Source organism: Plectropomus leopardus, chromosome 1 (genome assembly GCF_008729295.1).
Source record: "Plectropomus leopardus isolate mb chromosome 1, YSFRI_Pleo_2.0, whole genome shotgun sequence".
In the NCBI taxonomy this organism is placed as follows: domain Eukaryota; kingdom Metazoa; phylum Chordata; class Actinopteri; order Perciformes; family Serranidae; genus Plectropomus; species Plectropomus leopardus.
Window position 1 is genome coordinate 10,745,507 of NC_056463.1, and position 72,089 is coordinate 10,817,595.

The 72,089-nt window shown below is 39.2% G+C and overlaps 2 protein-coding genes across 3 annotated transcripts; both read left to right on the top strand.

Annotated features, from left to right (window-relative positions):
* The first annotated feature begins 8,712 nt into the window (after nucleotides 1-8,712).
* tmod2 (tropomodulin 2) lies at nucleotides 8,713-28,209 on the top strand. 2 transcript variants are annotated; one of them, XM_042492260.1, is made up of 10 exons: nucleotides 8,713-8,801; nucleotides 15,908-16,128; nucleotides 18,296-18,452; nucleotides 23,498-23,620; nucleotides 24,924-24,998; nucleotides 25,084-25,214; nucleotides 25,306-25,413; nucleotides 25,517-25,660; nucleotides 26,649-26,793; nucleotides 27,432-28,209. In XM_042492260.1, the coding sequence occupies exons 2-10, from the start codon at nucleotides 16,003-16,005 to the stop codon at nucleotides 27,461-27,463; spliced, it is 1,041 nt and encodes a 346-aa protein (XP_042348194.1). In that variant the 5' UTR covers nucleotides 8,713-8,801; nucleotides 15,908-16,002; the 3' UTR covers nucleotides 27,464-28,209. The 2 variants fall into 2 exon arrangements, with proteins under 2 accessions (XP_042348194.1, XP_042348202.1); XM_042492268.1 differs by having other exon boundaries at nucleotides 8,714-8,801; nucleotides 15,912-16,128.
* A 7,869-nt stretch (nucleotides 28,210-36,078) lies between these two features.
* leo1 (LEO1 homolog, Paf1/RNA polymerase II complex component) lies at nucleotides 36,079-51,412 on the top strand. Its single transcript, XM_042485463.1, has 14 exons — nucleotides 36,079-36,227; nucleotides 37,283-37,431; nucleotides 38,281-38,570; nucleotides 39,050-39,258; nucleotides 39,870-39,974; nucleotides 40,721-40,815; nucleotides 41,048-41,196; nucleotides 42,269-42,353; nucleotides 43,022-43,116; nucleotides 43,681-43,815; nucleotides 46,491-46,626; nucleotides 49,526-49,718; nucleotides 50,734-50,831; nucleotides 51,104-51,412. The coding sequence occupies exons 1-14, from the start codon at nucleotides 36,170-36,172 to the stop codon at nucleotides 51,221-51,223; spliced, it is 1,917 nt and encodes a 638-aa protein (XP_042341397.1). The 5' UTR covers nucleotides 36,079-36,169; the 3' UTR covers nucleotides 51,224-51,412.
* Nucleotides 51,413-72,089: the final 20,677 nt, after the last annotated feature.

The following is a 72,089-nucleotide window of genomic DNA, read 5'->3' on the forward strand; positions in this document are numbered from 1 at the left end:
TCCTATCTCTGTCCTAGTCTCCTCTCACTTGTGTTCAGTAGGAGTATTTGGCTTTCTGTTGTATTATTATTATAATCATTATTATTATTATGAACTGCTGAAACGAAGTCTGAAACAAAACAGTTGGCAGTCACTTTCTAGAATACTAAAGAGAAATCGCACATGAACGAAACTGATTTGTATTTTTGATAAAGCAGATACATTTTACATTTATATTCCCTGGAGTATCTTGCTTTAGCCCTAAATTAGCCACAGTGGCTCAATTTAAACTCTTCTGTTTAGTCAACCCTCGAAACCCTATGGTTATAAACAAACATGTTTCCAATCACAAGGAAAAAAGAGGTGGAAAAACTGACACATTTTCTAGCGTAGGTGTGATTAGCCCAACCACCAAAATATTTTCTTAAAAGTGAAACTGAATTACCTGTCAGTTAATTAGCCTACACAATGTCAAAATGTGGTTCATGTGCAGAGCAAGTGTGAGGTGAGAAATGAGAGTTACTGTTGAAGTCACCTTTGACTTTACCGACTCAAATTTGATTACCAAATTTGACTAACTGAATGTAAATTTGATCTAAATCAAAATATACACTGAAAAAAGATTTTAAAACAGCAATTGCACCATTAGGCCTATTTGAGGCTCCATACCATAAATGAGCCCTAAGTTAAAAATCTAGTTTTAAGGGACTGCTGTTGATAATTATAAGGGGAAACAGGGCATGCCAAGAAATATGCACTGGCATTTTTATTTTTTTTTTTTAATTTATGCTCAACCTTGAATGTTTTTATTTTGTATTTATTTTAAACCCCTGGTGGGTCTGAAAGGCATGTTTTCTTTCAAAATCGCCTAAATCACAAAATTTATCCTAACCAAAAAATGTAAAAATTATTGAATTATCATTGGAATTTTTACATTTTCGACAGCTTTTTAACACATACTTTTTAAGAGAGGATTTGTATTTCGCTTAAGAAAAAATGTTGGTTTTGGCTCCTTGTGTTGGCTCCAATACTACCTATATTTGGTGTGTAAAAAATTAAAATGTGTAAGTGTTTTAATATAGTAGACCTATATATGGTGGTGGTCCATGGTGGCATAAACCAATTACTGCTCACTAACTAATAGAAAGCTGGCTCAGGAGTTTGGACTTTCAGTCTTACTGGTTGTCCCCTTTATCAGCTCACTATATGTTGTTAATTGCATTGACCTTGTAAAACAGCAGTAAAATACTCCCTTATTGAACTTCTACAATGAAAAGTCCTTAGATCAAAGACTGAGCTAGTTGTTAGTTACCTCACTTTTCTTGTGTAACTCATAATGAACTAGGACTGACTGGAGAGATCCTTTCACACTGTGTGGAAACATTCAGCAGGTCTCTGTGACCACTAACCACTGCATGTGACATCTGGAGCCAGTGCCGCTACGTGCAGGATCACTTTTCAGTGGCATCTGTGAGAGGAACATGGTTAACAGTCCCATGATCAACCATGGATAAAAATAATGCGTTCACACGGTAAAAGCTATAAAAAATTATAAGGGATTTTCCCTCGATGGGATAACAGTATCATAAAGTCTGCCAAATGAGGATGCAACTGTTTATACACCAAACAGATTTTTCCCGTATTCCCTGCAATCATATTGACATCAGTCACACAAACAAAACATTCCCCTCTATTTTTAGGATGGAAAGTTGAAGCAGTTACAGTAAAAACTATGTGAGTGGTGTAGGAAAGTGCATTTTAATATTCTGACACTCTGTCTACAGTGTATCAAATGAGGGCTTTGATCAACTTCCTTGGAGATGTTGTTTTAGTTTATTTATTCATTTCATAATCATAGTCATTTAAAGTCCATGTTCACTCCTTCAAAATTATGTTTTGACCCATATGATGTATCACCCTTTGAAACCTGAGCAACATGGGAAGAAGGCAATGAGCAGCAATATAAAATAATAATAATAATAATAATAATAATAATAATAATAATAATAATAATAATTATTATTATTATTATTATTATTATTATTTATTATTATTATTATTATTATTATTATTATTATTATTATTATTATTTATAATAATAATAATAATTCTGTAAAATAATTCAAGGTATGTGACAATGATAATTATAAATATAGTTTTTTTTTTTGTTTTTTTTTTTTAAAAAAGAATTTTTCCAAATCCAAATCACAAGCAAGGAAACCAATGTGCTCAGGGTTTGAAGGTTTAAATACTTGTGAAGACATCTGAATGCAGCACAAGAAAACTGATGTCAATCCAGGTTTTAAAGGGTTAAAGCAGAATATATGATTGCTTTTCTTTATTTTTTTTCATTTTGGCATCTACAATTTTGCAATGACAGATCAATTTTGATTTTTTTTGTAGGGTTACACAAATAAGTACACTGCGGATGTCAGTTTTTAAGTACAGTAATGGTTTTTGTGTGACACTGATGATGGCAAACATAAAAGAGTTTTTCTACAGTTCAACATGCAATAAAATCCGTATCATCTAACTTTATTTTTTTCTAAATAATGTGATGAAAACCAAAGGTTTTCTTTTGTCCTGATGAAATATCAATCTGCAACCTGCAACAAGCAGGTCAGTTAATCATTGTGGAATGGTAAATGAAAGATAAACATGAATGAACAAATCCCAGTTAAATAACCCAGTTACATGATAGCCTTTATGCGAGCTCAGACTGTACTCCTCTAATTATCAGTACTGGGCGGTAGCTTGTGGAAATTTTTTTTCCCCTTATCCCTGTTGTCTGTGCAGTCTGTACGGTTCATGATTATTTAAGTGCCTGAATGGTGCTGAATTCCCAGTGACTGTGTTTTTTTTCTTTTTGCATCACTGTGTGAGGAAAATAAAGCCATGTGATTACTTGCTCACACATGTAGAAACAAAGTGTGGGCAGTGGAAAATTAATGATGGTACAAGTAGGGCTATTATTACAAAGTCATTTTAATGTTTGTGAACTGTAGTACAATGTAATTTAATGGGAATACAAAGATGGCAGGTGCTACTTTGGGACTCATAGGATGAACCTTTCTGAAATCAAACTCGCTGTCAAACAAATACTGGGAAGCAACAAGTGTATTTATACTCTCTGAATTATTAATTTATTCAATTGGACTCATAGTCTTAGATGATCTCACTATCATGCATTTTAAATGGAAATGTGGTCATTAAACTCATGTAAGAGTACAAAGAGAGAACTAGAGGAGGGAGCTTGATGCATTAATTATACATCATGTTCTCAATGGGAGATATCACTCTTTAGATTGAACTGCAAATCAGTCCATTATTCGTGGTGTATTTGCTAGAGGAGAAGCAAACTGTTTTTTTGTGAACGCAGAGGCATCAAATATTAAACTGATGCAGTTTTTCTCAGAGAAGTTCATTATTTTTTAAGTTTTTATCTACACAGTGAACTCTCAGGATCTACTGAGGGGTCTAAGCAACAACAGGAGATGACAATAGCAGACTGACCTCTCTTTTTCTCTTAAAAAAGTAACAAAGGTTGGATGGAAAGAGGAAGGAGAAGCAACAATGCTGTTAGTCATATGTCACAACGTTGCCATGACAACTATTTCTCGAGCCGCTCCCTGATCCAACTGCACCCACAGGTCTTGGGAAAGAAGATATAATCTTTAGGGAGGCAGCAAGCCTCATCTGATGTAGCACTGGAGTTAAATTTGAGAAATGAAGTCCCACCCCGTCCTGTGGACCACCATGGGACTATAGGTAAGTTCAAATATCTATACTGCCATACCATTTAGTAGGTTAGAAAAAGATTTAGTATTTCCCAATAATTGTACTACAATGGCAGTATTGCAATAGTACCAGGATGTCCTACTTGGCTATTCTGACCAACATATCTCTGCGCAGTGGAGCGTCACAACTGAAAGCAAACAAGGAAATAACCCGGTAAAAACCAGTCGTTGTTTTTTGTTATATTTTCCAAATCCACCAATTTCCTGCAACACTTCTTGCCAAGTTGCTCATTGCCTTTTTTCCTCATATTTCAAAAGAAAGCAAACCAATTTGCTCATGGTTTCAGGTTTCAAGTACTTATAAAGGCATCTGAACACAGCTCAAGAAAAGTGATATTGATCCAGTTTTGAAAGGGTTAAAGTCAGAGTGCATCTTTGTTGCTCTATATTTTTCCATTCTGGCATCTACAGTTATCTGTGCCATTTTATGTGAAATCAATTTTGATTTTTTTAGTTGTATGGTTACACATATAATCACATTGCAAATGTCAGTTTTTCAGTACATTGTTTTAACTGTACAACACTGATGGTAACAAACTGTGCTGAAAAATACCAGGATGTTGCAAGCCTGCATGCTTTTTTGGCTATTTTTGACCCACAATCCCCTGCACAGTGGAAGATACATCAAATCAACTTAGCCACAGACAGATGACACCTCACTGACAACTCATAGACAGCTGACAGAGGCTGCAATGCGCATAATCAATGAAACAATCACAAACAATATACAATGCATGGATTTTAAACCACATACATTGCAAAATAACAGCAAAGCTCTGCAGGTCGACCACTGTCTCTGGTGAGCTTGGTGAATTGCATTTTATTATATCTCAAAGGTAATTCTGAGTGCATGGATGGTGTGATATATGGAGGAGCAGACAGTTAGGAGCTGAAAGGTGTGGTTCAAAAAAGGAGTTTATTAATGACTGGGGAAAATAACAGCGAAGTAAAAAAAAAAAAAACTTGAGACAGAGAGATGTAAGACAAGCTTTAATCTTCACTGAGAGCCTTGTTTTCCTCCTTGGGACCTGCTGTCTCTATGGTGTTCCTCTCTCTTACTGCTCCTGCTCTCCTCTTCATGCAGCAGGTCCTGATTGATGATTACCCTCAGCTGGACTCCCTCCTGCCTTTTGTGAGCTGGCAGTGAAAATTCTCCTGATTGGTTATCATTCCCAGCTGGTGTCGTTTCCACGCTGTTCTCCAGCTCCCTCTGCTGAAGGTCAGGCAACAGTGTTGGGGGGAGAAACCACAGCCGATAATGAGGCACAGGGCACAGATGTACAAAACGGCTCCACCACCTCTCCTACACAGGAGCAAGAAACACAGACTTTGTGGTGGTTTTCTCCTTTATGGTTGTGTTTTGCTCCATTTTTTGTAAATATTTTCTGTCTCTTTTTAGTTCTTTTGAATCTCTTTGTGGTCATTTTATGTTAACTCTTAGGAGCCCTTGGACACAAAAGGAGTCCAGTTTTAAAACTAAATATAAACAAATTAATAATGAAATGTATTTTTTCTTGTCTGCTGTCAGCATCGTTGTTATCCAAAAGTCTGCAGCACTTTCCAAACCTCTCTTCTAATAGCACCTGTCCTGCATGTTTTAGATGTCTAGACACAGCTGATTCAAATCATCAACTAGTTTTGAACTCCTGAAGCAACTTGATGACGAATGATTTAATTCAGCTGTGTTGCAGCACGGAGAGATCTAAAATATGAAGGACAAGTGGTACTAGAGGAGAGGTTTGGAAACTGCTGTTTTATACCAATAGATAATGAATCAATCAGTTTCTTTGTGACCCCTACTGGATATTCTTTGGCATTGCTTCTGTGCCATGTCCTTAATGTTTTTAAACACCAGATGGTGCCATTTAATCACCAGCCAATCCTGCAACTCTTGAAACATGCCTCTGTCAGAATGTAATGCTTCACAATGAGCCCATTTACTTTAATTTTTTATGCATTTAAGCGTGTATATACACTTTAGAAAAATGGGAGCTTCTTTGTTTAAATAAATTGGTTACTTTGATATGTTTTGGTCAAATGAAAATTCCTTTGGAGAGTAGTCTACCCCAAAATTATTAACAAGTAGAGCCATTATAAAAGACTTATGAGCAACCATGATTTGAGTAATAACATTACAAACGTTTTAAGATGGATTATCAAGAAAATGCCAGAGGGATACACTCCATATAATGGAAAGCAGTGGTTTAGTGGTCAAATTAATTCTTCAAATTGTTAACTTTTTATTACATTCAAGGTCATGGAGAAGATTTCAAGAGCCAGCCATGGTTTTACATCGCTCACGTTAAAAAAAAAAATTCCACTCTGAACAAAAGTTTGCACCAGAAGTTTTATTTGGCAGAATGAGTTTGACATCATGAGGTTGAGATGGTTTACTATTTTTAACACAAAGGGGAAGGAAATGTAAAACTACACTGTTGCTTTGGCTGCTTTGTAATAACTGTTGAAGTTTAGGGCACGATGCATTTTTTTGTCATTAGGTCTATTCATGGCTCATTATATACATCTTCCAAACCACAATCACTTCTCATCTAAACAGTCTGTCTGCTTTTCTTAATGACCAACTGTACACTCCGCCAAACAGCTGCATAGGTTCAGGCTTATAGAAGGATCAGATCAAACACACACACTCACAGATGCTGCTTATTTCTTCCCAAGCTGTTTTCATATGGGGTGATTACATAACACGGTCAGATATGCATTGCAAGTGAAAATGTCTGCGGTGAAAATGTTCCATTGGTAGCAGCAGTGTGATGCTTGTTACCCCCTACCTTAGGGCAACCCTTGGGCAAACAATACTCCCCCACTGACCCAAAATAACCACAGCAGACACCTTTAATACTGTCAAATCCATGGGATTTATTATTCAAACAATAAAAATCCCAGGTTGAGAGGTAGCAAGACCAGCAGTCCCCACACCAGAAGTCTCTCTCCTCTGCTGCTGGCACAGGAGCTCCTCAAAAACTCCTTCCCAGGTACACTTCACTGAGTGACACACCACGATAGGAAACGAAACGCACCTGAGCAGAACTACGGCAGAGACGAGATGATAGGAGGCCAGGAGCCAATTGTAGCAGCCCTACACAATTCTAGGATCTTGGGATGTTTCTACGATTTTAGGACATTTTAGGATTTCAGGACATTTCTAAGATTCCAGGACATTTCTAGGATTTTAGGACATTATGGACTTTGCTAGGATCTCTGTCGGCGGGGTACAGGGGACCCTTCACTGGCACTTTTTTGATAAACAAGCTCTATTTTGATGCTGTTTTATGCACTCTGGCACTTTGTGTTAAAAGTAGGCCAACAAAAACAGTTTCATAAACTACAAAAACATTTTTTTATTGTAAATTAGAAAATGGTTGGGGGGCCACCCAGCACTCAATCAGGGGCCAGATTTGGCCTGCAGGTTGAAAGTTGTGTATCACTGCTATGAGCTATGGTTCACAATAGGAATGTTATAACAATCACATTGTCGTCCTATAAAGGCAAACACAATGTATGAATTAAAGACAGAGTTGCAAGTAAAATGCCTCCCAGTAAGAATATTACACAAAAACCATAGCTACTGAGTCTTTTGATGCACATTTTAGCAACAGATTTATTAGAATTGTCTATGTCACATTCAGCCTATAGTATTCCAGTAATTATCTCAATTGGTGCAGCCGATCCCAGCTGACACTATCTGACACAAATTTTCACCCTAGATTCATTTTAAGAGGCAATACGTACTGTGTAATAAGTTAAAGCCTAACAGAAGATTGTTTCTGATAATTTCATGTAGGATCAACAATGCTTATTGCCAAATGCTTGCTCACCCTGCAGTAAATCCTGTCTTTACCCTCAGCTAAGCACTGATACATGGACAGAGATCTTGTGTAAAGTGGCAGTGAAGCAGTCCTTCTCTCAGTACATTTCAACCCCTTTAGCTGATTACTATCCTTCATCTTATTTCAGCACCCTCATCTCTTTCCAAAGTTTCTGTGTTACATACACAGTATCTTGTTACAGTGCGCATATTGTGTGAACCGAGAGAGTGCATGAAATTCAATCTCCATTATTGTGTAACACAGTGTAGTAAAAAGGAGATGGGCTCTTCCTGATCTTTATAATCAAGGGTATGGTAAGGTTTTAGAGTACAGTGTGTGTTTTGTGTGTGTCAGTGTGTGCATTTGAGTGTGAGAGGGTGAGACAATCAGACAGATTGACAGACTGAAAGTGGGACAGATTTTAGTTTCACATGTGTATATGAAGTCTGTCTTTCCAGTTGACCATGGTATTTTACAGTCCACTGCTTGGCCTGGAAGTTACTTGACATCCTCTATGATCTAAAGAGTTCACTACAAACACATTTACATTTTGCCTAAAACAGTTTTTTACATTATCACACTTAACATTTATTTAATATAACAATGTTATGTTTATGTTTAATAACTTAATTAGGCTATAATATCATATGGATCTACAAAGACATTTTACAAATATATACAACAAATATATATGTACAATTTTCTCCCAAAACTGTATATGATTAATATCTTCATTATTTTTTGTCAAATTTTACAATTATAAATAGCACTGAAATACCATTTTTAAAAAATCAGATCAAGATACATAACCAAATTTATCAGCTTTAGTATATGACTAAATTGATAAACCCCTATTTTATTTTATTTTATTTTATTTTATTTTTTTTTATTTTATTTTATTTTTTATTTTATTTTATTTTATTTTATTATTTTATTTTAATTTCCTTCTCTTTCTTATCTCTACTCTGATTGGTTCTTCTAGACACAAAGAGGCAGGTTCTTCTACATGATTGGTTCACGCCCGGAAGACTCTCCGTCTATTGGCTCAATCAGACGTCGCTCAGAGAACGCGCTAGCTCTCCCTTCCTGTGTTACCGCCCTTGGTCTGGGAGTGGGAACTCAACCACTGAAGACATCGCATTCATTGGAAAGACTGACATTATTTGGGCATTCCTTAGTTAGGTCCCACTAGCCTCAGGTAAGGAAATTGATAGCTCTGGGGTTTTTTGAATTAGTAACATAACGAACTCGCCAGTCGTACTGTTTTACAGGCTGTCACTTCTGCTGGTTTAGCTTAACGGCTAGCAACTTGAGTCAACTGTTAGCGTGTTAGCTTCTACATGTCATCGGGTTATTTCGCATGGTGTCACCGCATCCGACAAATGTAGCTAAGTTACCAAAGCAAGTGTACCGTAAACGGCTTGACTTGACTATAACTATTTACAGCTCACGTGCGTTATCTTTTAACAGGCGATGATAATTACGATCAACGTGTTTACTGTCAGCGTGATCATCATAAACATGTCAGGAGCGAGTTAGCTAACGCCGATCAGTAGACACAAGAGATGGATGTAACTATTTCATTTAGGGCAGCTGAGTTACCACCAAAGAAACAAACTGTCGTGATGTATATAATAGAAGAGCGGTATGATATGTCATTTTAAGGAAGTGCTAATTATCCCCTTATGGTTCTTGGATCAGTTCAAAGTTCTTATTTTATTGTGTATGACTGTTGCTAATTGTATTTACAATGTAGGATTAATTTAATCTCCGTTGCCCATCCCTGTCAGCCTGACAAAGCATTTTTCAGACATACATCTACGCTGGCAGTGTTGGCTAAAAATAACAGTTTCATTGTTTTTAGGTGCATACTTTTTAGTGGGTGACTCACATCAGTGTGGAGGGTAAGGATGTGGTTTTAGCAGTAGTTTTACTTGTTTGATAGGTGCGAGGTCATTGTACCAGTGTCACTGAGTCTACTGATACACTCCTTGTTCAATCTGAGGGTGTATGTGTGTGTCACAAAGGTATTTTGACCAGCGGGGCCCAATGGAGAATGAAGGGTGTGGTCCAAGTTTTAAGAGGACGTCTGCTTATAGCTTGAAGGCAGGTGACCCCTGCTGAAGGCGTGGAGCAGGTAACTAATGGGACATAATGTGGATGATGACTGCTGACATGGCATTTAGGTTTTACTGCCTGCTGTATCACCCTCTGCAGTGCAGTATTACAGATAAACAGGCTCCTCAGATAGGATTTGTTTACCCTGCATACCTTTCACTGGAGGGTGAAACCTGGCTGTGAGTGCTTAGTTTCGCTCTTAGTGTAAAGCAGTCACAGTGGTGATTAGTAACTTTTACTAAGGCGTGAAAGGGGCAGCCTTTTTTGTACCTGCATTATCCAGCCCTTGCAAGTGGAGCAGAAAGGCAGGGGACTCCTTGTCAGTTGTCCTCATTATATAATAATGGAGTGTGTGTCTGGAGTGTGCGGTTAGAACAGGGGTGTATACAAATCATGTGTGTTTGTTTGAGAAACACCCCACTTCCTGTCTGGCCCTTGCCAGGTCTGTGCAAGAGTTGGGAGGGACAGAATGTGCTTTATAATTTTGTTTTTTATTTTGACACTTGGTTTTATTGAAAATAATTTATAGATAATACAGCTTTACTCCACTGATACCTATAGCTCCTCATTGTTTGCTTATATATTGCAGTGCTCTGTCTCCTCCCATATGTTTTCTATCATTCCTGACACTTCCAGGCACCTTAGGAGGCATAAAACGGATAACTGAGTAACATCAGGGTGGAGAGACAGAAGAGTAGAGAATAAAACTGTAGAGGAGTAGGTGGTAGGAGGAAGTGCAGACTCTTTTCCCATGGGTAGTCGAGCTGGGTCATTCTAACTATAGTCTTTTTGTGTTTTGTTGGGGCGGTGCTCTATAATAATGTAATACCCAGTCAGTGCTTCCTGTTCATGAGCTGCAAGTTACTATTCCTCCAGGTTGTTCCTATGAGATTTTAAATAGTGCGGGAGTTATATATCTACACATTATATGTTTTTTTGTTTTAGCTGCTAAGGGTTATATAATATGATACAGAGACATCTGGGATGGAGTCTGATATCAAACTACATACTTAATGACTCAGTTAATTGTCTGCCAGCATCACTATTTGAAAGAAGATGCAGCCATTTGACCTGAAACAAGTTCAGACATTTCACTTTCATGTTTTATGTCCTGAGTATGAACTGTTGCCTTTGGGGAGATGCAACAGAGCCAGCAAATTTAAGAGTAACAGCTTGAAGTTGTCCTTCCTCCCCACTTACATTTAACTAATAAACAACCAACCAGCTATGTTCCCACGGTGATATCGTCTCTTAGAGGTAGGGAGGAGGCCTCATCAGCTGCGGAAAATTCTGAAACCAGATATTATGATGCTCCATTTGAATGGAGTGGCGTGCAGCAGTTATTTTGAACGTTAGGGTGGCATCTCAGCACGCTTAACCACCAACTCAGTCAGATACACTGTACTCAGCTTCACTACACCACAGACTGTGTGGGTTATAGCCGCTGCAGGAGTGTGAGCTCTGTGCCAGGGACACTTGTGAGAGTTTGCCCGGCCGCACACACAGTGATAGTATTTACTGTTAGCATCACATGGCTAAAATTATGGTTATTAAGGGGTTTAACAACAGTCTAGTCCTTTGGATGTCACTGGGAATTTGTTGGGCCCATTTAACGACTGTTTTGGACTGTTTTTGTCAGTCGCTGCTGCTGTAGCTTGTGCTAACCAGGCAGACGTTGAACTGACTGCTTGCTGGAGGTGAGCTCCGGGGACGAGAGCAACAGAAAGTTTGCTGACCTGTCGGGGAGTCGCGACGGTCTCGGATCAGACGCTCGGTGCAAAAAGGATAGAATGCAGGAATCGTTTGACCGGTGACGTTTCGATACTACTTGGCACTTGAGTATTTTGCTTAATACTCTAAAGGTATAGTGCACCAATAAACATCCTGAATATGCACACTCTTAAGAATAAAATATGTATTTCTTTGGTCTTTTATGCACACATACTGCAGATTTTTTTCTATGAAGGCTTGGTTCAACTTTGTAAATTATAGCTTTTGCTAAAATATTCTGTCACTTGAACTTTATCACTAAACATGTGGCCTTTCAGGGAAACTTAAACTGTTATAGTTGTGGCTTTGACCTTGTTCAGTCCTCAATGTTTATTTGGCTCAACAGTAGCCTGAGTGTAGAGGTCAGTGTAGTAAAGTGTAAGGTGAGCCTAGAGTGCAGACAGGTTTGCAGTATTATTGGCTCCGAGCCATCTGTTGTTGTCTTCAAGGATTAGCCGAGGGGAGAAGGAGAAAGGTATCAATCAGACCGGACTAATGGATCCTCTCAGTGTCTCCACTTCAGGCTTGAGCCCACCCATTGCCATCATTAGCCCTGTCTGCATGCTCCATTAGTCTTCTGTCTGCACGCTCAAAAGTAGTGGACCTCACTGCAAACAGTGGCTGTTGAGTTATACGTCAGTGAAGTAGAAAGTGTTTTTGAGAAAGTGGGATAATAAGTTAAATGGTGTTAATTTGAGCTGCTTGTCATAAGAGCATTATGTGTGTGTGTGTGTGTGTGTGTGTATGCGTGTGTGTGTCCATGTGTGTGACTTAGGGCTTATCTCAGGCTGGCTTCTCCACTTTATCCAGATCTTGGCCAGAAATGTCATATCATCATTGTATTTGGCTCATTATTAGAATTAGTCTGGGTGTTTATAGTAAATTAGGACCAAGAAAGTCATAAATCAAACTTCACATGATGCAAGACCAATATTTTTATATGTTGTCACTGGCTAGCAGAGATCTGAGTGGTGTGTAAGGAAATGAAAAGAGTTAGGCTGAGTTTTGAGGGCTTTTTGGCAGAATGCTTCAAAGTCTTCATTTTCACATAATCACAGTAAAGCCTCCTTGCGTCTTTGTGTCGTCTCTGTTGATTATGAAAGATGAACAAAACTCCCCTTTCCAAAAACACGCGAGCAAGGGCATGTCATGACGTCATGAGAAACAAACCCTGGCGCTGTTCCACAAACAGCACAGAGGACCGCTGTTGCGGACACAACAGGCAAAGCGATTTTCATATGATTTGGTTCATGGGATAATTTTAATTTGTCAGATATTATGCTCAGGCTTAAACTTCATTGCATGCGTGTTGGTTCTCCAGTTTAGTGCTGTATTCATCGGCATTCATAAATATTGCTTTCACCTCTAAGTATATTTTTTTAGGATTTTCCTAAGCCTGTAAAAGACAGTTTTATTCACATTATTTATTATTAATTTGTGCCATATTTTAATGCCCATTTATTTTGTTTCACCACCTTGCTTGTCTAACACCATTAGCTTAGCTTCATTACAGCTTGAGTGGTTGATCTCCTTCCTCACAGTTAGCTGAGATAATATCCTGCAGTAGCTGAGCGCCAGTCATTACTCTACTGACACTGTTTTCCAGGATCAGATCTAACTACTGTACACAACATAAATATTGTGACATTATTATTGTAGCTCATAATATTAATGTGCTTTCATTAAAGTAATCAGTTCTGACATTTTAGCCCAGCTTCATCTGCTGGCTCTCAGGCTTGTAAATGCCCCTCTAGTAGTCATTTCAGAGATAAATCTGTGCACTACTGGTTGTAGTGGTTTAATGGAGGAGTTGAGGAGAAGTATTAATCCAGGACAGAGCCTGGGTTGTAGAGAAACAAGGCCCAGACTGTGTCAGACTCTCAGGGAATTCCTCCGAACTGGTGAAATCACTCAGGCAGCTCCGAGGAAATGACACCTAATGTTTAAAGAATCCTAAAGCAGAGTTGAATAACGGGGTGTTTTTGCTGCTGTCAGTGGGTTCAGAGACGGTGCTGTGTTTCACAACTGACATGAATCAGTGAGACTGATGTAATAATACAGCAAGTAAGTATTTGTTGTGCTAAGTCAGTTTTTTTTTAACGAAAGCGTGAGCAAGTCATTTGGGAAAGTTTAAGTTTATGTGTATGTACAGTTAAAGCGAGTGGTTAGGACTAAGGCCATCTGTGGAGTCCTGCAGGGAATCTGGAAATCATGAGGTCATTTAGTGTTCGGCCTGTGGCGTGGGAGAGGGAACTAAAGGCTTGAGCCTCTTCCTTTAGTTTGACAGGCTACACATTCACTCCCTAGCTCATTCACTTATCTGAGCTTGATTTAATCTGAGCTAACAGTTTTGTTTTGATCTAATAGGCTACATGTACTTAGCATTTACTCCAGAATTTCCTGCCGCTGTTACAAGTACGTTTTACACAGAGATCACACTATAGGGCTGCTGCAAAGTCCCTTGTTCATGCTGCCTTTGTATTTTTACACAGAGCCAAACAACGGCGGCACCATGGCGCTCCAGTGTGTGATTCTGAATAGCATCGCTGTTTTTCTTTTTTGAGTTAGCCGCTAACTGCTATCAGCTGCATTTTAAATCTCCATCAGTGGCTCACACACCGTCAAACATCTTACCTGTCCCACCCCTAATCCCGTTCTGCCGGCTGTCCCTTTTACAAAAGCTGCTTTTACACAGAGATCGGGCTATATGGCTCCAACAAAGTCCCCTCTTTAAACTGCCCCTGCACTTTTACACTGAACAATTGATGATGGCATCATTCGGCTCCAGTGTGTGATTTTCCACTGCATCACGGCGCGCGTGACGTTCAACACAACAGCATCTGCCTCTAGCGTAACATATAACTTATGCGTCGATAGAACTTTCCAAACAAAAAAGACATAACATGTCAATCACGATCATTTACTGTCTCTGTTATATGGTGGCTGATCTCGTCCTCTGCTCGGAGGGTGAGGTGTGGAGGTGTGGTGGGTCGCACACAAAAACACGTCATCAAAACGTCACACCTGTGCTGCTCATGGTCACGGCTTTACGTTTTAAACAGATCTCATTACGGCGCTGTTACTACCTCCGAATCCGACTCAGAGACAAGACCACTCCGTCAGCCCTCTCCATGATTGGATGTTATATACAGAATGGCAAGGCATCATAACGGTGTGATATTCCCTCCTTGAACAGGCAGTTTAAATGCGCCTATAGACATCTTTCAGCACTGTTATTATCTCCCTTGCTGGCTCAAAGACGAGATAACTCTGTCCCCCAATTCTTTGATTGTACCTTTTCTACAGAACGGCATGATGGTGCCATACTCCATCCTTGAACATGCAGTGTAAAGGGGCTACAGTTTGCTTTATTTCAGGCTCCTTAGTCCCAAGAACAACACTTTCGAAACCTCTCCGAGAGCACCAGCTGTCCTGCGTGTTTTATGCTGCAATTCCAGACAACTCGGAAGCCGAGATATTCTGACCTCCTTCTTTAAAAACTACCGTGGAACGCCACTCAGAGTCGGAGTTCCTATTGGTAAACTAGGCGCACATTGTAAATGACTAAAATACATTAGTGTAGCTATTAGCACATAGGCTAGTGAATGACATGTTTTGATATGTTTCCAAGTATAAAAATGCAGTTAAATAATATTTATAATTATTTACAATATTACCTTAGGCATAGTTTTTCCTCTGTTTCGCTCATATGTGCAGGAGGCAGCCCTGCTGACGGTACAATTGTCCATGGACTAGCCACAGAAACACCAGTTTGTCTCTGCCTGTCATGTTTTTTCTTCACATCTGGTGTTGTGCACCTAGAACGCTTGGAAGTGGGAAGTCGAAAATTTCATCTGCGAAATTCCGATCTCCGACTTTGAATGGAACGCAGCACTAAATCTTTCCCTGTTTCAACACAGCTGATTCAAATGATCAACCTTTATGAACTCGTGAAGCTGCTTGATGCCTGATCATTTGATCATGTAATTCATTTGTGTTGCAGCAGGGAGAGATGCAGGATAAGTGGTACTCGAGGAAAGCTTTGGAAAACACTGTTCTAGAGGAAAGAAGTATATATGCATTTTCTAGTAGAATACGGTTATTTTGCATCTCCTTCTTAGTTGTAAATGTTTTTTAAGTTGCACAGACTTGATTGTCTTATCTAGTTGTCCTCATAGAAGTGGTCAGATGACTTGTCAGAGCTTGAGAAAGTCCTTCCTTTGTTCCAGCTGTGTGTATTTGTTGCATCATTGCTGGGCGTCATTATCCAGCCCAGCTGTGATCAGCTATTGTTTCACAGGGATGAGTTGTTTATTTCAGTTGAGATATAATTACATTAGGTTGTTTATTCGATTGAATTCAAATGTATTCAATGTCCCATGATCCTGAGTGTTAACTGTGTGTGTTTGTCTTCAGGTAGTCTCTCCCTGGTCTGCAGCAGTGAGCCTGAGAGGAAACATTGTGGCTGTGGTCTGCTGTTCAGTGTTGCTTAGCAAGCTATAGCTGGCACCATGGCGTTGCCGTTCAAGAAGGACCTGGACAAGTACAAGGATCTCGATGAAGATGAAATCCTCAACAAACTGTCGGCAGAGGAGCTCAAACAGCTGGAGACAGCCCTCGAGGAGATGGACCCCGAGGTCAGTGAGGGTTGGAGGAGCTCCAGGGCTCTCTGGTGGGAGGGAGTTTGGTGGCAAAGGGATTAATTGGGAAGTTGCCAATTTAAAAATAAAGAGGTCTTTATGCACTTCTAAAAGCTCTTTTCAGCCATTGTTCATTTTCTCAAATCAAGGACATGACTGTAATCTTAGCCATGCCCCAGTTTTCACAAAAACATCACCTAGTTTTACCTGGTACCAACAAGTTAATGCCTCCTGGTTGGACTTGGTTGGAGGCAGATTAAGATTTAAAAATAGAACATACCACGTCATCACAGTTTAACTTCCTTGGAAGCAGTAAACGTCACAAATTCATATCCAAAGGTGGATTTTTCCTTTGCACATGCTCACCACACCTCCCAGTCCCCAGCCTGCTTGGTTGGAAAAATAATTTAAAGGGAAGTCTCAGCTGCAGCGGCTCCATCAGCAGGCTGCCAAGTGTTTGTGTGTTTATTTGTGAGTAGAGCTAGAGAGAGTATAATGAAATCCCCTCCAGGCGACCGGGCGTTTTATTTAGATTCCATCCAAACCGAGTGAGATAAATCAACCCACATGGTGAGCACTCAAAAGCCCACAGGAAACAGTCAGCAACGGTGGGAAAATATTAATTTCTGAATCTCATGTCATTAGTACACAAAGTAGAATTTGGCATGTTCACAAAAAGAAGCGCTGCGTTTAGTTTCAACACACGCAGGCTGGCTAGACAAACTTTTATACATTTTCACACATCCCATTTTACCTCCTCCAAGATTTCACCTACAACAAATGGTCCACAGTTGGTTACTTTTTTTTTAGGTTAGGTCTTTGTAACCATGAGGTTTTGGTTCTCAAGTTCAACAAGTTCATAGTATATTAACATCCTGTTTTGAGGAACTTGTAATTCATGTCTTTTTCCCATGTGACTCTGGCATCTGGCATTGATGCCAACTACCACACAGACTACAGATGTAAGGAATATGCTGGCTTTTGCTTGCAGCATTTTCACAGAAGTTTAGAGAAGACGGGCAGATGATAGATAACATCACAAACTGACTTTGGGACACATTCGACAGCAAAGTGGCCGTGCAATGAAACTTTTTAACCCGTATATTATGATTATCATTATTATAAAAACACATCATAGTAAAAATCACAATACATACAATGATTAACAAACATGCACAGTACAAATGACAATGACAGACATGGTTTCAGTGCAAAGGGTGTTAACCAATTTAACAAAGTTACTGCATTTGATATGAAAGGCTTTTTGTAAATGTTCGTGTTTGCTGCTGCAGCACTGTAGCATTTTTCCGAGGGCAGTTCTATGAATTCGTGAAAAAAAGAGGATGAACAGGATCGGCCACAATTTGTAGGGCTTTTTTTTGTGCTTCCTGCGCTTTACATATACATCTCAGTTCTTTCTGCTCTCTCCTAATATTTTTATTGGCTGTGTTTGTAATTCTGGACAGTCTGTATTTGTTCTTAACCTTCAGGTGCCCATACCATGCATATTCATTTAAAAGTGCTGCAGAGTTGGGTTTTTTTTGTATGTGTTGGCTGTAAAACTCAAAATCCGACCAAAAAGGTTTCTAAATATTGAACTCCTCTACTGCCTCAACAGGCTGATCATTAATCAAAGCAGGTGGGAAAAGAAAGACAGACATTGTGTTGACTTACAATAACCATTTAGAGCTTAAAAAAACTATTTTCTGTAGCATATACATTTTCACTTTTTGGTCTAAAATGAGTGTGTTGGACAAGCCCACCAACCCCCTCCACACCCTGCAGGCGTTTTGGTAGAGCACCTTTAGCCACAAGTCGATTCCATCAAGATGCAGGACTGAATGCTGCAGAAAACATTTCCTGCCATTAGATTTTTTTAATGCTCTTAAATAACCATTGTTTTTAACTACTGCACTTTTGCACACTGAAATTTTATACACCTCATAGTATTTATATATTGAAAAATTTTAGAAGTTAGTATTTTTTTAGTATTATTTTTAAGATTTTTTATTTTATGCGCTTTTATGTTATGTGTGGTTGTGTGTGGTTAGCTGTGAATAAATTGCTGTAACAAATGTAAGTTCCTGTGAAGGATTGATAAAGTGTCTTTCTATATATCTATCAGTTGACAGGTTTAATGTCTCTCCCTGTCTCCTCTCTTCAGAATGCTCTCCTACCAGCGGGTTTACGTCAGAAAGACCAGACAACAAAGCAAGCAACAGGAACATTCAACAGGGAAAGCCTTCTCAAATACCTGGAGAAGGAAGCCATGGAGTACAAGGACAGAGAGGATGTAGTGCCCTACACCGGGGAGAAAAAAGGTGCGTGTGTTTATTTACAGCAACAAGAGTCATTCCAATATGAATATTCACTGTTTTAAAACCTTCTCATGACTAAAAATCAGAACAGTGAACAGTCTGTGGTGCACATCAGAATCCAAAGGTTTAAGTTTTTGAGTTTTTACCATTGCATTTTTAATCATAGTGTTGCTCTTTTACCTGTAAATAAACCTCAGTCCTTAGAAGTTAAGATTCAGATTAATGCAGACAGTGTTACAAAGGGCCAAATACCATACCAGTCAAGTGCTGTCTTTGAAATAACCAACCAAACAGATTCCAGTAGTGTTAGATAGTGCACCATGCCTGGCTGTCATCTTTAACATCATTAGTGTGGTGCCATCGCATGCATGTAATATATTTCTCATGGGATGGAGAACAGAGGTGTGTTTGTATGTGCTCCTGTCAGCAGTACAGACACACAGCAGTAATTACTGTTCTGCTGTCTTAGGCAGGTATTATTAATGCATGTCTGCTCTTATGCAACACATAACAGTGTGGGGGAGGTGTGTTTGTACCAGGGGATAGGAGGAAGGGAGTGTCAGAGGAGGAGGCAAGGTTAGGATGAAATGTCTCGAATCCATCTGTTAATTGATGTTAGTTCAGCTCTGTTTTTATTAAATTATATCTGTACACAGCACATTTGATTTAAAAGATTAGCGTATTCAGATGTATTCATGGTTTATTTTTCATTCATTTTCTTAAAAATTGCAGCTATCTTATGTGAATGTGTACATGGCCAAACAAAGCAGAAAAAGGTCACATGCTGGAATAATAAGGGACAGCATCCTACTGATCACAAATTCGTAGCTTTTAATTCTGCAAACAGACTATCGTTTCAACACTGCCGTTTCTTCATCCGTCTGACTGTTTCAAAGGCTGCATGCTATTTAAAGGAACATGACTCTGCTGTTGTGAACACACTCTGAAGTGGATAGAGAACAAAAAATGCAGGGTTGTTTGTATGTATGCCGGTAATGGGAGAGACACATCGCATGTATATGATATCGGGGAATGCGTAGGGGTGTAACAGTCAATCGAGCTGCTTCGATATATCAATTAAATGAGCAACGATTACGTATCATTGATGCAAAGTGAAAACATCAATCCATATCATCCTCTGTCAGGTGCACTTTTATTTTGAAATTCTGTGTCTCCATCACACAGCGTCAGGCAGATGATGGCGAGCAGCCAAGACAAAGACTATGAGGATAACGTTGTTGACTCAGGAGTAATTCATCAGTGTGGAAATGTTTTGTTTTTGTTATCAGCTGAGGCACAACTGCATATTGAAGTTTTGATATCTTTTTTTTCTTCAGTTTGGATATGTTTGAAAATTAAATGTAAGTGCCCTGACACACCAAACTGACAGTTAGCCGTCGGGTCAGTGTCTGGCTGCCGGTGAGCGTCTGTCGTCTTTGTTTTTGCAGTTTGTTCTGCACCATTGGCAGGACAAGACTGAGGCTCAGGCTGAGGTTTTCCTCTGACAAGATGATGCAAATCTGAGCCTAAAACCCTATTTGAATGGGAGTGATTTCCCAACTAGTTGACCTAGATAGTGTTTATTTGGTTTTTGTTTGCTTGCTGATTGATTGTCAGTCAACAAATGTCTTGGGGGATGACTGGTTAGAGATGTATATTGTGAGTGGAATTTGTCTCATCTCATAACTATACAATAAAGTCCTAATGCCATAAAAATAATCTTTCATATTACAGCAGTTGAATGTGGTTGTATGTGATACTCACAGTTATATAATCTGGAGCTTTAGCAGGCTTGTAGTATTGGCACTGAAGGAGTGAGGAGACACAAGGCCTTGAATGTGGGATGCACCGTCATTACAACAGTCTGATATCATGGATTGTTTACCCAAGGGGAAATAAAACTGTCAGAGAATTCTTCACTTTTTTCACAACACAGTTGATGTTTGTGGCAGATTTTTTTCTCTCATGAATAAACACAACTCACCGCTGATCCAGATGGATTAATGTTGCTGTAAAGAGCGGAAATAACCTGATCTCCCCGAGAGAAACCAGTTCTGTCCAAACAGGTTTTAAGACATTCTTGTGGTAATCTCAGTCACTTTGTAGAAGAGGGAAAAAAGGGGATGCTGTATGTGACGGCATGACAGAAAAGTGAGAAAAAAAGTAGAAACATTACTGGGTAGAAATTCTTGTCCGGAGGAATTCCTTTTGTTAAGATCTCCAGAGATCTGAATGCTGCTCCCTCACTGGAGAGTAAATACGGAGCTGACATCTTCTTCCTGACCCAACCCTGGCCTGTTAGACATTATACTCCCGCTGTGTGTGAATGTGTGTGTGAATGTGTGTGTGAATGTGTGTGTGTGTGTGTGTGTGTGTGTGTGTGCACTCCCTATGACAGCATGGAAAACTCAAACCACTGCGGTGCTTCTCTGGAATGCAGCTGATTCTCTTCCCCTTGTTAAACTCACCCCCCGCTGATAAATAATGTGGTCATGAGTGCGTGTGCGTCTCCTTTCAATAACGCACATAATTTTGGAGGAAAACAACATGCTTAAGTGCCATGGCAACCATTGCAGACTTTTAACCCCTTAAATGTTACTCTTTTGGGTCAGGTCTTTTATATTATTTTTAAACAATTGTTTTTTTTACTTCTTTTTTTCCTTGGTTTTCTTCAAAGTTTAGAAACATTATAAATATTAAGAAGTTCTGGACAGATGGTTGTTGAAGCTGTAAAATCTAATTGAGCTTTAAAATGGGCACAGGTGATTTAACCATCGTGTGTCGGTGCAAATCAATGTTTATTTCTTGTTACACTGACTGGAGCATTCAAGGCATGCCTCTGTTGAAGTCTGTTAAACATCATGTTTGTTGAGGTCACAGTGGAGGGCGTGGCTGTTGAACAAATGAAAACATACAAACACACAGCAGCTCTGTAATACACCTCCAGTGTTCAGTGTTTCGTATGAATTACTTTCACATTTGAAGTATTCCCCTTTAAGCAGCCTCTGCCTCTGATGTTGTTATGAAGCATTTTTACCTCAGCAGATTTTTTTTTTGTCTCCAAAAAATGAAAAATAAGATCTGAATTGGAATAACCTTGGAATTTCCCTTTAAGTTTCAGACAATTACCGTGTGTTTAAAAGGAGAAAACTAATAATTTTACAGTATTGCTATCAGTTTGTACAACACCAGGATGATGTATTTTGTGTCTCATTTTTACATTACATAAAAGGGAGTGATGAATGACTCGTCACGTCGAATTAAAATAGGCTTCAGGCATTGCTTGAATGATTAATGCAATCTGTTGCTTTGACTGGAAAAAATCTGCCTGATTGTCCAGTTACACACGAGACTGTGTTACTGACGTGCCTATTTTTCCACTTGTACTATGATGTGCTTTCCCCCTTTAGTCCATGTCATATGCTGCTGTCGGATCGTACGGATGACAAGCCCTAAATGCTGACAGTATTTTGGCTCTGTCTTCTTTTGAGCCTCTGAGCGGCTAAATGTCGCTCCAGAGGGACTGGCACAGGATGCCTCCTAATGACTGTATTTTACTGTTTACTGGCTTTCAGGAAGTGCCAGAGCCCCCACTTGGGACCAGTTTGAACCATTTGACTGGCTTGACTGACTTAGGGGGAGGGCCTGTTCTTGTGGTGTTTTTGTTTAAGGAGACAGGCGTATAGAAAACAACTGGCACCCGCTGGATGATCTCTCCGTCCAGTGCAAGTGTTTGTTGCCCCAGCAGTGCAGTTTTAGATGAGATGCCACTCATTGTTCCATGACTTCCGGCGCTCTTTCCGTTTCTTCCCTCAGATCGGTTACCATGGCAATACTTTAGTTGTCAGACAGTCATGTCTGGACTGAGTTCAGCTGTGTAAAATAGCAGGAGGCCTAAACTTATTTACACAGCACATTTCTGTTGTTCCGGCTTCACTCTCTTGTCAGCAACATTACATTTATTATAAGTTGGCCAAACAAGAATTTCAGCAACATGTAATCACAGTGGATGTAATTATGATATTGCCCAACTTGCTTACAGATCAAATGCAGTAAATGTCAAAGTGAAAAGAAGCATTTATGACTTGATCTGTGGAGACTCCCTGTGTGAAAAAGGCTGTCACATTGTGCAACTGAACTGGCTGAAGTTACATGGACTCTCTTTCTCTTTCTGTCAGTACTAGCTTGCTCTACCTGGACTTCTAACTTAGCAGTATGCGGTAAGGTTATGCTCCACCATTCTTGGCTGAGATCACGGTGGTCTTCATTAGAGACAGACGTTAACTCTAAACAGTGGTACTCCTAAAGGTGTTTTTTTTCCCTTGTTGGCTTAAGTTTGTGTGTGTTTCAAGAAAGCATGAAACATTTAATGGATTTAAAGGTGTATTATGTTACTTAAAATTAGGGGTCGACAGATATTGGTTTTACAAGACCAACACTGATACCGACTATTAGTTTGTAAATGAGACCAATAACTGATATCTGGAACTAATATGCATCTACAATAAAAATGAAAATCTCTAAAGCAAATGAGAGTGATGACCTTTGAGGTCCTGCTGTGTGAAGTGTGCTGTCTGATTATAAAAATGACAAAGTCAGTGTGTAGTGACTTGAGATACAAGCCCTGATTAGTGTTGGTGTTAATTACTGTGTGTATATTAATTATACAGTTGCTTTATCTGGGAATGTGTCCATTTGTTTGGAAGCACACACACACACACACACACACACACACACACACACAGCACCTCGAAGTCATGCAGTCTCATGATTGTGGCACAAGGCGAGAAGAGAGAACGGCTGAAGGAGAATAACGAGTCACATTTAATCACCAGTTAACAGTTGAACATTTTTTATGGAAATTGGAAGTTGTGTAATGTCTCATAAAACCTTCACCTGGCCTGCATGTGCCGTTTCTTCTGTCTGTGTTGATGTTGAGGTCATTTGTATCCTGCCCATTTTTTATAAGGGCTGAATCACTTCCTTTGGGTTAAGAATTCGTACTAAATTCTCCTTTTATCATCGTCCTTTTCATTCTTTCTTCATAGGTAAAGTATTTGTTCCTAAGCAGAAACCAATAGACACACGCCAGGAGGAAGTCACAACCCTGGATCCAGAATTAGAGGAAGCCCTGTCCAGCGCTACAGATACAGAACTGTGTGATCTAGCAGGTAAGAATGAATGTATATGTTTGAGAGAGCTAAGAAGTCATTTAAAAGGCTTTAAAGAGTGTGTGGGGGTGACTTTGAAAAGGGAGCTGTTGTTGTCTGCCTGAGCCCAGTCTGCTGGGACAGTAAAACACAAGCTCCTTTCACTCTGACTGTCTTTCCCAGGGCTCCGTCCTTTACGGTGTGTGTTGATAGGGGAATTAAAGGGCTAACTGAGCAAAATAACACCACTTGTCTGCTTAAGCCTCTAGATTTGGTGTCCACAGTAGCCATTGTTGACAAAGATTGGGCTAAAGAGCTGCTACGAAATCTCTTCTTTATGCCACCTTTGCATTTTTACACAGTGACAGTGTGGCGGTGTTTGTAATGCAAAGTGAGACTCCCCTTCCTGTGTATAGAAAAGTACCATAACAGGGTCACAAGTACCATATACACAGTGACGTGCATGCTTTTGCAAAATGGAAATTTTATCATGGGTCCTTGAAAAGTCATGGAAATGTTTTGAAATTGTGTCCATAGAAATGTGTCTGAACCCTGGATTTTAGATAGCATGCCATCATCGCGGAAGCAAAAGAAGACACGAATGTGGTGACGTTTAACACAACAACGTCTGCCTCTTTTGTGATATACAATATATGCGTTGGCAGCTCTTTCTAAACAATAACAGTGGCATTAACATGCCAATAACAATCTTTTACCACTCCTGTTATATGGCAGCTGATCCTGTCCTCTGCTCAGAGGGTAAGGAGCTCCCCAATCTTATTGTTTTCCAAATTTGCAGACATTTTTTGGCCACTGTTCTTTTTTAAGATAACCGCTTCATGCTTCTAGCAGTGTTGGAAATTAACTTTTTTGTCCACTTGCCACTGTGGCTGGTGGATTCCAAAATCTACCAGCCACTGAATAGATTATTATTGTTTTTGGCTGGTGATTGAAGCAAATCTAGCAGCCAACTGCGTATACACTAATTGGTGGCAATTTCAAACCCTGGCTTCTAGCTGCTTTTTAAATATCCTGTGCTGCGTGGCAGGTGTAACACACCAATCAAACGTAACGCCCGTCCTGCCCATAGTCCCGTTCTGCTGGCTATCGCTTTAACATGGACCTTAGATTTCGTGCTGTTACTTCCTCCATTGCTGGCTTAAAGGCGAGACGATTCTGTCCCCCCACACTGCGATTGTACCTTTTATACAGAACGGTGAGGTGGAATAACGGCACAATATTCCCGCCTTGAACAGGCAGTGTGAAAGGAGCTACTGATTCCTCACCACAGCTGCTAAGTCCACGGTCTGCTTTTGTTTTGCAGCGATCCTGGGTGTTCACACTCTGGTCACCAGTAGTCAGACATACGATGGAACTGCGTCTAAAGAGGGTTACAACAGTAAGTACAATCAATAGACACATCTCTTAATTCAAAGGTCCCAAAATGATCAATATCTTGAGGTCTGCATGTGTGTCTCCTTAAGATGTGATCAAAGGGGAGAAGATGAAACCAGTGTTTGATGAGCCTCCTAATCCCACCAATGTAGAAGAAACTCTGCAGAGGATAAAAAGCAATGACAGCTCCTTAACAGAGGTCAACCTCAACAACATAAAGGTACACAGAAACACAAGCTTTCAGTGACAGAGTGTGCACATGCACGTCTGTCCCCGGACCAATGGCAGTGTGTCTTTTGTTGGTTTTCCAGAACATCCCGATTCCCACACTGAAGGACTTTGCCAAAGCCATGGAGAAGAACTCAATTGTCAAGAAGTTCAGCCTGGCAGCGACACGGAGTAACGACCCAATAGCTGTGGTGAGAGGACGCAGCTAATTGTCTTTCAATGGTTTTGTTGACACTTAGCGACTCCATATTTATGTCTTTGCTTTATTTCTTCCCTCCTCATTCCTCCTGCCAGGCGTTCAGTGACATGCTGAGAGAGAACAAGACTTTGCGAAGTTTGAACCTGGAGTCCAACTTCATCACCGGGGCAGGAGTGCAGGCTTTGGTTGATGCATTGCGAGACAACGACACACTCACAGAGATCAAGATAGACAACCAGGTAACAGAAATAGATACATACACATGCATGCATCAGCATAGCAGGACCTAAAATGATCAGAGGCTTCATAAGCAAGCGGATTCCTCTGCATCTGAAAAATGAAGTGGATCCTGCAGTGCCAAAGTCGAATGGCCACCTGGGACTGGCTCCAAAAGCGAGTCCATCCCCATAGACCTCCATCTTACTTTACAGCAGAAATAACAGGGTTCCTGCAGATCCTTAAAAAATCTTAAAAAGCATTGAATCATTAATCAAAAAATAAGTCCAGAGTTGGTATTAAAATGTCTTAAATCAATCTTTAAAACGTCTTTAAAATGCTTTGACATGTTAGGCACGATTTTATGGGTATTTTTCTGAAGTATGGTAAAATCTCAAAATTATTGGTAATATCCATTTTAAAATAATTTACTGTATTCATCTGGCATTAATGTCACTCAGATCAGGATAGAGGAGCAAACAACAATTAAATACACTGACCACAGCTCCATCCTTTTGGGCAAATATGGTCACCGCTGGCTCCAGAAGATGGCGATTGCCAAAACACAGAGTCCACAAACCAATGGGTGACCTCACAGTGGCTACATCCATTATTTTTATACAGTCTAGTTTAGTGTAGTCTATAGTCATAGTCATACAAATCTTTTCACACATCTGTTCACACAATTACTGTTGGGTTTTTTGTATTTCTCCTTAATTTATGACTGTCAGTCAGGGTCACTGCAGGTGATTACAGGGTTCTTGTGACTGAAATCTTTGCACTCTAAAGAAAGTGGTTTCACACAGCCGTATGAAGTAGACAATGTTTGTTTTATTCAGCTGCAGAAAATGCCAACCAACACAAACCACTGCCTGAATAAAACACCAGTTGAGAGTTTCCAGTAGTGGAAAAGATGTTAAATCATATCAATTATAGTCATTCCTGCTGTAAACCAAAGAGAAATTCTGACGTTCAGATCTTGACGTCTGTAAATTTATGTGTGTGTTTCAGAGGCAGCAGCTGGGCACTAACGTAGAGATGGAGATAGCTAAAATGTTGGAAGAGAACAACAGCATAGTGAAGTTTGGCTACCACTTCACCCAGCAAGGACCTCGCTCCAGAGCTGCTGCAGCTATCACCAAGAACAACGATCTTGGTACGACACACACACACACACACACACACACACACACACACACACACACACACACACACACACGAGTTTGAGTTTTGTTTAAACTTGCAAAAGTTGGGTGAGGTATTGCCTATGAAGTCATCTTCCACCTGGTTTCTCTCTCTTTGGGAGAATGAGTTGTAAGAATTACAACATCTCTGCAGATCACCTGCCTCTACAGTGTGTGTTTTTTTGGTTTTGTTTTGTTTCCTCTGTAAGACGTCATTCCACAGTGACGACCTCTGTTCTCTTATAGCTTCTCCTCCTGTTACAGTCGCAGTAGCGCAGGTCTGGTGCATGGGTGTGACTCCAACTGTGTGCATCAGTGTGTGAATGAATTAACAGTATGGAGACTGACATGGTGTGATGACACAGCTTTGAGAGTGATGACATCTCACTTCCTGTTCTCTGCACACACTGACACATGCTGTTGAAACACGTGTAAACTTTGATCAATCAGCTCATGGCGGCTCACTTCGTGTTTTCATGATAAACTAACAGGCCTGTGTAGGTGAAAGGTTGCGTAGCATGTTTGCAGTTCATGTTGATATTCTTTATTTGAATTATTTTGGGAGAAAGTCATGCTTATGGCTCTTTTTCACCCTACTTCTCGTCTCTAGTCCGCAAGAAGCGAGTGGATGGGGACCTGTAGGGACGGAGCCCGACCTGTCTCCCAGCGAATCCTGTCTTTTCATCTCACCATGTGGAATAATTTCAGCCAATGCCCTGGTCTCATCTCACTGTGTGGAAACTTAAGTCTTGTGCCAAACCATGGGGCAAGGCGCGCTCAACCAGAACATACGTCTGAGAAGAAGGGAAATAACTGGAATTGCCCTCACCCCATTTACATGTTCATACTTATGTTTATTATTATGTTGTTATTGAAGGTGTAAATCTGATTAGTTTTTAGTCATTTCATTTCAGCTGCTCCTTTTTTTTTTATTTTTTTTTTTTTTTTAGCCCTTATATGATCTGTCCGGACTTTTTACTTGCTTTTTTCCCCCTTTTATACTTCGCTATAATCAAGTGAAATAAACACGAACATTACCATGTAACAGCTTTGTACAATAACTAACATTAGGAAAGTCCTGTATCTTCTACCATGATAGTTTGAGGTTTAAGCTCCCAGAGGATTACCTGTGTTGAACCAGCAAAATTTGTCATTAGAGTGATAGCACTGAAGTTAATGCTTGCATGTATTCAGTGTTGTAATCAAGGCCACCTAAAGTGATGTCAAGTCATGACCAAGACAAGAGTGTATCCATACTGAGACCAAGTGTGCACACGAGATAAAATGTGGAACATGCAAACCTCAGGCACTCCTCAAACTGATCTGAAACATCCACATTCCTGTAAAAAAACATAAAACAAATAAAGATTCCTCTTCATTTACCTCCAGACAGTACAATGAGAAATGTCTTTCAAACAATCAAAAGGCATTTCAAAGGTGAATTTTAAACGTGGGAATTTACTTTTTCAGTGAGCAAACAAATATAAACAAAAACTACAGAGCTGAAATTAATTCACCCATCGTCATTCAACACTTCTTTTTTGCTTAGGCAATAAATTGAGATCCTAAAGTTGTGGTCTCTGCTCTTGGAATGAAATCTCAAGATCTCTTTGGCGTGAAGCAAAGTCAGACCAGTACGTTAGAACCATGGGTGTAGATTTCAGGGGAAAATGTCCCTTTCAATATTTGAGTGTGTGCATTCATACCACTTTAAGAAAACAGTAGCAGAGGACATTTATTTTGACAGAATTAAAGACATTTACACCATAAATTGATACAAAAAAGAAAATTGCTGCATAAAAATTCCCCACAATGTAGGAAAGTAAGTGTTTGATGCTTAAAATGTTCTGTTGGAGGACCACCAACCCTGCATTTCATATGTGTACCCCCAGATTTAAAACGAAGCCAATGCCCCGGTTTAATTCTTGTTGGGAGAATTACAGCCTAGCCATGACCACTGTAAACCTTGTCTGACTGTACAGCTGTAAGATAGCACAGGTTGACATAAGATGACATAAGATCACTGTTTTACATTCCATCTGCATAGTGGTTTGCAGGTGTTGTTTACTGGAGCTGCCTTGTAAAGCCAGTTTTGACCCTCTGGCGTATGTAAACGGTTAAGTTTGTGCCGGGCTCAGATGCTGGCTCACCCCCTTATATAAATTCAATACTTTACGTATCAATGCATAATATTTTATAATACTTAACTGTTTTATTGTTTTCATATGGTTCAAATTCTGATGTTGGTTATTCTGACTTCTCATATTCAGAAAATTATAACTAGTGTATTTCGGATCATGTAAAAGTGGGATTCTACTGCAAAAGGAACAGGATATTAACTCCATCTAGGCTGAAGACGCTTTAACCAACTCTCACAAATGATGCTATAAATGTCGGCTCAAAACACTGGGTTTCTCTGATGCATAACCATGCCAAAGACTAACACATGCAGTGCTGAAAATATCAATTTGTAATGGTTATTGGTTCATTTTTTTGGCTTTGTCAGTTACAGTCACTTGCTATGGAAAAATAAGTCTGTGGTTTAAATTCAATGGTTTAGATCAGTGGTTCCCAACTGGTCCAACTACGGGGTCCAGATTTTTCTTTAGTCATTAGTTTATAATCTACACATTCAATAAATCATCATGTGTTCAATATTATTTCACAAAATGTAAACAACACTTTTTCTTAAAACATAAATAAATGAAACATATTGCAAGAATAAAAAGGGACAGCACTTCAAAATAAAAGCTCTGTGCTCAAAATTCACTGTGATTCAAAATTAAGTGTTTTTTACAAATTCAACATGTTCTCGAGTCACTTGGGGTCCAATCAGATTTGACCCACTTTTAGACTGTGACCCTCATGTTGGAAACCACTGATTTAGATCACATCATGTCATTAAATTTTGTTTTATTTTTGGGTCATTCATAGCAAAATGTTCAGCAAGTATAGTCCCCTGAGATGTGAGGAGTTGCTTCTTAGGTTGGGGCTGCTTGTGATTTTTTTTCTATGAGCTGTATCCCCCTGATAGAAAGTTTAGTACAGATCTTAACCCTTTGAAACCTGGACCAACATCAGTTTTCTCATGCTGCGTTCAGACACCTTTCATGAGCTATTTGATCATTTTAAACCTGAGAAAATTGGTTTAAAAAATATAGTGGAAAGAGACAACTGGGCAAGAAATGTCCCACAAATTGCCAGAAATTAGTAAAAGGTGACAATATAATCACCTAAAAAATAACTTTAAAAAAGAGGGGTGTATTATTAGAAAACTATCTCAACAATAGGGGAAAAATTTAATCATAATAATTTTATATTAAAAATTAAGTTAATGAAAAAAAGATACTTCCCCACCAACTTTTTCTTTTTTTTCTGTTTTGCTCATTTTTGGGCCATGTCTTATTAAGTTTCCCGTTTCCTTCTCCTCGAGTTTTTAAAAGAAATCAAACCAATTTATTTAGGTTTCAAAGGGTTACATGTCACTTTTCTCCCACTCACTCTTTCACCCTGCAGCATCTCAGCAGTAGCATGTCATTCATCATGTAAGCGATAACAGCATGCTCTGTGCGCCTCACACTGAATTTCCTGAGGTACACTAACCTGCTCGAGATGAGTATAACAGGACTAATTCAGGACTACTTGAAACTTGTATATACTGTTTGTGTGTAATAGGAACAATATGCTGGCATGAACATCACTTGTGAACATCATGTTTCTATTGACCAAAAATGTTCTTTCATCCTAACGGCCTCACATTCCTTGGACAAGAGTTTAATGGTGGAGTTCAGTACTTTGGTTTTTATATCTGTGTACTTCTTCCATAGTATTTCTCCTTGGACCTTTTGTTTGTTTTTATATTTCTGTGCTTTGCTGGTGGGCGGTCAGCTTAAATGGAAAACTGCTTCTTTGCCTGGGCTTTTAATTCATTTTATGTATATTAACTGTAAAATGCCATCTCAAATTTAAACTGCACACACTCACAAACACAAACACACACACACATTTTCATGTGTGTACCACATAAATCTACACAACTTGTCGCTGAGATTTTTTTGTACCTTAAATCAAACCCAGGTGTAGACTCAATATAAGGAATATGTACTATTATAAACCACCAAGACTGGTAAAACGCACTGCTGAATATAAGACATCCTCAATAATAAATGTTTTTACATACACTGTGCCAATTTTTTGCCTTTTTTGAAGGGAATCCCAAAACTGCACAAATACATAATAGATTATGGACACAGTTCTCTCTTTAAATTGCCAATTTCCAAATTAATTTGGAAAAATTAACTATTGTCAAGGCTGATTTGACAAAAATGTCCGTAGCTTTTAATTTAATCTATTGGATTTCATCAGCTGATTTCCACATCTGCTGACAAAAGGAGCAAAGTCCATTCACTGATAAAAACCACCAAATGTGGCTGAAAGCTCCACAGAATTTAAAGGAAGTGGACCTTGTGCTAAGATTTTGTTTCATTTTGTCAACGTACTTTTTTGAATTGAGGTCCATAATAAATAAATAAAAATAATTTTTAAAAAGGCTCTGTGAAAAATTAAATGAACTTTAATTTCATCCACAGTATATTGTAGATATCTTGTGTATATTCATAGAAAGAGACAGGAGGAGATGGTGATTATGGGCGCATGCTAACATTTGCTATTTAGCACTAAATACAAATTAAAGCTGAGGCTGATGGAAAGGTCATTAGGCCGCAGTTAATGGTATTGATTAATCTGCAAATTGTTTTCACATTAATGGTTTTGTCAATGAAATGTCACAAAAAAAGATAAAATACCTCCTGTGTAATTTCACAGAGCTTTTATTTATCTATAACCACCAGTTTTATCTATAATCAACAGTTCAAAAATCCAAAATCAGTTTATTATCACCTATGACAAAGAAATCATCAAATCTCCACATTTAAAGATCCAGCGTGATCCTTAAAAATCAATTTATCAAAAGTCTTTTTAAAAAATCTAATTTTAAAAGAAAAAAAAAGAATCCCCCTTTTTAAACTCTCCATAATGGAAATTAAAGCAGTAAATAATCCCACATACAGAATGAGACACAAAATCGGTAATAAAAATCACCAATAAATGCTAGGTGTTTTCTAATTCTAACCAGATCTAACTTCTTTAATGAAAATAAATATTTGGGCAAAATTATTCTTAACTTTATGTTAAAAATAAATTAATAAATAAATGTTGGTACATGTTTTATTTTTCACTTTTGGTGAAATTGGTCTTAAATTTCATCCTGAGTCACAAATTGTTATGAACGTATGAACTGAGGCATCTTGATAAACAGGCTGATCATATAATTCAGCTGTGTTGCAGCAGGAGGAGATCTAAAACATGCAGGACAAGTAGTACTCAGTGGTAAATATCGCATTGATCAATTAAACAATTTATAATTGCAGCTCTAATTTGACAAATTAACATTTTTTTGACCTGATGATGGTGCTTGAGGAAAAATCAAAGGACTACCAAAGTCAGCTTTATCCTCAGGGGACAATAAATGTCTGTGCTATAGTGAGATATATCGGTCTGGATCAAGTGTTAGCATGAGTAAAAAAAACCAAACTGCCTGTATGTGAAACTACTGAAGTGCAGATTTAAATCTGGTTGTAGCCAAATCTGAAGTTGAAACAATGTCATTCATGTCTGATAAAAAGGCGTTTTAGGTTTTGGAGTTACTCTAGGTGGTGAATGTATGCAACCTTTAATCAGATCCAGTTTTGGGATTGTTTGCACATGCCTGAGAGATGATGTAATGCATATGACTCCATCCCTCTCTGGGTTTCCTGTGCCAGAGTGCTGCGGTGAGCTGCTGCCTGTCAGAGAAAACTCTGCACTTCTGGCAGCGAACTGTAGCTGGAGGGGGGAAGCCAATGACTCAAGTATTTCCACTCTGCGAGGATAGAGAGAACAGCGAGTTTGTGTCATGTCTGTTAATCACCCCAGAAGGCATAATTTCAAAGGAAAAATCCAAACCCAGAATCTGACAGTGAAATATACACTTGTGTGCTTATGTAAGTACAATACGACTGTTCCCTCAGACCATGACTATTAATAAGTTTTGCTCCTCCACATTTGGAAAAAATAGACATTTTCTAGCCCATGTCTGTATTTGAGATTAATGTCCAGAGAGGACTGACATAAATAGGATGCTATGTTTAGTTTCAACCCTTTGAAACCTGAGCAGACTGGTTTAATTTCTTTTAAAAACATGGGGAGAAAGCAGCGAGTAACAAGACATGGCACAGAAATGAGCAAAAAAACCCATTTAAATCATTTAAAAAAGGTTACACAAAATATACCAGAAAATAAGCGCATGGAGAAAATAAGAAAATCTAAAAACTGCTGAAAATGAAGTATGAATTTTATATATTATTAATGATGTTATTTTAAATTTTTATTCTGTAACTTATTTTTTTTAATAAAATTATTATGATTATAAATACATTTTTCAGGACATTTTTCCTTTTTGTTTGGAAAATTTGGATAATTAGATAATACTTCTCCCTTCTTTTTTAGAGTTATTTTTTAGGTAATTATATTTTTACCTATTACTCATCTCTGGCAGTTGGTAAGACATTTCTTGGCCATTTGATCATTTCCTCTTTTCCCCATGTTTGCAAAACCAATTAATTCACATTTCGAAGTGTCAAATAGCTCAGAAAAAGTGTCTGGATGCAGCACTAGAAAACTGATGTCAATCCAGGTTTCAAAGGGTTAAATAAAAAGGGGGCATCTCAGTGTATGAAGATAAAGCCTTAAATCCCAGTGTGTGGGATTTAGGGGGATATATTGGCAGAAATGTAATATAATATTATGAGTATGTATTATTTGGTGCGTAATCACCTGAAAATTAGAACTGTGTTTTCATCACCAAAGAATGAGCCATTTATAGGGAGTGGGTCTTCGTCTTTACAGATTTGGATGTTTCTGCACTAAGTACTGGCTCTAGATAGGGCCATTCATTTTTTTTTTTTTTTTTTTTGTCAGCCACCATAGTTAGAAGCCCTGCATGACGAACAGGAAAAACACTGATTTGTAACATGAAAGTGCATTATTCAGTGCTTTCACCAGTGTTAATCACCTTTTTTTCAATTTTTATTCTGGAGAGGCAGTGACCTGCGGATAATTCAGCTCCTTCACACACACACAAAAAGAAACACTGATTAAAACACTAATTCTAATTCTAATATTACCTATAAGTTGCAATAATGTTTGAAAGAAAACATTTGAATCTAATTTTCAAAGAACATTTTAAGGATGTTTATTAATTCAAATAATGTCCCTGTAAGGATAAATGCTGACTAAGACATACTGTTGTAACTACAGCATCCTGAGGATGTTCTGAGAATGTTGAGAGGTGACGGATCAAAGAATGTTCTTTTTATCAAACGTTCCTACAATGTTACATGAGAACAAAGTAGGAACATTTTCAAAGCGACATTTAGAACATGTTATTGAGGACTGAGATTAAAGACCCTTTTTTGTTTTATATTGAAAACATGTTTTGGTGTTTGTAGAGAATGTTACCCTATCTTCATGAAGAAGATTCTGGAAACGAAAAAGATAAGTTTACTAAAACATTGGATGGGTTACATTGTACCTCAGAACATTTTTAGAACCAAAAATTGATAGTTGGGAAGGCACTACCTCTAATGAAAAACCTACAAACTGTCGGTGACTAAATATGAAACTGATGCTACTCTCTTCAGCAAAGGCAGTCTAATTAAAAGTGATATTAATGCAGCTGTTGGTCAGGAGGTTAGATCAGATGTAGCCCCGGGCAGGGATGCTGACAAGGATTAAACATCACCGAGCTGGACCGACTCCAACACCAGGGTCACCCCTGCATGAACTTGAGTGATGCAAAAAGACAGCAGATGTTGTACATTTGCACGTATAAACCTAAGTCCTCTCATCCTCTCCAAAAATATTGGTGCAGATATATTTATGTGAAGTCACGTGGCTTCACATCAGTGTTTTCTTTTCACCCCCAATCAGTGCAACTCTTTCTTTCCCCTCCTTCTCTCCCTCTGCCAGCCTTCACACAGCCTTTGTTCTTCAACAGGTATGTCCACCTGCAGTCCATCAGAATGGCTGCAGTGAGTCAGCTCTGAACAAAGCTCTCAGCAGTCTCTCTCTATCATGACCGCAAGTGTTTGGTAAACAAAGGCTCACAGATTACAAGGGAGAGGAGAGAATGGGAAGGGCACTCAAAAGACCAAAAGGTGTGAGTGAATCACTCACTGAATAAATTACTATAGAATATGCAATGTGTTTATTTCAGAGGAAATGAGCCTCATTTTAGCAGAGGAAAGAGATGCTTGCTATCAGGCTGTTAAACCTCCACAGAAGTTTCTGGGAATTAACATTTTATTTTACTGTCCTGGCTGTTCACTGCTTGTGTATTCTGTGCCTTGCCCTCTTATTGATTTACTTATTTATTTTATGTTATTTTAACTTATTGTTCTTTATAATTTGAACTGTGTAAGGGCACCAGCGTGCCAGTCAACATCCTAATTTATTTATTTGCTTATTTTCTGGCGTCCTGCTTGCTCCTGTCTGCTGGTGCTTTGTGGGTGTTTGTGTGGTCTGTAGACTGTTAAAACTGAATTGACCTTTAAGATAAATAAAGTTGTTTGAATTGAACTGAATTGAAAATCTGAGCAATAATTTAGCTAAAATTACGGTGCTCCTATCTGATTTAACTCTTACAATCCTATCTTATTTAACTATTTTCTCTCTTTTCTTGTGCTGCTTTCAGATGCCTTTCACAAGTATTTAACCCTTTGAACCATGATGCAATTTCTTTAGAAAACATGAATAAAAAGGCACTGAGCAACTTGGTTATAAATGTTTCACGCATCACAAGAAATCAGATTTAATTTTTTTTTTTAAATAGCTATAGAAAAACGTCAAGGGGAAAAAAAGCTTAAAAATATTTATAATGATCATTATTATATGTTTCAAATTATGTTACAATTTGTTTGTTACCTTTTTCCAGGTTATTCCTTGTTTGTAATAATAATAATAATAATAATAATAATAATAATAATAATAATAATAATAATAATAAAAATAATAATAATGTCTTCTTTTTTAATGACGTAATTTGTGTAATTTGTAATGACGTAATGTGTTAATTTCCGTTATGTTCCGTGGTGTTCGGCGCCTCCCGGTGGTCATTATCGGTCACTACACCAACATGGCCGCCACGGCTGTATTAGTGATGTGGGGTTGAACTCGGAAAACAAAACCGCCGCTCAAAGGCCGCGGCTATCGCTTCCTGTAGCTCACATTTTTACTACAGTTTGGAAAGAAATGGCGGACATGGATGAATTGTTCGGTAGTGATGGAGACAGCGACAATGACCAGAGAGGTAATGAAGTCTCCGAGCCGTTTAAAGTCTTTGTTGTTAATGAAGTTAGCTTGTTAGCGAGGTCGAGTTTTTTCGTGATGCTAAGCGAATATTAGCATTACCCGAACAATTGTAGGGGAGAAAAGTGGAACCAGTACGCTAACAGATGAAGCTAGCTTTGTTATAAATGAGTACGAGTTTTTTAACCCTTCAGTTTAGTAACTTTTTACTTCAGCAAGCGTTAACAAGCTAACTCTTCGTGTGTTTTTTTTTTTGTTAGCTAGCATAGTTAGCTGAGCTGGATGTCGCACGGCTGCAATAACAATACAGTGATTCACATGTTCTCATCAGACAAATGTGTGGCGTTATTGTTTGTTAATTTCATCAGTAAATTGGAAGTACTTAATCAAAACATAGCCCAAAATGTGTTAAACTGTGCATAAAGTAATTATGAATGCATTTTATTGTAGGGAAACTAGCAGTCTTTAGCAACATAGTATATTATACTGTACAGAGGGGACAGTATGCGTGTTTGTGTTCATTGACTTTTGTGCACAATGACTGTGTGTGTGTGTGTGTGTGTGTGTGTGTGTGTGTGTGTTTTGTAGTATGAAAATGATTTTATAACTGCAGGGACAAAAATGACCGCTAAGACAAGCTTTTTACCCCTCTGGTGTACAGCTTTTATGGCAACAGGAATAAAGACAATGTTTCACTTTCTTTCATGTTGGGGTCATTATAGGAAAGGTAATTGAATTTCAAGTTTAAATAAGATCATTTAAACATGGTGGCGGGTTATTTTTGACCCCCCAAGACAATGTTAGGGTTAACCCTTTTGACTGCAACACTATTTGCATTAGTCCTCACTAACTGTTTTTTGAACATACAAATTCCTCTCAATTCATCTGAACTTTAACTTTCTCTCATTTGAAACAACTTTTGGATATTATTAGGTAGTAGACGATTTTTAGTTCTGTACATAGTTTAAGTGCTTTTCATTTAATAACGAGTGGGTTCGTCTGTTGTCTGTAGGTGGTTTTGTTATATTTCTTATGGCTCTTTTGTTTGTGTTTCAGAGTCTGGCTCTGGCTCTGGTTCAGACTCGGAGCAGGAGAGACCCCGATCCCCCAGCAGCACCCCAGGAAGCGGCAGCGACAGTGAGAGGGAACGGGATGATGATGATGATGAGGAAGGCCAGGAGGCAGAAAAACCCAGTATAAATAAGGTGTGTGACCGCATTTGACTAAAGACAACCTAAACAAACTTGCAGTTTTTATTACAGCTGCTGTTTATCTCACAGTTCAACAGCTTGTACCAGGACTCCATTGGATCCTTAAAAAGTCTTTAAAGGAACATAATTAATCCAACAAAAAATAAGGCCTTAACTGGTATTAAAATGTCTTAAACCAATCATTGAAAAGTCTTCATATGCTAAGACACTGGAAGAAGCATATTATGAATTATTTTTCTGACATTGCAGTGTGAAATCTCAAAAATAATTGATAATAGGCATTTTTTACTTTTACTTACTTTTTAACCAAATACAACATCATGCAAATCAGGATGAAGTAACCAACAACACTTGTGTACATTTAATGCATCCATCAAATAAAAAATGAACAAGCTTTTCTCAAGGTAAACCAAATTGATACTTGGAAACCTGGATTGACATCAGTTTTGATAGTGCTGCATCCAGACACTTTTTTTCTGAGCTATTTAGACACTTCGAAACGTGAATTAATTGGTTTTGCAAACAGAAAAGTAATGTGTTATGTTTAAGTAAATATTTGGTCTAAATTGTCCCTAATATGTAATTGATGTCTTTTTATTTCTACAGTCTTGTACAATAAGTCAGGTATTAGCCTTGTAAATGCTGATTCAGCTCCTACAATAACCTCTGATGAGTAATAGGGAAAACACTGAGTGAACATTTCTGTCTATGTTCTTATTTTATTGTGCCAGGGTTTCTTCAGCCAGTCGCCATTAATAAATTGTCTACCTGCCAGAGACTGTAAGTAATTTACAAACAACTCTCACAAACGTACTCTTACTCTTAATCTTTCCTACCTAATAGGAGCTATTTGGAGATGACAGTGAGGATGAGCAGCACAGTCAACACAGCGGCAGCGACAACCAGTCTGAGCGTTCAGGGAACCAGTCGGACGCCAGCATGCACTCAGACCAGGGAGAAAACGATCACTCTGATGCAGAGCAGCACAGCGGCTCAGAGCGTGGCCATCGAGATGAGGATGAAGACGAGGAGGACGGAGGCCACCGGTCAGATGGAGGAACCCCGGCCGGCAGCGGGATGTCCGGAGCAGGGAGCCCTCGCTCTGAGAGGGGAAGTGTGCGTTCAGACAGGAGGTAAGCCAACATACGCTGGAGGTGCCTCATTTTGTCAGCCGTTTGAAAGTTTAGATGCCTTCCCAAGCAATTATACCATTTGAACCCTGAGTAAATTGGCTTGCTTTCTTTTGAGAATATAGAAGAACAAAGAAAATGAGCAACTTTGCAAGAGATGCTCCACACATTGCAATAAATGAGTAGATTCAGATTTTTTTTTTAAAGGCTGAGGAAAATATTTTTTAAAAACCTATATTCATAATTATCTTAGTTATATATATTTATATATATATATTTTTCATTATTCTTCTTATTATTTAAACACTTTAAAGCATTTTTTTCAGATAAATTTCCTTTTTTTTGTCCTTTTTTTATTTTTTTTATTTTTTTTTTATTTTATTTATTTTTATTTACAATCTGACCTGTAATGTTATTATGAGACATGAGATTTTAATTTCTTGATTAATGTCTTCCAATGTGTTCTGTGTGTTTGTAACAAGCTTGCACAGCGATCCTGGGACTCCGCAGTCGGGGCCGGGCACCCCTCACTCTGACGGAGAAGTTTCTGGCAGGGAGAACCAGTCGGACGATGAAAAGTGGGGAGGAGAAGCCAAGAGCGACCAGTCAGAGGATGAAGAGGAGAAACGTCATTACTCTGATGAAGAAAGGGAGAACTCTGATGACGAGGGGCCGAGGAACAGAAAGTCAGGTACTCTCAGAGTCTGGTGTTAGAAGTATAGGAAATACTGTTCATGAACTGAATCACGAGCCAGCCGTCTTTGTTAATCATGACATGTTGGATTTTGTGGTGGAGGATTAGGGCCATTTGTCAAAACTTAATCCAGAGCTTTAAGGTTAATCTCTTGAGTCTCAGATTAATTTTCCTTGTAGACTTTTTGCATGTGGTGATGATCCTTTTCTGTATTTACTGTAAGATGTGTTCATGTGTCTGGTACCTTTAGTTTATACTGGTGGTTCCCAACTGGTCCAGCCATAGGGTCAAGATTTCTCCTTAGTGTTTAGTTAAGGTTCACACGTAAGATAAAAGACCACATATTCAATTGTATTTCACAAAATGTAAACACCATGCAAATAAATAATAAGTGTTGTGCCAGAAATTCACTGTTATTATAAAATAAAGTGTGTTTTTTAAAACTTGACACATTTACAGGTCACTTGCAGGTCATATAGAATGGACCTGCAATTGCAAGCAATCATCACTTTTGGATTGTGCCCCACCAGTTAGGAACCACTGGTTTATACCATGTTGTCATGTTGAAATTATTTAGCTTCATCACCAGTTGTGATTTTATTTTTCAGAGTCTGCAAAGGGCAGTGATAGTGAGGATGATTTCCTCAGACAGAAACCAAAAGCAAAAGCCACCTCTGATTCAGATTCAGACAGTGATATCGGAACTAAGAAAGGTAAGAAATCATTTGAGCAAAGCAGTATTTTTACTGCAATGTGTTGGTTCACAGTAGTATCTGCAATTCAAGTCTGAGTTTTAATTTTATTAGTTGCAGCTGAAGTTGGTATTTTAATTGCTCTGATGTACTTAAATCCCTTAAAACCTGGATCGACATCAGTTTTATTATGCTATGTTGAGATGCCTTTCACAAGCTATTTAACCCGTGAAACCAAGGCCAATTGGTTTGATTTCTTTTGAAAACTTGAGGAAAAAGACAATGAGGAACTTGGCAAAAAATGCCTCGCAAATTGCAAGAAATTAGTAAAAGATGAAGAAAATGACATAGAATTAATTTTATAAAAGATAATTTTTTTAAAAAAAAATTCTAGGAAAAAATATAGAAAAAATATAAAATATAGTATAGAAAACTATATGTGTAATTAATATATCCACATATTTAAAATTATGTTACAGAAAAAAAATGTATACATATAATTTTTATTTTTTTAGGATTTTTAAGGGGTGGGGGAGCTCCTTTTCTTGTTTGTTGTTTTTTAGTTCGTTCGTTGTTATTTACTTCTTTTTTTGCTTATCTTCAGGTTATTTTCTTGTTTCTTTTTTTATTTTATTTTTTTTAATGAAAAGAAAACCCAAATTTTATGCTAATTTTTAGGCCTTGTATTTCCACCCATGTTTTTGAAAGAGTTTAATCCGATTTGCTTAGGTTTCAAAGGGCTAAAATAGTTCCATACTGTTCCACAGTGAAGAAGACAGCAGCAGATGACCTTTTCGGAGAGGCTGATGACATCTCTTCAGACAGCGATGCAGAGAAGCCCCCGACCCCAGGACAGCCCCTGGTATGCATCTGTCCTGTCGCTCCCTGTCTCTTTCCTCCTCCGATCATCAAGCCTCTTTAATTGTGCCCAATCCTTTTTTTTTATAAGAGTTCCTAAATCTCTTTTTCTCAGAGCTTCTGCTAAGCCTCTGTGAGCTGATCCTTATTATCATGGGTCGTTGAATAATAGAGTGTTTTTGAACTGTTCCCTTCCTCTCCCTCTTGTGTGTGTGTATGTGTGTGTGTGTGTCCAGGATACAGAGGATGGGATGGAGGGGGAGCAGGCTGAAGAGGAGCCTGCACCTGAAACTCGTATTGAGGTGGAGATCCCAAAAGTCAGCACAGACCTGGGATCTGACCTTTATTTTGTCAAGCTGCCCAACTTCCTGTCGGTGGAGCCCAGGTCAGAACCATGGCACTATCAATAAATACAATAATGCACATTTTCTAATGGATGAGCGCTAACATTTTGAAATGTAAGAAAAAGATAGCAAAATATAAAAAAGACCAAGAAGGGAAGGGGATGAAGAGGGGCATTATTTTGCAAACATGATTTCTGCCTGTGATCATTTCACTCTGCTGCAAGTGAAGAGGAGACCTGCCTATACTTTGAAGTGTTGAGCTATATAGGTTGGGTCTTGATAAGCACAAAAATGTCTGCATGTGACTGAAACTTGAGGTACAGCAAAACTACAAAATATGTGTTAAGATTTTGTCACACCACAGAAAAAAGTGTCACAAACCGCCCAGCAAAACAAAAAAAAATTAGGTTTCAAAACTGTGAAAAAACTAAGCAGAATATTCTGCTCCGAAAAACTGGAGGTGTATCTCCGCTAAAGGCACTGAGCCACAAAACAAATCGCTGCGAAAAGGACAGACTCTCGTTAACAGCAAAACTAGTTGCGCAAACAGCCCAAAGCGGAAGAACAACCGACCGTGCAGCGACAGACTTTCGTTCAGCAGCTAACGTTATCAGAAAGCACACAGCCACAGGAGTGCAGCAGCTGTCAGCGGGCCAGGGACCTGATTTTGGCTGAAAGACTGAAAGGTACGTTAGTGACAGCTATTTTGCTTTTGTTTAGATGATTGTGGCATTTAAGTTTTATGTTCATGTATTTATCATATTGAAAGAGCTAAGGGAGCACATGTAACGTAGAGAACTGACCACTCACACACGACGGGTGAACGGAACATCACTGACACGGTGCACTCTCAACGTTTTTATATAACGGGGTAGAGGTTGTGTAAAGGACAACTCAAGTAATTGAGCTGTGATTTCAGGCCCTCCTAGACACAAAATAGAATGAAATACAGATTAACTCCACAATGCCGCTCTGTATAGTTATTTTTATCGTGTTTACGACAAGTACTTGCTAACATTCGTATATAATGTATTTGGAAAGAAATCCTTGTTTTCACTTTAATTAGACTTTAAAGGTTTACCCATATTGATTTTCATTGAATTGCCTTCACAGACCCTTTGACCCTCAGTACTATGAGGATGAATTTGAGGATGAAGAGATGCTGGATGAAGAGGGACGGACCAGGCTCAAACTGAAGGTATGTTGCCCACCTTATGTGTGTATGTGAACGTGTCTGCAGTCATCTGTGTGGGCCAGGGCTGTACCTGACTCAGAATTATGTTGGTCGAATTGGATTCGGCTGTTCAATACGAACATTTCATGATTCCTTTTTTATTGCCATATAAAGTTTGAAAGTTTGAACAGGGCTTAGTGGGACGTTCGGTTTGACAGCAGCATTCACAAAATATAGTAAAAAGCGACATGCTAACAGTGGATTGCAAATGTGCCGTCACTAAATATCTAACAAAAGCCAGACTACAGGGTATGAACTTTGCTGGGAGCTGCAAATCCAGTCTCTCTCTCCCTCCGTGCCAGATATCTCATCCGTGCCGCAGCTGCTTGAATCAAAGAGTTGCGTGAAAGTTAAGGGTGCTAACTCCACAGCAAAATCTGCACACTAAAACATCTGTGGAAGTACACTGCACATTACGCAGACTAGCAAAAAACCCTCTCAAAAAACAACTGCTCGACTTGAAGCTATTTTAGTCGACTGAGGGGTCTCCAATTGACTCATGATTATAATCTCCAAATTTAAAGGGTCAACCTTAGCATAGGTTGAAATGGAAATAGTTTCAAAGTAAAACCATCTCATTAAAATACCTTATAAGGCAGATGTTGTCATCAAGAGTTTTCTCTGTCCGACAGGTGGAGAATACAATTCGGTGGAGAGCCAAGAGAGACGAGGAGGGAAATGAAACAAGAGAGAGCAACGCACGCATTGTCAAATGGTCTGATGGCAGGTGTGTATTATGCATAAGCTCAGTGAATGACTCTGTGTGTGTGTGTGTGTGTGTGTGTGTGTGTGTGTGTGTGTGTGTGTGTGCACGCGTGCGTGCGGGAGGGAGAGAGAGAGAGAGCTCTTTACAGGGTTCCCACAGTCATAGAAAACCTGGAAAAGTCATTGAATTTCACATTGTCCAGAAAAATATTAAACGTTTTGGAAAAATTTGTGGAAATTATTTTGTGTGATGAATTTGAATTCAATCAATTTAACTTCTGTAGCTGTCCACATAATGCATACCTCATATGTGTCGGTGTAACATCTTGTTTATCTTCATACATGTTTCTTAATTTTCTCCCCGTATTGCATTTTTTCCTTTATGTATGCCAGCTATTTGAAATTATGTCTGAATAGAGTTTGATTCTGGTTTGTTTGGAATGCTGGGTAGGTGGGGAAAGACAAAAAAAAAATATTATGGCTCCTTGAAAAGTCATGGAAAAGTTTTTAATTTTTATCAATGAAAATATATGGGAACTCTGCCTGTACTTTCCATGGTTTTAAATGTCTTTTTTTCTTGCCACAGCATGTCCCTCCACCTGGGGAATGAAGTGTTTGATGTTTACAAAGCTCCTCTCCAGGGAGACCACAACCACCTGTTCATCCGTCAGGGCACTGGACTGCAGGGACAGGCTGTGTTCAAAACCAAACTCACATTCAGGTAACACATGCCATTGTTGTTACTGGGGACAGGTTGCTGTTAAAGGGAGATTTCGCTGGTTTTCAACCGGCTTTGAATCAAAACAATGTGGGTAGTATGTGTAGATGAATTGTGGTAGACTGCCCTCCATCTAACCAGTGCCTCGATATCACTTCTCCCACCATTGCACTGGTTCCCAGGGCTTTTGTTTGAACTACTGGTTGTACTTCAGCATTTTTATTTATTTATTTATTTATTTTACTTCCTTTATTGTAAAATGCAGTGATAACAGAAAAAGTGAAGGCAAGTACAGGGACATCTAAACAAACAAAAGAGGTTATATAAAGTGACACAAAGACATAAAATAACAGGACAGACAAAGTAAAACATCAAGAAAACACGTTTCACATACACCGTGTATACATTCATATGCGAGCAGAAAGAGAATGAATAGAGGTCACAGTAAGTATAACTCAAAAAGGAGTGAAAAAATTTTACTACAAATTATAACTTTAGCATGTTTGTATAGCCCACCACAGCATGAACAAAGAGTATACTGCTGATTAAAAGGTTACTCGCCCCGCTCTCTTTCTCTCAAACTGAAATCCGATCAAACGTTAAAACTAATCACTGCTCATAAAATGTAAATCAAGACCGCACTGCCTTTTTGTCTCCTAAAATGTTTCCATAAACATACTTAAACACCCTGTTTAGCTGTAATAGTGAGAGTTTGTGAACAGGAAGTGGGCACCATAGCGCCATACTACTTCCTGCACTGAGAAAACGGAGGCCGAATAAACTGAGATCAAACAGTAAAACCAAGATTCTGCAACTGCGTTGCATATTTCTCGCCTCAAATGCTTGTAATTACATGTTTTAGCTTACCGTTTAGTCCACGTTACGTCACCCACCAGACGGAGCATCCAGTAAGGTGCGATTCATTCTGGTAGTTGTAGGTTTTCTACCTCTTGAGCAAAAATGATCCTATTTCTCTGGTCATGTAGCAGCAATTTCAAAAGTATGTGTGTCTTTCTGTGGCAGAGACAGCCTAGTTTTATGTGAGGACGCTCTTTATATCATTTCATATTGCTGAAATTCTTCTTTAAGACCCGAGTCTCACACGGAGGCGCATGTTTTCCTTTGAGGTAGAGGCCATGTGTTGCTATGAGTACTCCTCAGCTGTGTGGCTCCATGACATGCGTACATGCATTAAATGAGCCCCCTCACTGCCTCTAATTCCAAACAACAACAATAGCAGCCTTCATTCAAGCTCCATTCAGAAATGTACTCTATGCTGTAAGTCCTGGATCACCTTGTGCAAGATGCCCAGGTTTCTCCCAATAAGACGTCTGTAAGCCTCTTAGCAGCCCCCAAGTCCACCTGGATGTTCTGTCTCTTTAGACCACATGGGACTACTAGGACACTGGCCAAAGCTGCTTTAAAGCACAACAGCTCTCCGTGATGCCAGACAGGACATTAGCATTTGTGCTGATTGAGTTTTATCATGAAAGCGGAGTTTTGATCAGGATTAGAGCTGAAGCTGCTCAGGGTACAAAGTGCTTTTCTTTTCAAGATGCAACTTCACAAATGAATAGAGGAAAAACCTTCAGGAAAGATGAAGACAGGGTTTAGGCTTAGTTTTTAATGTAACAACTTTCGAATTAATGACACTCAATTTGCTTTTAAAAATGAAAGACACTGAAAGTATGTTTTCATTCACGGTACCATTTTCTTGCTTCCAGAGGGCTCCTAGCCGCGGGAGGGAAATCAAAGGCTGGAATGATATTTCAATTATGAGTTTGGCTTTACACGATTATGGCACAGGGTTCTCAGTCATTGCATCCATACATGACAATTTCTTACGTTTCTATATTTTCTCTCTACGTTCAGTTTTATCCCTTCGTTTATGCTAGCTGACATTAGGTTAGAACTTTTTTTATTATGAGTCCTTGAAAAGTCATGGAAAAGTTTTGAAAGTTTGTCCATGAAAATATGTGGGAACCATGATGACTGTGGTGTGCTCAATGTTGTCAACTTAGTGACTTTCTCACTAGATTTAGTGATTTTCCAGCCCCTCTAACTTTATTTCTTAAAGAAAACTGCTGCCATCGTGTCTGCTGCAGCTCAAGCCTATTGAGCTGTCATCATGTTATGAAACGAAGCTTTCAGCATGTCTGCTAACATATCATTCACGACGACATAACTGGAATGTGTCAAACATAAAGAATTTGTAAGAGGAGTCCTTCTCCTCATAGCATTCATGCAGCCTCCCACTGCAGATTCAGACTAAGACAAAGTAATGCTCTAGAGTGTTAACTGCTATGGATATCCAACCACACTCCAGTATACTGTTTGTCGTAGTGGGGAATACAGATATAAGGAAATATAGTCCAAGTGCTGAAATTAACTTCCTCAGGAAACTGACTTTTTGGTTATAAACCTACATTGTTTACATCCATATTTGCTTGCTAGCAGTCAACTTGTCATTGCCAGGTTGCAATGCAGATGTTTTGTTTCTGTGGTCAATTAAGCATTTTTTGCATATTACCCCCAAAAAGTGAAGATGAAGATGAAGAAAAGACTAAGGAAAAGGGCTGAAACTGGCCACTTCATGTAGATTGAAGGAATAATTAAAAAAGAAGCACAAGGTAAGACGCCCTAAATCTGACATTGTTGTATTTCTTCTGTATTTCCAGGCCCCATTCCACAGACAGTGCCACCCACAGGAAGATGACCCTGTCTCTGGCTGACCGCTGCTCCAAGACACAGAAGATCAGAATTCTTCCCATGGCTGGACGAGATCCAGAGTCGCATCGCAATGAAATGATCAAGGTAACACACTCTGACCATCACCTCAGTCCATCTGTGCTGCTCTGCTGGTCTTTCCTCAGCCCTGTTTGAGAATGCTTGTGTTACCACAGGCACCAGAAAATGTGGCGGGAGGCCAGTTGTTGACAAGCATCGTGCTGGTTACATAAAGACATAACCTGACACGCTTACATAACGGGGTCACACAGTGGTCAGTGAAATGGAAATAGTGTCAGCAAGTCTGGAGGGGGACTGGTTATGTATCTGCTGTCAACCCAAACAAGTACTGCTGATAGCGTAGTTTGTAGTTTCACTGCTCTCAGCGCTCATCTGAGGGGAAGTGTTCAGTTACTGTGGTTGTTGAACTCAGAAAAACAACTTTGACACCAAGTGCTCTCATATGTCAGATTTTGTTTATACCTACATGCTTTGCAATTATTATAAGTATGAATGTAATCTGACTTCCGCATGATCTGTAACTTAAGGAAGTGTTGGAGCCGATAGTGTAAAAAAAATTCGTAAAACGTGACTTTCTTCGTCATTTGGAATTGTATTTGCCAGTGGCATTTGTACTGGCATTATACTACAACAAAAGGTCAGGCTGTTTGTTGTTTTTTAGTTTTTTCTTCGACAAAAATCTTAATAACAATTGGAAAAGCAAACAAAGCAGCTTTTTCTTCAAAAGTACAGCTTATTCAGCTGGGGGTGACTTGAAAGGGTTTTTGGCCAACTAGCACCAACTGATTGGCAGCCAAAATTGATGGTAGTGGAGGAGGAAATAAAATATAACAACGTGACCTTTTCAGGAAGATGGTTCAAGGAATGAAAGAGGCAGAAGAAGAGAGAAAGCCTTTATTGTCATTGTACTGCATACAGCAAGAAAAAGGAGAGATGCTCCACTTTGGTGTAAAAGCAGACACGCACACACTAATAATAACTAGGATAAATAATCAATGAAAAAAAAGTTGAGTGTACAGGGATTGAAGAAAATAACAACATGGTCAAACGGTATTGCACATTAAGTGAAATAAATAAATACTATTAATACGTTATTGCACATGGATACGTGGCAGTGTAGAAGACTCTCAGTGCATATTTGAGTTCATTGTGTTTATGACTGTGGGGAAGAAACAGTCTCTGAATCTGGAGGTGCATGTTTTTTCAGACCTGTATGGCCTGCCTGAAGGCAACAGTTCAAACAGGTTGTGACCAGGATGTGTGGGGTCCTTAATGATGTGAGCGGCTCTGCTGAGGTTTTGGGAGCTGCCGATGTCTTCTGATGAAGGCAGCGAGCAGCCGTTGATTTTCTGAGCTGTTTTTGTTATCCTCGAGAACCTTCCTGTGTTCTACTGAGCAGACTGAGTACCATCCTGAGACGCAGTATGTTTGCAGTCTCTGATAAGGCCACCAGCAGCTCCCTCTCCAGGTTGTTTCTCATGTGAATCCTCAGGAAGTGTAGTCGCTGCTGTGTCTTTTTTACCAGTCAGTACGTTTACATGCACAGTTTGGTCGAGTTACAGTTATAGCTCTGTAAGGTCATTTAATTGGACTACTGTCCTTGTTCCAGTGTACAAGCACTGTGGGAGAATCGATTTATTGTCCCATGCCGGCACGGTAGGTGGCGATATGCCCCCTTTCAGCTAGCTGCTATTTGACTTTCTTCCGGTTGACCCATTGCATCATGTACAAACATGGCTCTTGCTGTAGCACTTGCCATGTTCATAATTACATCTTGTTTTTGTTTCTGCCCTTCTTATTCTTTTTTTTTCCTGGCTTATGCTGTTAAACTCTCTCAAAACTCAGATCTAATTGAGTCTGGGTGCGTCAGTCCGACTTTGAGAAATTTGACTTAGTACAATTTTAGTTGGAGGAACATGTTTAGATGTATTTTAAAAGTCCAGTTTTAGTTGGACTAACACAATAATAGGGCTGTATAGGGCTGCTGCGACAGGCCCCTGGCCTCCTGTCGTTTTGAAAAAGTGGCCCCCCAAATAAAGCAAGCTGAGTATCCCTGGAGTAGAGTGATGGGCAAGTTAAAAAGTCAGTTTGAGAGGAAGTCCTCTGTCCAGGAGCAGATGGGGGAGGACAGGCCAAGGTCAAACAGTTTTCTGTGTTCACATGGTCGAACAAGAGTCCACCACTGGTGGAAAACTTTAACAAATCCTATTCTGACACAAAGAAGCAAAATGAATCAAGCCGTTCCAACAGTTCCACCTTCCCATATTTTGACGTGATGACCAACATATATATATATGTAGATAGACATATATATATATATATATGCTTCTCTGTAGTTTGGTGATATATGATTGACCAGCTCTGTCAGACCAGTGTGGCAGTTGTGCTTGTAGCCTATATTTTGACAAAGAAGTCCTTGGTTTAGCCCTCCTATTGCACATGTTAAACTAATTACCGATTACTTCTATTATATTTATAGTTTATTTTCATAGTTTGATGCCCCCCATGCTCTTGCAACATGTTCAGTTTGACTGTAGCCTTCTTTTTTTGTACCTTGAACTGTCCATTTAATATGGAGCACTTAATTAATCCCAGTAGGAAATGGCTTTGTTAGAGCAGCCACGTTACATCAGTCACAACACAATAAGCAGGATATGGCTACTCGAGTAAACAAAGTACAGAAAAAAACATAAATAACAGACCACACTTTATAAAAAGAAACTGAGCTACTTGGGGTTAAAAATGTCAACGGACCACCTTAGATCTAAAGAGAAATTACTGCACTATTCGACTCCGCTATTCTGCACTTCCCTACACCCGTCATTAAGGGGCCATACAGTGAATTTCTTCTCACATGAATTATGCACATTCAAAAAAAAGTTCTTTTAAAAATACATGCAAGAAACAAACCGTCAAACTTTAAGCCAGTTCTTAAAGTAATTCCCGCTGGTGTCTCTCTCGGCAGAAAGAGGAGGAGCGGCTGCGAGCTTCTATCCGCAGAGAGTCCCAGCAGAGGAGGATGAGGGAGAAGCAACATCAGAGAGGGCTGAGCAGCAGTTACCTCGAGCCCGACCGCTACGATGACGAGGAGGAGGGCGAGGAAGCCATCAGCCTGGCAGCCATCAAGAGTAAATACAAGGGAGGAGGAGGCCTGAGAGGTGAGGACGCTTAGACACAGGGCGTTCCAACTGCGAGCCTGCGCCGACGCCAACTTATTGACCACATGCAACACTGTATTGTTTTCATAATGAAGATGCGCCTTACAAGTACATTTCTTCATGACTACCCTTATAAATGTAAACTGCTCAAACTGAGATTTTAAGACATTTATTATTGTCATACAGACACAAACATCTTAAATGCTACATTATATTTATGATCACATACACCCTTCTTGAGTCTGTGCAAATGGTTAGTCTGTTAACTTTATGTCAAAGTGTTGCAGGAACTTTTGCAAAAACCGAGCAACTTACTAACATAATCGTGAAAATCGAGAAGATGTTTACAAAAGGAAAAGAAAATAAATGTCACCAATGAATGTTAAGAATAGGTTTTATTTTCTAATTCTGTAATTATTATGTATTCAATTGTTAATTTATTTACTTATTTATTTATTGATTAATTTATTTCGTGTAATTGCAAAGGGATTATATAGCCTACCAAAATTCTGGTTAACATTAACACAGTCCACAGATCAAACAAAAAAAAGAACATAAAGTGGTAGTAAGCTTTATTTTTCTGCATGTTTACCAAATATTACAACTAGGGCTGTCAGCGTTATTGCATAATTAACATGTTGATTTTTAAAAATTGCGTTAATCTCTGGACGACATTCTCATCTTTAAAAGGCTGCTCTTTAAAAGCTGGAGTTATGATACTGATATCATCTGAAACTAGAGATCTAAGGAATTCAGTGGTATCGGCATGGCCATTTAACAATTGTCCCTTGACCCCTGACCTCAAGATATCTGAATGAAAATGGGTTCTTTGGTTACTCATGAGTCTTCCTTTACAGACAGACAGAGTGGGAGTGGAAAGTGTTCGCATTGGAAAAGGCCAACAGTCATGTTCTCTTTCTCATTATTTCTCTAAAGATTTTTAAAAAGTCAGAGGTCGAATGAATGTAATGAATCTCCTGTTTTTTTTTCTTTGTTTTTTTTTGACCCAATCCAGAGGAGCGAGCGAGGATCTACTCGTCAGACAGTGATGAAGGCTCTGATGATGACAAAGCCCAGAGGTTGATGAAGGCCAAAAAGCTGGACAGTGATGAGGTAGGTGCAGTATCCTGCTCGACAGACAGGGGGCAGCGTGCACTGTGGAGCTTTAAACTTGTCACCCTCGTGTGAACTGAACAGGACAAGAACTACTTGTCCTTTTAAAGAACATGCATTTAATTCTGCTCGTAATGTTTCTGCAAAAGCTAAAGTTGTGGAATTGCCAGAAAACAAAATGCAGCATGACGAACAAAAAGTACTGAGAACTGTACAAAAAGTCTGCTGCTGTCAGCATCACAGCATCATCTCTCCTGCTCTGTTCTGTGCAGGAGGGCGAGGGATCGGGCAAGAGAAAGGCAGAGGACGACGAGGAAATGGCCACCAAGAAGAAGAAATATGTCATCAGTGATGAAGAGGAGGAGGAGGAAGAGGAAGAGGATGACGAATAATTTTTTTTAATCATTCCACTGTATTATCAGTGCCCAGCCCACATGGCATGTAAACAGCCATATTTTGTTTTGTATATTTTCTTAGGATCAGTGTGTGGGTGAGTGTGTGTGATTGTGTGTTTGCTTGTTTATGTTGTGTACAGCTGAGGTGAGAAATAAATACATGGTTGTCTTATGTAACCAAAGGACCCTTTATTTATACTTTTTTCTTACTATTATGATTCATATGCATGAGTCACATTGTTGTCAGTTTATAAAACATTAGTCCAGCGCTTAGTCCAGTTTCCAAACAAAAAGGAGGTTAATGAGATAAGTGCTGTAGGCTGGTAAATAAACGCAACAGCAACACCTGCCGCTTGCTCGCATAACAACTAACCACTAGTGTTTTACCAGTTTCACCAGTTCATTGGGATGAAAATGTTCCCTTGGGGAAAAAATTGGGAGGAGAGTTGTGGGACAAATCTGAACTGGTGCTGAAAGAACCAGCAAAACCCACCTGACAGGAGAGGCAACAGGAGATTTAGGAAATTGCTGTAGTTCTCTGGGAGAAGATCCTCCTTAACCTGTCTGCCAGCTCAGGCAGAAAAGGCAGGGAGGAGAGGCCCCAGCTGGGAAATATGGGTCTTATTAAAAACATGTTGATATTGGTACACCATTGGTACACCATACCATGTTCCAACTCACACCCTCACCATTACACCACCTCTGTCCAACATCTACAACTTCAAGACAGTGCTAACTGCAAAGGGCCACATTGGAATAACCCTACAAAAAATGAATTAAAGTCTTTAATTTAAAATGTTATGCCTTAAAGGTCATTGAGTAGTCTAACATTTGAATTTGTGAAGTCTTAATTACCACAAATATTTGATTTAATGTCATTTATCCATTTTTTTTATTTTTCTTTTTGTCAAAATGAGTCTAGGTCTTCTGCGTTAAAATCTAAATTTCTGATGTTTGAAATCTTTAAACCTCTATACTTGCACTTGCACCTGTTGGCAAAATGTAGATTCACATAACTCACTCTAGCTACCTCTGCATGGGACCACATATAATACTATACTTATCTGCAATGCATGAATAAGAAAATTATGATTTTTACAAAATCTTTCTTGAATTCAGTTAAAAAATAACTTTAAAAGTCTTACAAAGCATTACATTTGAGTTTCTGATACCTGTAGACAGCCTGTTATAGCCTCATTGTGTTTCTATCATAAAACAATTTTAATTGTAGTTTAGCTGTACCTTGTACCCTTTATTAATATATACATCTCTCCAGTGCTTATTGACTGTCATGACTGTACTTTCAGGAAACCAAGCTGAAGTTAAAGGTGTTATATACCAAGCATAAGGTACAAGGTAGATTTATTAGTCATTTTTTGAACATGACTAATAAATCTACCTACCTAAATGTATAGTTGGGTCCGCCTTGCCCTGATGCGGGCTCTCTTCCCTCTCTTTGTCCGGTGCTTTTGATTTGGTTTCACCCCCTCTGGTCTTGCTGGCTGCTCAGCATATCCTGTTGGTGAAGATCCTCTTGCGGCATGCTGCATTCAGTCCAAACCCTAGACAACTTTTCTTGATGTTGACAAGTGCTTTTTTATTGTAGAAAAGTAGTGCTTTAACAGAAGGGGCTGTTGAGTCGAAAAAATAGAAAAATATAGCAAAAAAGCAGCAAGGATTTGAGGAGCTACTGGCTGCTGCATCTACATGTGCCAGCATGTAGATGTAGATTCAGTTTTGGCTGGGATTGCCTGCACATGGCTCTCACCTCAGATGTCATAAGAAAACATGGATTGAAGTGGCTGAGACGAAATGGTGGCAGCTAGCAGTGCTAGCTGTGGCCTGGCTGTGGGAAGGGATGGCACTACCAGTAGAAACCGTTGTAAGAGCAGAGAAGCATTAATTATCTAGCCAGTGGGATTTGAAAGGAGGGGGCAGTTGTGTATAGACGTTAACCAAGACTTCTTTGAGATTTCATGTTCAATGTTCAACATGGTCATTTTAACCTTTAAACCTTCATCTTTCCCCTGACCCCAGCCAATTGCTTTTTGTGCCTAAACCAAACTAGATTGTAACCACTGTCTAATCACACCATAAAACAGGGAAACAAGAATACAAATTTGAAGTGGCTCGCAAGGATTTTGCAAACCAAGGTTTACAATCTAACCATGAGCGGGAGGGACTCACAGGCACTAACATGCACATGCAGCCAGCCAGGCTGCCAAAACAAAGAACAGAAAAGCTCAGATTACAACACACATGAAAAGAGCGTGACTTCATTCTCCACTCAGGACGCCATTACTCCACTATTTCTTTACATTACTTGCTGCTATGTTAATGTTCTAAATATTGTCATATATAAAACCTACAAGCAGGTATAATGCTCAAGTAAGTTGTGGTTTAATGAGTCAGCATTCTAACATGAGCTAATAAGCACTACATGAATAAATATTTGTTCAAAATTGCATGGTAATACAATATATCTAATGAGATATTTCAGTAATGATCACAGCAGGAGACTGATGGCAGACTGACATTAACATCAGTGAAGCCACACTGTTCGCTAAAATTAAGTCGTGAGCATACTGATAACTTGAGGGGAAAAATGCGTATTTGTATCATGGCTTTTTAGAATCGGTTTTCTTTTTCTCCATGTGTCTACTTTTGTCTACACAATAATCTGTATTCTCCCCAGTTATTTAAAGTTGGAGTGTTATGTTTCTTCCTTTTTTCAGATGTTGGCCTTTGTATAATTCAGCCAAACCCCGTTTCAAATCCATGCCAGTCATACAATGCAAAATAAACTGTGTGATGTTAATTGTGCAGTGATTAAAAATAGAAATTGGAGGATGCTCAAAAAGCATTTCTGTCTGTTGAGGTGCGTCAGTGCTCCAGTTGTTAGAAAGCAAGAGAGGTTTGGTGAGTTATTGTGACTTGATCCCTTCAGAGTCACAGAGTGAGAGGGGAATGTGGAGAACAACAGTCCTGGTTACAGATTCAAGTTCATCAGCCAGAATGACGCACAGTGACACACACACACACACACACACACACACACACACACACACACACAGGAGCATAGCTGGGTTCCCAGAGATAGATAACAACCCTCGAATCCGACTCCTCCCCCCAGCCCCGTCCAGACAGAACTGGCTGTAGCTACCCAGAATACAAACTGGTAAAACACTAACTAAGCGATTAAGTGAGAGTTGCATAAATTGGCTGCATTCTCTCTCCTGACAACGAAGTGTCTGTGCCACACACACACACACTTACGTGGCCACGGAAGTATCAAAGACCTCTTGAGTAACATTCACACAGTTTGTGTTTGAGAGAGGGTCTTTCAGGACAGCAGTGTTTAAAAGTGCCTTTGGTGTTTTCTGAGTCTGGCATCAGAGGCTGATTCTCTGAAAAGTCATAATGAAGCTGTTTGTTTGAAATGAGGTTATTGTGGGACTAAATTGCGGAGGGTGAGTTTGTACTCTTCAGAATTAGCTTTTCTAACACTCAGGACAGCCCTGTGTGTGTGTGTGTGTGTGAGAGAGAGAGTGTGTGTGTGTGTGTGTGTGTGTGTGTGTGTGTGTGTGTGCATGCTTGTATGACAGCAGTGAGTAGAGATCTCCTCAGTAAGGCACATGCTAAGCTATATATAGTGCACGCTGTGAATGTTTTATGCGGCTCCATGCAAATGTTGTGTGTCTTTGCTGCCTTGAAAGAGAAGGTGTCGTCAGTAATGGTGTGCTGCGTTATCTCAGACTGCAGTGGGTTATGTAAACCCAATTTCACACAGGAGTGGGGAGGGGAGGGGAGGAGAGGGGGAGGCATTGCTACACACAGTCAGCACTGACTGAGGGGGATGAGGCAGAGGGGAGGACTGCAGCATTTTACCCTCTTTTTTTGTTTTCTCCTCCCCCCTTCATCTCGTCTTTCTCTCTGTATCACCTCTTTCTCATAGCTTCCCCGTTTTCCCACCGTTCAGCCCGAACCCTGGACTCCATGACGTTACATTTTCTGTAAAGAAAGCACAGAGCAGAGTTTTCTATTCCTAGAGCCTGGCAGGCACACACACCAAAACACGGCTGAGCCACTTGGATAAATCCTCAGTGTCATTCAGGGGTAACTTGGCCTCTATTCTACCAATTAGGCCCGAGGGAAGACGGGCGGCTGGGTCAGTATAAGGCCAGGTGCGGCTCGAAGTAAACAGAGATGAGTCTTCATTAGTCTCGGCCTCGTCTTTGTTTGGCTGAACTGATGCCCTGATTGACCCGAGGGTTTGTGTGTGTGTGTCCAGGTACTATAAGTGTATACCTGTCTGGTTGCCAAAATAAAACATTGGCATTGTATGTGTCTGCAAACCATAGATATGTTACACGTATATGTGTGTTATAGGTATGAGCTTGTCATCAGGAGGAGTAGGGATGGTGGGTGTTGTGACACAGAGGTGAGATGACTATAGAGCACCAGAAAGCAGCGGACAACTGTTGAAGACAAGCAAACAAAAGCCAGTATTTTTGCATGACAGGTTGGGACATTTGGACCTGTGCTTGTAAGGACCAAACCGGGTGATTTTTGCCAAAATATTACCTTTTTAAACCCTCACTAAAAGGGTTTGTGCCTATATGTAACTACATGTGAATCACAGCATGGTTTACAGAAACGTAAGTTACCAACTTTTACTCTAGCGTTTGGGTTGTGTATAGACCGCATTAGCATGACCTCACCCTAACAACAACAGTCACTTCCCAATTGAAAACTGGCAATATGAATCATGAAGATATGTGAAATTAGCAAACGTGTTGATTTTGCTCTTTGCAGATGGAAATCTGAAAAACCCAAATCCTTCTCCACTTGGTATTGTTACCCAGCAATCAAACATAGCTTAACGTTTTGTACCTCCTTAGTGTCTAGTGGCAGAAAATATTATGAAACTCTACATGATGTTTGTTTAATAGGGTTTTTTCACAGCAGCAATATTCTCCTCATTCTTTTTATTCCTCTTTCTCTTGTCTATAATGTATGTTGTGTATTAGGTTTTCATGTTTTGTATTATCTCAATCACACAGAGCTATGTTTTCTGTGTTGTGCTTGTATAAAGTACAAAAAAAATGATGTAACTTTCGGTCCATGCAGAGTTTCTTAAGAGAGGAAATGGTTAGCTGAAAGTAAAAACTTTATGATAAGTGGATTTATTATTATTGAGTTTTTTATGCTGCTGGGAAAATAACCCTCTTTGCACTAAACTTACAATATCTTATTGTTTCTTGAGTTTCTTATTTAACTTCATAGACTTATTCAAAATATTTTCATTTTTTTCGGTCTATCTCTTTTGTTAACTTAATTTATTTCTACCAGTCTAGCTCTATGTACCCTGGCTGTATTTCATAGCTCGCTGCCCTTTAGCCCTGTCTCAGTATGTCCCTTCCCCCTGCTGCTGCTTACATAAGAGGCTAATAAATAAAATAGAAACACAATACTCTACTCTCTCCACGGGATCTTCAAACACTCACACATGACACTGGCCCAGAGACTACAGCGAGGGTTTTAGCAAGAACATTTTCCCTTACGCACAAGCCAGGTGTGCATTGTTCACATGCACAATACACGCTAACATGACTGTAACATTTCAGTACGGTGGGTTTTTTTTTCTTCTGACCTCAACGATTTGGGTCAGCCTGTTCCACTGAAGGAACGGGGCTTAATCTGTAAACAACGGGTTACCTTTTGCTGTGAGCTGCTCTGCACACAGATTATTCTTGAGCTTTTCCAAAAACAGACTAAAAAACAAGCAAAGTGACCCTCTGTGGCACACCTTCTCCAGGGCCGGGGTCACTCGGTCTACCTCATTAAACACAAAATGCAGTTTGTCCCCCACATGCTCCATTAATAACTGCATCGTTAACCAGTCTATCTATCTATCTATCTATCTATCTATCTATCTATCTAGATATCTATGTATCTATCCATCTATCTAAATATCTATCTATCTAGCTATCTATCTCAAATGCTGATTTCATTGCACGGTTTGTAACACTGCACCTCACATGTAATTAAAGGAGAATACTTACAGGTTCCTGTTTTTAGTTGTCCATATGGACAACAATATTTAAGTCCAGGTTCAGTTGAACCCACACACACGACATGGGTAGCTCACAGTGGAAAATCATAAAGCACAGTCACTCAAGTCCTATAGTACAATTTTGAGATATTTGTACTTCACTTATTACCTTGCTTTAGCCTTCTACTCCACTACACTTAAGTTGGAAAACATTTTACTTTTTACCCCACTACATTTATTTGACAGCTTCTTTTTTGCAGTGGGTATGTTGTTTCTCGACAACACTTTGCTAAAGTTAGGTTTAGGCACAGAAATTACTTGGTTGTGGTTAAGAAAAGCTCAAATTTTGGCTGAAAACTCCCAATCACTGGGAAACACCACAGTGTGTTGGTGAAAAACACCTTGGTTCTGTGGCTCAAACATTGCTGGGATCTCCATAATGTGCTGCTTAGAACACCCAGCTTTGGTGCCACAAACAGCGGTGGTAATGTGGCAAATAACAGCTGCTGTTGATGGTTTTGAACAGTGGTCCACAGCTTGGCAAGTTGTGAATCCCAACCTTTTTGGCTTGTTATGTTATGACCTCTCAGATTTATCTTGTGAGCAGCTGAAAGGAGCCGGACCCCTGAGTTGGGCACTACTGCACCAAACCAAACTTTATATAAAGTAGTTAAAACTTGCTGTATCATGACCGATAACTACAATAAAATGCTGTTTACATATTTACGCATCAGTTTTAACAATCTAACAATGTCACATAATGGTATTATATCAGTCAGGGGAGATATTTTTCTGCAGAATAAGTGCTTTTACTATTGATATTTGATGTATATGTGTTTGATAATACCTAATAATAGTTTATTCAGGACTCAGGACAGGAGTCTTCTTACATTGTTGTTTTGGTACTTTTACTACAAACAAAGAATTTTAATATTTCTTTCATCACTTGTTGCTCTGAGTGAAATGGTTAACAGGGGATGTGTGATCATACACACAATGATATGCCCCAAATCCTGGCCCAGGTGCATCTTGTGTAAACAGCTTGACATGGGAGATATCTTCAGGTTTGGCATGAAAGGTTCCCAAATACTGTGGGTCACCTCCTTGCTGTCAACAAATGGGTTACGGGATGTATGTAAATGTAGTATGATTAGTAATGAGCCATGCAGCCTTCCTCCAAGGGTAGGAGGTTAAAAAAATGCCAGATTATAGTGCGCCATTCCACAAGATATAAATACTAAGATCTCTTTTATATGCATCATTTTATTCATATTTATTTCCAAACTTTAGCCTGGCATATTTTGTATTTTGGGGAAAATTTGGTAGGGATTTACTCAAAATAATTCTTTGAGTTTGAGTTTGTTTATTTGGTTGCAGTATTGTAGTGTTTGTACATAGTTTTATATGTTACTACTGTTTAATGCATTTGATTGTTTGTTTTTGATATCTCTTTCCCTTAAAAGTAGAATTGACACTGAACGCATTATCCTGATTAAATTAGCAGAAGTTTGCTGTGTTTTTCCCAGTTTGCTCGCCAGACTATCAGCAGGTCAGTGAGGTTTAAGGGTTAAAATGAGAATGAAGAGGATACATGCCAACAATATGTAGGTTATGCCTTGGTTATGTAGGGAGAAGGGGGAAGACCAGGGCTGTGGAAGAGAGCTGAGGATGGGAAAAGGTGCTGGGGTCAGGTGTGTGCCGAGAGCTCGCCCAGTCCCCCCGGGCTTGTGGTATTTCAGATCCCAGTGCGACTCACAGTACATTACACCCTGCTTCTGACCTTCAGTTATCTAACCAGCCTGCCAGCACCAAGCCAAGCAAACTCTCGTTGTCTCTGTCTGTCTCTCCTTTCCATCTTATTTATCTGTCTTCTTCCCCCGCTCTCACCAGATAAGCCAAAGCAGTTAAAACAGGATAATCAGTCTCTCCAGGACTCTAGGCTACTTTTGGGACTGTTGTCACCTAAAATGCCTGATTTATGGAAGCTTTTCTAAAATAAAAATTTAAAAAAGGGATGCATGTTGCAACGTTTTTAGATTTTTAATTAATTAATTTTTTTGCAATGAAAATGCGAATGGCTAAAATAGTTGCTTGTTTGTATATTTCATGAAAAACTGAGGACAAGTAATTCCAGTGAAAATAAAACCACACTGTTCTTTGTGTTCAAAGTAACCTTACCAAAAAGACTGGATAATGCTCAATCCCTTTGTGAATCATACAACATTAACCTTACCACTAACCCTGGCTGGAGAAAATTATACTTCACAAAATATTTCACCAAATACCTCAATATTTACATTGTGAAGTTATTGTTGTCTGCGCCAGGCGTGCATATTTAAACTGACTTTCCTTGGGTCTCTCAGCACTCATAATAGATGTGGATGCAGCAGCCTTGGTCATGGTGATTTTTATTTTTACTGCTGTCAATGCACTTTAGTCAGTCTCCAGGTGTGTTTTATGGTAGAACAGTGATTGACAAATGATTACTTTTGTTTGTGGTCTACAACAATGTTGCACACAATGCAAAAGAGTTTTTAATTAGTTTGCATTTCATAGATTTTGATAGATTTGATGATTTGATACAGTATTGACATTATATTCTCAATCCTCTGGAACAAGATTGGAACTGTAGGCCTGGCAAGTTTATTTATATAGCACACATTGGCAACAAATGTTTCCTCCTTGACTCCAAAAACAAATACATACGTTTTATCATTTTTAAATTAAAGAAAATTGTAGCACACTGAGTCATTGATTTGTTTAATGCACTCAGTCAGAGCTTGTATTGGACCATAGCTTCCTGGTGATATAGTTATGTAAATTTGTGCGTCGTGTGCATAATTATGGTAACACATTTTATAGTTTTCCATAATCTGAGTGGAAGTGGAAGCATGTAGATGTTAAACATCCAGAATGGAGCCCTGGGGCACTCGTTGGGCTGTCGTTTTTTTAACGATCAGATATATAATTACTGATAGACACAAAGTAGCCCCCGTCTTTAAAGTAGCACTTCAACTAAAATGCAAGAAAAAGAAGAGCTTTCTAGATGCAAAGTCTATCTGTTTGAGGTGCTCTTTGGGTAAGGATATACTGAAACTTGAAAACTCCAAGGTACTCTTTTTAAAATGTTAAAATGGCTGTATTTTCAAGGCATGGTCATGATGGACCTTATAAAAGCACACTCTGACGCATATCCTCATCATACCAAAAAAAAAAGACATGACAAAGGCTTTCAGGTCCAACATGACCATGCCGTGAAAATAAAAGCATTTTAACATTTTAAAGAGAGTGCCTTGGAGTTTTCATTGGAGTTTTCAAGTCTTAGGAATCGAACTAGGTTAGTACTGTGCAACTGAGATCTAGTAAAACAAAGATCTAAATTCTGCCACTGTCTGTGTTTAAGTGGATGTCACTGAAGACCTTAACGAGCCGTCTCAGTGCCGTGGTGTTGTCAAAAACCTGACTGAAAAACATAAAAACTGTTAAATATCAGAGCAAACAGTGACATTTTATTTCTTCATCCTTGGTCGCATGGCACCACAGGGCAACATTTATATCCCCTTTGGTACTCTTTCATCTTGTCTGCTTTGACTGGTTGATGATTGATGGTCTGGTTTGGTCTCTGTTGTCTTCGTCGTCTCTGGACTGTGGTTATGAAATCATCCCGCAGTGGACTGCTGAGTGCTGCTGCAGAGAGAGAGCGGAGCTGCTTTCTGCTAAAGCTCACACCTTTTCCCCACTCAAAACAGGCCTCAGACGGGGAGGGAATTTTGAAATCTAATTATGATTTTAAGTGAGTGTGTGAGCATGTGTCTGTGTGTGTGTCTGTGTGTGTGTGTGTGTGTGCGCGTGTGTACGTGTGTGTTTGTGTGTGTGGGTACACCTTTCACCCATTCCCATCTGTAGTCTCCAGGTAACCGTGTAGCAGTTGCTTTTAGTTAATTACCTGTTTTCCCACCCTGTCCCTACTTCTCTCTCTCTCTCTCTTTCTCACACACACACTTTCACTCTCACTCTCTGCTGCAGCAGTGCACAGTCAATGCACTTTTTAGAGAAAAACATCTTCACATCATGTTTGCAAACTTTGGGATTTACCTCTGTGTGTCTCAAGTGTGCAGGTACTGTGTCTTTACTGTAAATGTTTCGTAAACTGTATCATTATTGCTGCAGGGTGCTGATTATGTAATGGCTTGTACTGTAGAATAGCAAGGAAGCAGGGTGCAGCAGCTTTAGTCATGTTAGGAATGTACAGTAACGCGTCTCATTGCAAATGCGAATTACCCCCTGGGGCCTGATTGGTGCCCTGTCTCAGCCCTTTTCTCTTGTCATCATTCCCAAAACTATATTTACTTCTTTCCTTCTTGCAGTCTCTGTAGTTTTCTAGAACTTTTTGCCCTTGTTACCTTTATCCCTGTTTAACCCACTCCACCTCTCCCCACACTCATATTTGGATAGGTAAATAAACCGGCAAGGAGAGCAAAGATCTCACCCGTGTGAGCTAGATAGACACATCCACTTGTCCATCCGCCCCTTTTCCATGACTGCAAATCATTATCATCACCATGGATACTTCCATAAATAGACCAGAACACTCAGTGCATTACAGAGAAGCCAAAGGTACTGTACACACACACACACACACACACACACACACACACACACACACACATGCACACATACACACACACACACACACACACACACTCAGTTCATACCTGAAGTGAGGGGACAATGGTGGTAGCCTCTTTTCAGGGCCCCTCACATGTGCGGTCTGACCCACTTTCAGACTCCCTAACTGTGACACAGCAGTAAGTGCAGACACAGAGGAAAATAGTTGGATGATTGAAGAGTCCAAACTGGTTCAAGATTGATGTAGAATTTGGAGAAAACAAAAAGTGAAGTAAATAATAGTTCAGAGTTCACATGCCCTGTTGGAAGTGAATGGACATGAAAAAATAGACAAAAAAAAAAACCCCACATATTGATGTTTCTTAATGTCATTCTGACGCGGCTTAATGCAAAAATAATCAGTTTTACTCAAAATGTGCTGAAAATAATCTGCTGTTTGTATCATGCTTAATATTACATTTTCTGTATGTAATGTTTCTTTATTATTTCTGTTAAGATAGCAACAGCTGTAATTTCCTTAATCAGTGGTGATCTCAGTTTGTTCCATAACGGCAGGCAGCTGACCTGTGGAAGGCTGCAGGGAAGGAGTACAAACCTCTGGTAAAGCTTTAATCAGTTAAGAGGATTGATCTGTGAGGTTACATACCTTTGGGGATGGATTTTCTCTTTCAACATCATATTAACAACTACAGCTCAGCACATTAAGACACACACACACACATGCTGCACACATTTTATTGGGCACAAATGTATATTGCACACAAGGGAAGGAGATCCGTAAATCCACTTCCAGATAGTCAAAAGTACGTAAAAGAGACCAAATCAGCCTTAACTTTGAAGTAACGACCCATGAATAATCTTCGTATTTCTTCCAGGGAGTCCTGGTTAAGATGGCAGCATAATCAATTTCACATCAAAAACAGTTTCACTTAATTAGAGCACATACAACACATGATAAAAGCTGCTCAAGTCATGATTATTAGAGAAGTAAGGTATACAGGTGGTGTTGGAAAGATCACTTTTTAAATGTAATAAGACATATAACATGTTTCCTTCAGGGCAGTTTGTAAAAGGCCTTTAGAAGAGCAGGAAGTACTTCAAAGGTAACAGCATTTTAGAGCTCATTCCAGACGCAGGGTGCATGACAAGAGAAAGCAGTTTTACACCCTGGAGACATTTAAAATCAGATTTGTAGATTGAGCGCTATATCGTTTACATTTGAAGACAATATAAATTCCAATATTTGGTTAAAAGTAAAAAAAAACATTCTCAAATTCAAACTTTGTAGAGGATGAAAAGTGGAACTACTCCACAGTGACTTTAAAACACAAATGTATAAATGGACGGTTAGGTTCTAGATGCATGTTTATGTCAAAATGCAAAAAAAAAAAAAAAAAAGTTTCACTGTCTATTTACTTTTGTATACAGTTGATGATTAAATATTTAATCTGACCTAAGTTAAACATACTGTGTACCCTTAAATTTAACCAACAGCTATACATACGTTATTTGCAGATTATATAATTGGATAAAATCTCAGAAAACCCCTTGCAGTAGTTTGATAAAAACTGCATTTTAAAGGTCTAGTATGCAAGATTTGGTGGCATCTAGGGGTGAGGTTGCAGAGCATAAATCCTTAGTTTCTGGTGATTATACTATAATGAAAACATAGTTCTGAATGTAATATTCCAACTCCAACTGTAGAGGAGTATCTAACTGGTAAAGGCATGAAATTACCCAAATTGGATATACAAGGTTTTCACAGAACAAAAGTATGCCCCCCACCTTTTTTCCATTTAGAGAATGTCAGTACAAGTAGACAAGAAAAAACAGCACAGACTAAACAAAAGCACAGTGTAATCTCTACAATTTTTATAACAGCAATGAATTAAGAGTCCATCAGTACAGCACCAGTCCTTGTGGAAGTCACCAGGTGACCCTTTCTCCAAAATAGGCCAGAAACAAAAACAAGTCCCTTTGGCACAGCTAAAGCAAAAGCATCAAAAACCCATTCCCTCCATCAGTATGTTGTTATTCATTGAAAAAGAAATATTCATAATATTTGCTTAACATAAGACATACAGCCCAAAAAGCCCATACGTTTACTACAATATAGTATCTGGCTCTTATGACATAATTAGTCCTTTTATAAAAAACAAAAACTGATTCTACACAAGTAACATGATTCTTTACAATAATGCAGGTTGGCTATCATTGACTCAAATGCTGCATTTGCAATCTGAATTAACATTCTAATGACGTTGTCAGATGTAACACATGATTATCTAAAAATTCTCATGCAGTGTTGAATATGAGACTTTTGCATGTAATGGAATATAGTGGCACTGAGGACATGTCCCACCACAGGAAAGGGGAATGACTGAGTGAGTGACTGACTGACTAAATTAACAAATGTCAGCAGGCTCTGCTGCATGCTGGGAGAGGCCTTCTCTCTTATTGAGGAATCCCCACGGCGGGCCTGAAGGCGAAGAGCAGCACATTCTGTTGAGCACTCGGATTCCTCCCCAGAGCCGAAGTCTTCCTCACACTGTCTAAACTAAACCCACTGAACTACACTTACCCTGCCTCCACCTCAATCATCTGCGCAGTCATCTCTGTGTGAAGCACGACAGAAAATATTTGTCATTTATGGCTGTTAATATGAACAGGAAGCTTCACATCTATCATCTACGGTTCAGTCTCTCTTTTCATTTCCTGCTTTGATTTCCTCTGTAATTATTGATCACGTCATGATGATGCAGACGACAGGGTGTGCTGCAGGTCACCGCTCATGCAACGTCACCCCTCTCATTCATGATGACAGCATGACACAAATTGCAAGCAGTTAAAAATAGGCAGCGTAGAGGTGGTTTAACCCTTTGTAACCTGACAAAATGGGTTTCATTTCTTTAAAAACATGGGAGGAAGGCAATGAACAACTTAGCAACACATGGCCCTGAAAATTGCAAGACATTTGTAAAACGTACGTTAGAAGAACATATCTGGAAAATAAGTAAGAAAAAAAGGTCAAAACAAAAAAAGACTCCAACAAAGTGCAGAAAAAACTTTAAAGAAGTATATATGTATATATAAAACTAGACTAAAACTATGAAGAATAAATGTGTCTAAAATGTGACTAAAACTAACAACAATTTTGTCTCAAAACTAAGACTTAAAAATAGCTGCCAATGTTAGCACTAGTCTGAATGCAGCACAAGAGTTTTTCCTTTTCCCTCTCCCTTTAGTCCTCTCTCCTGGATGATAAATCTTTTCCTTATTTAATATGTAAAAAAGGTTTTATGTCTCTTTTCTGTGGCACACAGACAGTGCCATGTCACTCAGAGTTTAGCAGCAAAATTCCTAACCCAACACCTCCTTTCCTCAGCCTGTTGCCAGATTAATCAGATAGGCCACATTCTTGTTGGCCATTACATGTCCCCTTGGCTCAAACCTCCTCCTCCCCCATGAAAACCCCTCATTAGTTTCCCCCCAAGCCGTTCTTTCTTTTCTGTTTCACCTCCTTACTGTCTGGATCTCTTTTGTGTCAATCTGTCTGGAAGCTGGTCTGTAATTCAGCTTCACTTTATTTCCCAGAATAACTCCCAGTTCTTATGTTATGTAGGCTAAAGGTTCTCAAGTACTAAGTCTTCCAGGAGAGTAAAGCTGTGCTGTAGACTGTATAGGAGCTGGGGGGGGCACATAACTGTAGGAGGGAGGGGATGAAAGTGTTTGTTGTATCAGCACATGTGGGAACATATGCACTCAATAAAGGTACTCTATATTTCACTGCAGCACTTATACCCCTTTTCAACCAAAATTAGCTTGCGTATATTTTTTTAAACACATGTAAACCCACTAGAAATAGCTCATAGACTACTCTTCCATTGCCAGTAGAGCAGAGCTGTGTACACAGCTCTGTAGCATGCCATAAGGTATGCCTTTCTTTGTGTGTAACAGGAGAAAGCAGCATGAACGGAGGCCTGTGAAAACTTTACTGTTGTTACTTCTCTTTGTACATTACTGACTTTTTCAGTCTCTCCTTTAAACTGGGCGCAAACTAATTTGAATCGATGTTTTAGCGCTGCTGAGATTTAGACACAAAGTTTGGTGGCGACTGCAGAGATATTTGACCCGGGAGTGAATGCCAGTTATAACCTTTCCCATTACATTAAAAAGCTTGATGTTAGCATGTGTTACCCGGGCTTTACGTGTAGTGGAAATGAGGTTTTACTGCAGGTCTCACTGTTTTATTGCTGATCTGATCACTTTGAAGGGATAAAAGCAGATCTCCACTGAAAAAATATGAGGGGCTTTTCTTTTGGCACCTTCAGCCACTTAGAGTCAAATCATGCTATGTTGACTAGCATTTCCATTATCTGTTTAAAGGAGCTCTATATAATATTCAGAGTATTAATATAGCAGCAAACAACTATTAGCTATCTAAAGATATATCGGAGTAATGGCATCTTGGGCAGAAAAGTCACGTTACCTTGTTTTTTGTAATTCGAGCTTCTCTGTTTGTTGTTTTGGTAGCCAATCCAGCTATGCATGCATGTTAGTGGATGTGAGTCCCTGTGAGAGTTTCTCACTGGCTAACTAATTGCTGTCGCTGTGCACGGCACAGCGCACTGCCCTCATAGGGTGGTTATCACTAATAATGGGATGGCATTGGGATATTTTGCAAAAGGATAAACCGACATGCAGACTAGACGAACCAGGGAAAAAAACACAGATCTTCCAATAAGATGACCAGCTGTACCTCCTGACCCACAGCCATGCACAGAAACAGTTTACTTAAAGTTTAATTTTATATATAGTTATTGGAGACAAATGAATCCCCCCCAAAAAGAAATAAAATGAAAACAGTACATCTGCCATAATGATAATGTCCTGAAGATATTGACAGTTTGGATTTTTTTTTTTTTTTTAAAAGGACTTTGCCGAAAGTACAAAGGACAAAATGTAGGAGCTGAGGATTATTTTAGAAACCCTGTGTTTGAGTAAGAACAAGTAATCCTACTTTTTTCCTAAAGTACAAAATGTGCATACCGAAAATCTGGAGGAACCTTGTTTGAGGAAGAACAAGTTTGCTAGTCTAATCTTTTAATTCATTTTACTAAATTCCTTTTGAGTCACACAATTAACAAGCTTATAATTTTTTAGAACCCTCTTTTTGAGGAAGAACTAGAAGAAGAGGCTAAGGTTAAGTTTTTCCCCCAAAATGTGACAGTGTAATGTAATATTAACACATACACTAAATAATGTCTTTAAAGCTGGGCTGTACAGTTTCTGAAAAAGGAAAGAAAAAAAAAAACACACCCCCAAAAAAACAGTCCATTGATCTACAGCTCTCTGTGGCGGAGGGGAGTGAGGCTTTAGCCAGCTATGTAAATATGAGATTTTCTCTCCATCTCTAAAATCCTTTAAAGATATTTGAGCATTTTTCATTGCATTTTTGTCAGATTCTCTTTTAGATGCTTTTTGTAAGTCAATCTTCTGTTTTTCATTTGTTTTGCAAACTTAGATTGTTTAAAGTCTGAAAACAGAGCCAAGACAAGGTGCAGAAGTCTAGTTTCCTCTCGAACCAATCAAATTACAATATGTACAAAGTTTATTATGAGATTTTTGCCCAATGATGCCAAAGTAAAACTGCTAAGCTAGCTGTAAGTTTGAAAATTAGGCCTGTTATGGAGTGTGCTTGATATTATATGGTCTAATGTCAAGCTGTCTTAGCAAAGAAATCACAATATCAACTCTGAAAAAAAGAGAGATAATATTTACCTATTGACACTTGATGACAGTTATAAACGTTCATAAAAACATAATCATGTTCATGACAGGCCATGTCAGTCTTATGCACGCCCATTTAAGTAAAGTCTTTTTTATTTATTATATTTATTTTTTTTTTTAGACATTTTTATTTTCAAACTACAAGAACTTCTCTGTATTTGAACAAATGTAGAAACTGTAGAAACCACTGACAGCTCAATCTTGGTGTCTCACTGCCTTGGCATGAAAAGTTTGCGCCGGAGGAACAGAGATGGAGAGAGGATGAGTTGGAATCAGGCAGTGAGAAAAACCCACATTAGAGCAAAAACAGAATGTGCTGTTAAAGTGTTTGGCTGATTTTTTTTTTTTTAATCAATGTTAAAACACTTTTACAGCTGCAAGCTCCTTGGTGCAGAATACCACACCTACACATTTAGGAAGTGCCTTCCTCAAAGACGCTACAGTTGTAGCTGTTAGCACTTGTGTTGTTTTGCTCAATTTGATGGGATTGCAAAAGTTTGATATAAGTAAAGTCATAAGTACAAGTATAGTTTTAATATACATATAGTGTTGCATTAATAACACAAAATTTGGAAAATGGTTAAGAAAAGCTCCTTGTACATGGGAGTCAAGTTTCAAGTTAACCATTCTTAGAAATTATTTTTTATTGAAGGATAATATACTGTAGTATAACCCAAGACACTATCTAAGAGTCAAATTTGTAGAGTTGTTGTGTCGCTGACATCAGTCCACGTTTAATTACAAACAATTCTGTCGCTGAGGTGAGGTGAGTGTTGTGTAATAGCCTCTCAAAGAAATATCGCCGTAGACTTGATATACTACATCTAATAACGTAGAATATCTATTTTTACTTAAAGAGGCCTGCTCTACAACATATATGATGTCAGACATTTGACACATTATGCCATGGGAAATATGCCTATGAAATGCATGGATGTATAAGAAGAACTGGATACAGCGTTACAGGAGGAGCCCCGTTCATTCCTTTGCGAGTTGCTCAGTTGCACAGGAAGCCAAAAAAGTTTGACATCAAGGGTGTTAAATTACTCCGACCTTATTTAGCCCATAGAGCAGGTGCACTGGAGACTTTCCTTGACGAGCGGCTTACTGTGGGTTTGGCGCTCCACTAAATTAAATGGGGATAAAATTATTTAATGATGTGGCTCTTCTAGACTTTCCAAATATTAGCAGACCACATGGATCAAATCCCAATTTTAAAAGTATCATTTCACAGGGGGTTGTGATGCTTTAAAAACATTTATCCACAGATTTCCAGATGTCTACAATGTAAGTCTTTGGGGAAAAAGTCTTTTGGGGCCCAGACGTTGTAGTTCCATAGTTTGGCCACTTTGTCATATTAACTTAAATGTACATGCAATTCCTGAAGGCCTCATGAAATGCAGTGAGATGTTGAGGGCTGACCCTTGGAACAGACTAGAGGACATGATATCTAAAATAAAACCCAAAAAGTTATTTTGCAGTATCACTACATTTTAAAAGACATGAACACATAAAAAAAAACAGGGATAGTTGGACATTTTGCTCCAATATACAAGATGCCAGCACTGTCTGTTCTGACACTGTTACATTATGTAACTGACCTTTGAGGCATACATCTTCAGGACACCACTGGAGGTTTGTCTGCATTGCATTAAAGACAGTGTGTGTACATGGATGCATGTTTACTGTGTCTGATTGTGAGTTTCTGTGTTGTGTTTGTGTAGGTCAGTATGTAGGCACAAGTGGAAAGCACATTATGTCATGTTTGTTCCACTATATGTGAGTAACACGTGGGAGATATTCTGCTTGGTCGCACACACAAACCTGACGGGCAGAGAGGATGGCGAGGGCTTAGCAGCAGATGTTAGACCACTGCTGCACACTCTGTGGCTCTGCTTCCTTATCAGCAGTAGAGCACACTCACTAACAAACTCCCAGTGTGTCGACCTGTAAAGCCCAAAGCTCCACTGTGGAAAGTAAATTGACACACAGGTTGGCCTGGAGGGAATAATCTGTTTGTGTGCTTCAAGAAGAAGCAAACAGCAGCTTTTGCACGCTCTGTACTTACCTCAGTCTCTGTTGTTTCCTTCTGTTTCCTCTGTCGGGCCCTTAGGTCCTCATTACGTATCAGACAAGACTAGTATGAGTATCAACATATTGATTCGTGTTGATACATTTGTATTATAGTTGAATATAATATGTTGAAGCGCTGCTGGACAGTCCCTCTTCCATTTAATGTAGTTTCAGTGAATAGATTTCTAGAACTACGAAGAAACATACTTAAAAAATGTGTGTTAAACAGAGGTGAAAGCAGCATGCCTCTGGCTATAGATAGAGAAGAATACCTGACCACATTGTGAAAGGTAGTCCAATGTTAACTTGCACTTTTAACTCAGTTTTTGGTCTCCACCAACTTCTGAGGGCAATATCTGGCTCTTTAGCTGCTGAATGTTCCACAATGTGCATGAGCTAGTCTCTGGCTTTGGTTTGTTGTATGGGGCTTAGCAGGTATTGTACAGTACATACAGTAACTATAAATGCAGTGAGAGTGAACCAAAATAGAAAATTTCTGGGTCAGAACCAAAACAATTAGCTTAAGACGCTAAGAACCTTCCCAGAGTGTAGGGTAATTGCAGAGTTGTGTGATAATTCTCTTTGTGTTCATCGCTATAAAGCCCTTATTCAAACATTATGATTTTTGCCTTGGAGTAGCTGTGGCTCAGGTGGTAGAGTGGGTCATGCCCTAATCAGAGATTTATCAGTTTGATCTCTGTTTAAATATCCTATCCAAGATACTGAACCCCACATTGCTCCTGATGGTTGCATCCTCAGTGTGCAAATGTGTATGAATGGTTAAAAACTGAGTAGTTGGCAGTTTGCACCTTGTATGGTAGCCTTGGGTGAATGTTACTCATATCGCACTTTGTGTGGTCAAACTACCAGAAAAGCACGATACAGATGCAGATCCATCCATTTGCCATCTTTAGTGGGAAAGTTTACAATCGACATTCACTCCTGAGACAAAGTCAATGGTTTCTATCGGCTTCAGCAAATTTCTCCTCTATTTTCCAGCACTACTGTGTGTAACTTATGCAATTCGCTGTCAATTCAGATGACATATAACTCAAAGTTTACTTGATTTCACATGGGACACAAACACTGGTCTTTGGGGGAGAGTCCTGTGTTTGTTTGACCCAACCACCACCCCAACATGCCTCCCAATGTGGATTTTTTGCTTATTATACTACTTCCCTCTTTACTTTCATCAACACATCACAGCCTTCCAATTATAAGGGTTACATATGAATTACTGGCTCATGATTACATGCATTATATACACATCTTGGTGCATTACTGGTACAAACAGTGCATAACAGCAGCCAGAACTGGTAGCTGGAGAGGTACCCGTTATCCTCCTAGGCACTACTGAGGTGCCCTTGAGCAAGGCATCAAACCTCAGACTGCTTGGGGCGCCTGTTTATGGGCTGCCTCCTCACTCTGACATCCCACCATTAATGCATGTGTATAGGTCCTTTTTGTCCGTGTGTGTGTATCCTCTTTTCTTATATCTGTAAATACGCAGACATAATCAAAATCTTTAGTTACATCATTGGATGGAAATGTTGCCATGATCTAAATTATCTGCTATAAAGTATCCTCCCACGTTCTCCAATGTCTTTGTGAAGTGTAGATTCTGCGTAAAATATATCCATTGAATCAGTCTCTGGGCCACAGACACTCTCCCCTCTCACAAAAGGGGATTATTGCGAGGTAATATTTGCTCATGCACAGTCTGTGAGAACAGTACACACACCGAAGCGGTAGGCTTGCTAACAAAGCCTCAGGCCTTCACCCGCAAAAAAGGCAAAATTGAGTTTGGGCTTGTTCACCCTTCAAATTTGATAGAATATATCATCATAGTGATTTCCTGCTGCAGAGCTTGACAATGCCATTTGCACCTGGAAATGTGGATGAGACTTGTACTTATTACCCTGAGATGTCAACAATCTCAGAAAGAGAAATAGAGGAGAGAGATGGAAGATGAACAGAGAAACAGAGGTTGTCACCAGCCTTATGAGGAAACACTGAATCTCAAAGCATCACCCGTGCAATTTTCACGTGCACCTGAACATGTAGCAAGAAATCCTCATTCTAGATGGCAATTTCCCTCCGTCTGTTTGTGCTTTCTACACGAAACTCAACTGCCACTCCACATCCAACACCCCTTTCGCTCTGCTCTCCTCTGCAGTGAGTAAAAGGAACACAGCCTACAGAGATCAGCTGCTCATGCATGACTAAGACCAGTTATGCAATTAAACAAAAACAGCCATTGATTTACTCTTATCTGCCCTGATATAAAAAAATGTTTTTCCATTGGATTGTGATTAT

Excerpts from the sequence above, each read along its gene's own strand:
- tmod2 (XM_042492260.1), top strand. The coding sequence starts at position 16,003 with ATGGCGTTGCCGTTCAAGAAGGACCTGGACAAGTACAAGGATCTCGAT. Across the intron at positions 23,621-24,923 it reads AGAACTGTGTGATCTAGCAG|CGATCCTGGGTGTTCACACT; the intron begins GTAAGAATGAAT and ends TTTGTTTTGCAG. Across the intron at positions 25,414-25,516 it reads GTAACGACCCAATAGCTGTG|GCGTTCAGTGACATGCTGAG; the intron begins GTGAGAGGACGC and ends TCCTCCTGCCAG.
- leo1 (XM_042485463.1), top strand. The coding sequence starts at position 36,170 with ATGGCGGACATGGATGAATTGTTCGGTAGTGATGGAGACAGCGACAAT. Across the intron at positions 38,571-39,049 it reads AGTGTGCGTTCAGACAGGAG|CTTGCACAGCGATCCTGGGA; the intron begins GTAAGCCAACAT and ends GTTTGTAACAAG. Across the intron at positions 50,832-51,103 it reads AAAAGCTGGACAGTGATGAG|GAGGGCGAGGGATCGGGCAA; the intron begins GTAGGTGCAGTA and ends TGTTCTGTGCAG.